A 72,089-nucleotide genomic window follows, 5' to 3' on the forward strand; every position below is an offset into this window, starting at 1 on the left:
TGGCTTATTAACAATAGAAATTTATTTCTCACAGTTCTAGAGGCTGGGAATTCCATGATCAAGGTGCCAATAGATTTAGTGTCTGGTGAAGACCTGCTTTCTGGTTCATAGACGCCACTTTCTCATTGCATCTTCACATGATTAAAAAAAAAAAAAAAAGGAAAGGCAGATCTCTGCAGCCTCTTTTATAAGAGCATTTATCACATCCAATAGTGCTCCACCCTCATGACCTAAACACCTCCCAAGGCCTTCTTATTTTATTTTTTATTTTTTGAGTCAGAGTCTTGCTCTATCATCCAGGCTGACATGCAGGCATGCAGTGGTGCAATCTGGGCTCACTGCAACATCCGCCTCCTGAGTTCAAGTGATTCTCCTGTCTCAGCCTCCCAAGCAGCTGGGATCAGAGGCGCATCACCATGCCCAGCTAATTTTTGTATTTTTAGTAGACACGAGGTTTCATCGTGTTGGCCAGGCTGGTGACAAACTCTTGACATCAAGTGACCCACCAGTCTCAGCTTCTTAAAGTGTTGGGATTACAGGCATGAGACACCGGGCCCAGCCCCAAAGACCTTCTTAATACCATTGCATTGGTGAGTAGGTTTTAACACACAAATTTGAAATTAGGAAGGTGAGAGGAAAGACTGAGAGGGGATCACTTCAACCAAGGTGGAGGCAAAGCCAGGCGTTCACATTTTATAGTCCCGTGTGAAACAAGGTGACCATGAGGACATCAGTAGCTTTACTCATTTCACCAGCTCCAGAATCAGATGCAACAATTATCAGTAGACGAATGACCCCCACTCGCCTGCTGTTCCTACATAGGTACAGGTAGCCACATGAGTGGATTCCATCTCAAGTTTCACAGCACAGATGACAGTAAGAGATGGCAATGCTCCTAAAGTGGAATAAAATATTTTACCAAAATAAAGATGAGATTTAATAACTGGACAGATCCAGGATAAAGCTGACATTTATAAGGGGGTACTAGGACATCGTTAATTAGCAACTCCTCTCTGGTGTCTAAAACAGTAGCGGAGATGAGCATCTGATTTCGAAAAGGAAAAGTTGATAGTGATTATTTAAAGGAAGGCTGTTCTGTGTTTGTACATCACTGAACAAAGCCTCTATAGTCATATTTTTATGAATATAAATGGCATTACAATCCACCTGGTGTCTAATGCCGGATAATTCAGAGTCAGCCTTTCCACTTCCTTCTTCTTCATCTCACAAATCCAATAAAAAAGTCACATCCTGATTTTACTCTCTGGATATTTTGTATGTATTAACTTCTTTCAAACCACTATTAGTTGGTTCAAACCACTATCAGCTGTCACCAGGATTAATGTAATTGTCCACTAACTGTTCTCCCCACATTTACTCTTGTTCCTTTGCATATATTCTATGCAGTAACCAAAATAATATAAAGAAGCAAAAAACAAAAAGAAGCAAACCAAAAATCTAACCTTTCTCTCTCTTTATTCATATTCACTTTTTTTTTTTTTTTTTTTTTGAGACGGAGTCTCGCTCTTTCGCCCAGGTTGCAGTGCAGTGGCACGATCTCGGCTTACTGCAAGCTCCATCTCCTGGGTTCATGCCATTCTCCTGCCTCAGCCTCCTCAGTAGCTGGGACTACAGGCACCCATCACCATGCCCAACTAATTTTTTGTATTTTTAGTAGAGACGGGGTTTCACCATGTTAGCCAGGATGGTCTCGATCTCCTGACCTCATGATCCACCTACCTCAGCCTCCCAAAGTGCTGGGATTACAGGCGTGAGCCACTGTGCCTGGCTCATATTCAAATTTTTAGTGAGAGAAAGATTAGGGCCTAATGGGCCTGGATATCCTGGTCTCTGTTCACTCCTTCAACTACATCTCTCATTGCTCACAAAGTCCCATTTGCCCTTTTTATTCTATTTTACAAAACCCCCAGCATTTCCTCCCCTCACATACTTCCCTCACAGCCATCCTCTACCTAGATGTTCCTCTTCCAGGCTCCACCTAGATGAGTCCCACTCATCCCTCATATCATAACTAAATACAATTTTTTTTTATTTACCTACAATTCAACCCACCCACGATCTTATGGAATCACGTAGCACCTGCTGTTTTCCCTTTGTGATATCTGTGTGATTATGTGTTTGTCAACCTCCACTTCTAAACTGTGAACGCTTGTCTGGGTTTATAATCTCTATGTAGAAATCCCAGTCTTTTTGAGTGCTTATAGGGGAATCAGCCAGACATGACCACATGTAGCCTCCTTATTCTCTGGTGTTCTTATATTTCCTTTATGTCATTAGTTCTCAAATGTTAGGATGTATCACCAACACCTGGAAGGCTTGTTAAGATGCAGATTTGGGTATTCCACCTCCAGAGTTTTCTATTCACAGATCCAGGGAGAAAACTCTGAGTTTGCATTTTAACCAGCTCTTAGGTGATGTTGATGCTGCTACTCTAGGCATCCCAGTTTGGGAATCATTGCTACAAGGTCATTTTATCTGCTTCTCCACAGCCTGACCTAAGTCGATAGAGTTGCTGGCAATGAATGCTTGTGGAACAAGCACAACAACTATATTCTAAGAGACAAAAGCTATATTCTTGGTTTTGTCCTTTATTTGTCTCAGTGTCCTAAGTGAATCACTAAAAAATAACTAAACATTAACATACACAATTTCATCTTTCAGCAAAATGCTGACCCAGCTGCTTTGGGAGAGAACATATTACAATCCATTTTGGATCTTCAAAATTATATCTAAGTGCTCAGCAATTACTGCCTTAGGATGTGATATCTATCGCAATGCAGCTATCTTACTGACCCAACAACATATCAATTATTGACAAAATGTGTCTGCCTGAGATTCTAATTTAATTAAATATTATTGTCATCATCTTCATGGTGCAGTTGCATTCATCATTAAGACCGTTCACTGCTAGACAGTTTGAATGTCCTCCCCAGCGTTGCTGTGTGAGTGGGTTGCTTTACAGCTAAAATCAAGCAAAGAATGATAAATATGCTACTTATTAGGAGGTGAACGTGTCTCTATTGCTTCACTAGATGTCTCCTGTTGACTCAGAGTTCCAGCCCCCAGTGCAGGACATAAAGAGACCAATGTTTTGCCTATTAAGGTGACTTCTTTAAATTACAAGAAAACAACTCTGAGATGAGCATAAATCTTCTCTTTTATTGGGTTGCCACAAGCACATCTCTCTTCCGCCTGAAAGACAGTATTATTTAACAAACTGAACTAAAAGTTCAAACTGAATAAACCAGATGGCTTAATTCTGTTTGTGTCCAACATTGTTAGCAGAAACTACCATGTCAAAAAGCCATTGCTGTGACATAAGAAATCAAGCAAACCCAGTGGTTTTGAAGACACAAACACATTTACATGTGAAGAAATATACTTGTGTTGATAAATTCTTCCATGCTCCATCACATACAGAATAAAACTGTGTGTGTCTGTGTCTGTATAAACCACATCCATCTAGTATGGCACTGCACTCTCTTCCTGGGAATTTTTAAGATGGCTGGCCAGTAGATTTAAACAAGTAAAGAAAGGTAAACCATTGGAGGCAGTGATCACTAAGAAAAGTTTTCATCAACTATCATTATTATTGGACAAACACTGCTTCTCCTGATGGGTTTCTGATTTGGGGATGCTGAATTGAGATTCTATATGGATGATGGGTGCAGAGGTGATAGTTTAAAATTAGCTGCTCTTTCTTATTTTGATGTAATTCCCTTCTATAACAAGTTTGTCGAGGGTTTTTATCATAAAGTGATTCTGGATATTTTCAAATGCTTTTTCTGCATCTACTGAAATGATTATATGATTTTTTATTTTCATTCTGTTTATGTGATATATTACAATTGACCCATAGCCAACATCATACTAAATGGAGGAAAGTCGAAAGCATCCCCCTGAGAACTGGAACAAGACAAAGATGCCCATTTTCCCTACTTCTATTTAACATAATACTGGAAGTCCTAGCCAGAGCAAACAGGCAAGGAAAAAGAGGAAGTCAAACTATCACTATTCACCGATAATATGATTGTATACCTAGAAAACCCTAAAGACTTGTCCAAAAGGCTCCTGGATCTGATAAATTCAGTGACATCTCAGGACACAAAATCAATGTACACAAATCAGTAGCACAACTATACACCAACAACAACCAAGCTGAGAACAAATCGAGAACTTGATCCATTTTAAAACAGCTGCAAAAGAAATAAAATAACTAGAAATACACTACAAACACTGCTGAAAGAAATCACAGTTTACACAAACAAATGAAACACATTCCATGCTCATGGATGAGAAGAATCAATATTTAGAAAATGACCATGCTGCCCAAAGCAACCTACAGGTTCAGTACAATTCTCATCAAAATGCCATCATTATTTTTCACAGAACTAGAAAAAAAATTCTAAAATATGGAACCAAAAAAGAGTCTGAATAGGCAAAGTAATACTGAGCAAAAAGAATAAATCTGGAGGCATCACATTACTGGACTTCAAATTATACTACAAGGCTGTAGTCACCAAAACAACATAGTACTGGTATAAAAATAAGAAATTTAGACCAATGGAACAGAATAGAAAACCCAGAAATAAAGCCAAATACTTACAGCCAATTGATCTTTGACAAGACAAACAAAACCATAAATTGGGGAAAGAACACCCTATTCAATAAATGGTGCTGGAACACTGGCAAGCCACATGTAGAAGAATGTAACTGGATCCCCATCTCTCAACTCGTACAAAAATCAAGCCAAGCTGGACCAAAGACCTAAATCTAAGACCTGAAACCATAAAAATTCTAGAAAATAACATTGGAAAAACTTTTGCATGTTGGCCTTGGAAAATAATTCATTACTAAGACCCCCAAAAACAAATGCAACAACAGCAAATAAATAAATGGAACCCAATTAAACTAAAAAACTTCTGCACAGCAAAAGAAATAATCAGCAGAGTAAACAAATTACCAACAGAATGGGAGAAAGTCTTCACAAACTATGCATCCGACAAAGAACTACTAACCAGAATCTACAAGGAACTCAAATAAATCAATAAAAGTAAAACAAACAATAAAAAACAATCTCATCAAAAAGTGGGCAAATGAAATGAATAGACTGCTCTCAAAAGAAGATGCACAAATGGACAACAAACATGAAAAAATGCTCAACATCACTGTCAGAGAAGTACAAATTAAAACCACAGTGAGATACCACCTAACTCCTCCATGAATGACCGTTGTTAAAAAGTCAAAATACAATAGATGTTGGTGTGGATGTCGTGAAAAGACAACCCTTTTACACTGCTGGTGGGAATGTAAATTATTACAACCTCTAGGGAAAACAGTACGTAGACTCTTTAAGAACTAAATTTAGATCTCCCATTCAATCCAGCTGCAAAAAACTAGTTTATTCCTTATTTTCCAGGGAAAATAAGTCATCATATGAAAAAGACACATGCATGTGCATGTTTATAGCAGCACAATTTGCAATTGCAAAGATATAAAACCAGCCAACCTAAGTGCCCATCTACCAACAAGTGGATTTTTAAAAATATGATAGATAGATGATAGATAGGTAGATAGATGATAGATAGGTAGATAGATGATAGATAGGTAGATAGATGATAGATAGGTAGATAGACAGATGGCTACATAGATACATAGACTCCAACCAGGACTTGATTGCAGGGCCTGTGTTTGCTCCACCTGCTCTTGGACACAGATGGCCCCCTATGCACGGTCTTTCTGAGCCCCCTTGCTGCTTAAATTTCCTGTGGTCTGTGGTGTGTGGGGCGTGTGTATATGGGTGTGTGTATATGTGAGTGTGTGTTTATGTTGGTGTGTGTAGGCATTTGTTTGTGGTATGGGGAAGCAAGATAAATATTTGTGGGAAGGGGTGGTTAGTAGGTGTATCCTAAATAATTAGCTCTAAAGCCAGATGACAAAAAGTGAATCATCTATATGCAGATGTTCAGAAATTTTAATTTGTCTATACTAAATCTCTGAAATGTATTGGCAATGGGAATCTCTAGTTATTTTCCTGTTGGCTTACTTAGTTTTCTCCTGGATATTTAAATCTGCTTAAGTCTCAGTTCATTTTAATATTTCCTTATCTTAATCAATGTTTTCTCAAATCCATAAGCCCCAGGATTAACAAAGTTAGAATAGATAAATTATGATGGCAAAAAACTAAATATACATAAGCATAGCACACCTACATCCACACACATGCAGACACCAACCCACACACAGATATAGTACTTACCATATACTAGGCATCTATTGCTGAACAAATGACCAAACAGTAAGATGAAATGATCATAGCCCAACTATTGGTTTTTGATTGGGGACCACCTGATAGTCTTGCCTCATTGATAATCACATAAGTACCCTTGAGTGACCCTTTTTACACCTCAGACTCTTCAGGCCTTATTTCCTTTGTGGACTTTCATCTCTGTTCCCTATTACCTTGGCCCTCCTAAGCCACCATATTACCCAAAATTCCGCGTCTCCAAAAGGCTGGTTTTCACCAGAACCTCCCCAGTTGGTAGCAGGCAGAGTCATTATCATGTATAATCAGGTCTATGTGTGGATTCAGGTTTGTGGGTCCTGGAGCTTACTCATTTTCAGATCTCTATTAAAGGAAGATAAGACACAATGAAGAATTTAAAAGTAGAAACAAAAATATTTATATCAAATTTTAAAAGAAATAGAATACAAATACTAACGAATACCAAAACATTATAAGACCTAGAACAATAATAATAACATAAAATTGTATTTCTAACTGTCTTGGATGCCTGCACAATATTTTTCTTGTGATCTTTGGCTGTATACTCTTTAATGATCTCTTCATGTGACACCATTTTGTAACACTTTTTCTAGTGAGTTTGGAAATATATTTCAGTCTTCCCTCTAGCAGAGCTTATTGAAATCTGGTTTTATTTCCCCTTCATATTTTATTAATGGTAATGTCAGTTCAACTTTGTGATTTTGTCAAATTTGGGAAAACCTCTACCAAGCTCCTTTCATGTGTGAACTGCTAATGACGCTGTTTAGCAAAGCTGTATAAATCTGTGCTGTATAGAAACACAGAGATTCTGATAAATTCAGTTTGTGCAATTCCCTTTAAAAAAAGAAAATGGCAATAGTGTATTGGTTATTCTGTATGTTGTGCTCTTGAGTTTATTCCTGAGAAGAGAGAACTTCCTCCTTTGAATAGGTGTGAAAAAGATCCAAATCCTGTGCTTAAAATATTTTACATCTGATGTTTGGAAGAATGGTTCTCAGAATAGCTTCTGTCTCTGTATATTTCAAGCCTTCTTTCTTCCTCAGTACCCATGGACTTCTGGATCTTGAAGCCATTGAACAAGTTCATATTATGATATGGCCTCTGGCCATATGACTTTTATGTCATGACTACAGGTAAACATATTCCAGGGTACTCTTCATACACAGTGATGGCTGACAATAACTTAACTGTACACAGATCTGCCTGATAGTTCCATAAATATGTCCCTACACACCCAGACTCAATGCAACCTCTACTCAACAGTCAACTTCCCCAAAGCTGATTCCATGAATGTGTATAACAAATAGGCAGATGGATAAGTGTGAAACAGACATGTATAAAGTGACTGCTGTTTTAACCAATTGCAGAAATAATACCTTCTTTTACAGATGTTACTTAAACATGTATTACATGAACACATTGCTAGGGCTGTGGAAGGGTCCCATACGTATGAAGGGGCTTAAAGCCAAAGCTTCATATCTTTGTAGTAAATCTGACTCTGCCAGTACCCGTGCAGACTGGAGCTAGGATAGCGGGGGTTGGGGGTGGTTATCATTAGCACCTCCACTCTGTGTCTCTGGGATCACATGGCCTCCTGTCTTGGCTTGTCCACAGGTCTTTTTCCCCAACACTTTTCTTTGATGACCCCTTGTTTACTCTAGCACAAAGACAATGCTACACGAAGCATCTGTCACTGATTGTGACCTGTGACTCTTGCTTAATATGGGGAGGGAATATGATTAAGGATAAGCTGAGAGTCAATGTGCTGGCCTTGGGTCATGTGTCTAGCCCTAGTCCATTCACCTATGCCTGGAAGAGGAGGGTCATGTCAGCTGGTGCCCATGCTGCAGGGGCTGGGGATAGACCCAAATCTCACAGCTAAATAGGAAGATTGCCAAAACCTATCTAATGTATTTAAAAATTCTACTACTGCTTAGTCACATTTTTCTATGTTCCCAGCAGTCCCACTCCCTTCTCCCACCAATTTATTTCTAAACTCATTGAAATGCCTAAGCCCTTGTCTTTCTTATTTCTCTTTTTTAGTCCCCTCCTATTCTTATCATTTTAAAATTGTTTACTTTTCAAAAATTGACAGATTTTTTCTTAATCAGTCCTCTTCTATCTTAACCCCTATCCATCTAGACCACACAGTTAACTTTATTGACCACTCTTGTCATGACGTCAACTCTCTGGCCTAGATGCATTTCCTAACAAACTCCCTTCCCCAAAGCAAAACACTTCATCTCTGGAGAGCCCAATTTCTCCAAATCTTCCCTCTGTAGTCTCTGATCTATGAGGACCATTGAAAAATATCACATATACTTGCAAATTAAGGCCCCTGAATGTTCATAGTGCCAAACCAAAGTTTCCTGTCTGCTGTCTGACAATACTGCTGTGTGTCCTGGTGGCTTTCTCCACGATTTCTCATTAAGAACAGTTCCAGGATTTTATCCTTATCCTGAGATTCCTCACCATTATATGCTGCCCCATGCATCTGGTTCAGAAATTTCCCTGACCTACAATTTCACAAAGAAAATAAAGGAATTAGTAAGGGTTTCCAAAGTCCTGGACCTCTGCCCACCACCACCAATTCTACCCTCACTAGGACCTGCTCACATCATCCCATTTCTCTTGCTCAGTGAAGGAGTCCATCTCAGCCCAGGGACTGAGCCCAAGCTTGTGTTGGTGATGCACACTCCTTGTGCCTCCTCACTGACCGCACCTCAGCAATCGTGACCACATTGCGTGTATCTTCAACCTTTCTTTTCTACTTACTGGGTTACTTGCACCTGTTCATAGGTTTTTGTGGGTCCCGACCTCAGAAACAATTTCCTTCAGTCCTACTTCTCCCTCCTGCCTATTTCTCAAAGCATTTGCTTCAATTTTCAGATGTTGTGGTCTACAAGTGTCTCAGCCTCTTTAGCACTCATAGAGGCTTCTCCATAGAGGATCTCTACTCAGAGTGAGGACCTGTTCTCACTACAATCACTGTAGGCTATAAAATGTCCCTGGATTTCATGACTCATTTCACACAAACCCTTAGCAGGAATTGACCATAATGACCCACCCCTCCTTCTGAAAAACTTCTGTCCTTTGGTTTTGAAGGGACTGAGAGAGGCAGCTATTTCTCGGTCCCCTTTTGTTTTTCAAAGTGCTCTTCCCAGTCCCCTTTGAAGACTCCTCATCCTCCACCTTTAATATTGGGTTTTATTCTAGATTTCTTTCTCCTGTCACTCCTTGTATGCTAAATAAGTGATCTCATAATCCCTTCTTTAAACTAGCTCCTGGCTCCAGATTTAGTTTCTATGTGGATGTCTGATATCGTTTGGCTGTTTCCCCACCCAAGTCATCTTGAATTGTAGTTCCCTTAATCCCCATGTGTCATGGGAGGGACCTAGTGGGAAGTAATTGAATCATGGAAGCAGTTACCCCCACTCTGCTGTTCTCGTGATAGTGAGTTCTCATGAGATCTGTTAGCTTTATAAGGGGCTTATCCCCCTTTGCCTGGCACTTCTCTTTGCTGTCGCCTTGTGAAGAAGGACGTGTTTGCTTCCCCTTCCACAATGGTAAGTTTCCTGAGGCCTCCCCAGTTATGCTGAAATGTGAGTCAATTAAACCTATTTCCTTTATAAATTACCCAGTCTTGAGTATGTCTTTATTGGCAGCATGAGAATGGACTAATACAATGTCTCACAAAGGCTGACAGTAGACATGTCTAAAACTAAACTCATACTTTTCCTGAATCCTTCACCCCAATTCCTCTGTACCACACCCACATGATGACCTTCTATCCCTCACTATCCCACATGCAATGACCCCCTTCTCTGCATTGCCCATGTTGGTATGTGGTACCAACCAGTCACCAACCTGAGAATCCGTCCATCAACCATGACTTCTCCATTTTGTCCACTTCCCAAACCAGTTCCATTCTCAATTCCTGCTGATTGTACCCCTATGTACATTTCAAAACCACTTCTTTCTCCCAATTTTCACTATCATAGCACTGTTTCTGTCCCTCATCTGATATTTAACTTTCTGTTTCTGAATGACTTCACTGAAGATAATGGTCTCCAATTTCATCCATGTTGCTGCAGAAGACATGATTTCATTATTTTCTGTGGCTGAGTAGTATTTGATTATATATATATTATATATACCACTATATATATGTTCAATATTCCTCTTTCCTATATATTATATATACACCACTGTACATATATACCACTGATAGTGTGTATATATATATACTATATACACTATATATACTACATACACTATATACTGTATACACTATACACACATATATATACACACACATATATATGTGTATAGTGGTATATATATAGTGGTGTATATATATGTGTGTATATCTATATGTATATATATGTACGCAGATATATACGTATACGTGTATATATGTACGCAGATATATATGTATACATGTATATATGTACGCACATATACGTATACGTGTATATATGTACGCACATATACACGTATACGTGTGTATATGTACGCACATATACACGTATACGTGTGTATATGTACGCACATATATACACATGTATGTATGTGTATATATATACACATGTATGTATGTGTAGATATATACACATGTATGTATGTGTAGATATATACACATGTATGTATGTGTAGATATATACACATGTATGTATGTGTAGATATATACACATGTATGTATGTGTATATATATACACATGTATGTATGTGTAGATATATACACATGTATGTATGTGTATATATATACACATGTATGTATGTGTATATATATACACATGTATGTATGTGTATATATATACACATGTATGTATGTGTATATATATACACATGTATGTATGTGTATATATATACACATGTATGTATGTGTATATACACACACACACACACACACACACATACACATACCACATTTTCTTTATCCAGTCATCCATTGCTGGACACTTAAGTTAATATCTGACATTTATAATAGGAGTTATTGTGCTGTGCTGATATCACTACCTCCTTTTGTGACCTGACTAATCCATCTCTATTAACCTTTGAAAATAAAAATAAGATTCTACTTTTATAAAAATTGCAAAATTAACATAACACAACCCTCATGTCTCCCCATTCTTTTTCGTGAAACCCTTATTCCTAGTTACATCAAAGCTGGAAGCTTCCCCAAGAGTCCAGGCTCTCTCTTTTCTGCAGCCTATGTTTCTGCTTGGAAGGTTTTTTCCTTGCCCACTCTTCACCAGAATCAATATATTCTCCTTTTCTAACACATCTCAGGCGTGCTTCCTTAAGGAAACTCAAAGATGACTCTCCTTAACCCTGCCAGTAACAGCCTATGTGTGCATGGTGATTGCTAGGTTATTTTGCTCCTTTTAACCTTTAGTTGGCATGTAATAATTGTGCAAGTCTGTGGGATATAGAGTGATATTTCTATATGTGTATACAATGTGTAATAATCAAATCAGAGTAATTGGCATATCCACTACCTCAAACATTTATCATTCTTTTGTGGTGTGAACATTCAAAATCTTCTCTTCTAACTCTTGGGAAGTATACAATAAATTATAGTGAACCACATTCCTCCTGCAGTGCTAAAGAAGACTAGAACATATTCCACTTATTAAGCCATAAATTCGTATTTGTTAACCCATCTCTCCCTATCCTTCTTTCCTCTGCACCCCTCTCACCCTCTAGTATCCACAATGATACTCTCCACTTCCATGAGCTAAACATTGTTTTCAGCTCTCACATATGAGTGAAAACACGTGATATTTATCTTTCTGTGCCTGACTTATTTTGCTTAACTATTTGTTCATGCCCGTAACTAGGTGGTGAAGTCTTTAAATGAAGAAATACTGCCACCAATATTATATCCCCAGAATGTGGCTTAATGCCCAGAACAGATTCAGTACTCAGTAGATGTTTGATCAATGAATGAATGAATTAGCAAATATGATTCGAATCATATATTGTTGGTTAATTGGAATATTCCATTACTATACAAATAGAATGAAGGTATAAACCATACAGATTCAGATTCATTACTTAAACAATCTCCAAATATGCTGTTTCACTTTTGAACTTACTTCTACTTATAGCAATTTGTGCAAGAAAACGATGAAAACTTGTATTTCATATGCAATACAAATTAAAGGAGAGAGTGTCCACAGAGTCCATAAGTGACAATTTGCCATTTGGTAATGATCAAAACTGAGTGACTGCTTGGATTCCAAGAGTTGTATTATGTGTGTATGAATGTATGTGCATGCTGGTTAATCTGCTCATGGTACACGTAGTATCCTTGTCACCTTCCTTTATACCCACAGAAATAGTCATTTTATGCCTGAAATTGTATTGATGCCATAAGCATGAGATTCACACATAATTTGTTCTGGATAATAGTAGCTGTGGAATGAGCTTAATCAAGATATAGACCCTGCGATTTTGATGTTTTGATTCACTGCACTGAAAATAAAGCCTGTGGGGCATTCTGCAGTGCAGGGAGCATGGGGGCAGCATGTGGTCTGTTTCCCTTTCATCTGTATGTAGCACAGTAAGGCAAGAATCAAAGCCAGATTGATGTTTCATAATTTGTTTCCTATTCTAACCATGTCACCTTCCCTCTGCCTACCTTCACTAAGGTATGTTTCTTGTGATATGATGTCTAATCAACAAGTTATCTTTCTTATTCCCAAGCATAATTTATCAACTTACTCCATTCTAGTTTATTTTTGTAACGTTGGTTCTCATTTCTTAGAACAACTCACCTTAACAGCTATTCCTTCTGAGAAAACATATATGAAGACTTGGGTAAAATATCACTCAGATAATCCTCTATGTCTCACCAACACATTATTGGAATTGGCTAGTGGCAGCTTCAGTTTTTGTTTTCGTATCTCCTAAAGATATATAAGGCTAAATTTTGATAGTTTACATGTGTTCTCCTTTTTCACTCCCTCCTTATAGAAATTAGAGGTATTTATTTCTTATGATGTTCTCTCTAGGGTTATTGAAATCTCCAACAGTATTATTAAAGTTATATTTAAGCCCTCGTTTTCTATGCAATTACTTATTCCAGAGATTTTAGTATTTCTAGAACTGAAACTCTGTGCTGTTTTCTGAACCATTTTATTAATTCATACAAAGAATTCAAAGCTACTGACTCACCATATTGCTGTTTTACCCAGAGTTGGCTTAAGGATACCCTAACGAACAGTTGACAAGGAAGTTACTGTTTTTAATTGATATAAAAGGAGAGAACAAAGGACTAGAGTCATTCTTCATAACAGTAAGAAAATAAATTGCAAAATAACTATTGGAATGGCACCATGGTAAATGCAATTATATTTACTATACTTAGTTTGATTGATTTAACTGGGAATATTGTTTAAAGGAGAATTTTCACACTACCTCATTTATCTTGAAATGAAATGAATATATTTTATTTTTAAAATTTGACAATATTAATGTTTTTCTTTCCACATAATTCTGCATTTGTCTTTTCTTACTCTTGCAGGGCACTGGCTCATTTATTAGTTTATATTAGTTTTTGTGATATGTTCATATGATATTCATACATACACACAAAGACACACAGATGCACACATAAAGTGAATAATTTCTTTTTAGAGTTTATGATATTCCTTTGCATGTAGGTTTACTTAAGTATCAATGATACTTCTCTTTTAAAATTTTTAGTGGTTTCTCCAGAATTGGCAGTGTATGTTTTTAAGTAATTTAATTTCACTTTCAAATAACCCTAAACCACTTCACATGTAGTACAGGTACCTTACCACTGAGTGCTCAATATTCCTCCTTCCTAAATCTTATGGCATGGCTGTGTTTCAACTCGCTTGTCTGCATGCTATGGTCACCCAATGCATTGTTACTCTACTTTGAAAGTTTCTGATCCTGGATTTCACTCAATCACAGGTTAAGAGATTTAAAACCCCTCCTTCATCAATTGTATTGTCACATCTGTCAGCCTCCTACCACATTTTCTCAAATTTGTTAAAGGATACAAAATTGCATATGATAGGAGGAATAAGTTCCAGTGTTCTATTGCACTGTAAGGTGACTATAGTTAACAATAGTATATTATATAGTTTCAAATAGCTAGGAGGGTAATGAATATTTCCAACACAAAGAAATGATAAATATTTGAGATGATGGATATGCTAATCACCCTGATTTCGTCACTGTACATTATATGTATCAAAACATCCCCATGCAGCCCATAAATACATACAGTTATTATGTATAAATTTTAAAACTTAGATTAATTAATTAAAAGATAAAATTAAATAAATAAAAAAATTTTAAAGACTGGATTTGGGGAATCTCAATGGCAACCCTTAGATGGTTGGGAAGGAGAATAGGAGGACTGGTTTGTCTAAATCAATTGGCTTTGGGACGTGCTGCAGGAGCTGTGTGTAGATAGTCAGTACACAGTGGGAAGTTCATAAGTGTGTATGAGTCCATAATAGACACAGAGGGAGAGAAAGTGAGTCCTCGGCTATTAAGAAAACCAGTAAGGCTGCTCCAAGTCAGCCATCTTAATTGACACGGAGGACAGCCAGCCAAATAGATTGGGTAGAATACCTAGGTAAAGAGAGTATCCAGTTTCATGTTTACTTAAAGTTATATTTCTGTACATTTCATAGTTGCATATATTTCATTACAAAACTTTCACAAAAGCATTGGGAGTTTAGAATTGTGGTGGGATCTATCATTTTTAAATGAAATAACTACAGATTTTTCCAGTGGAAATAAATGTAACTCTCACAGAATTTCAGTAAGTTTGGATACATGGCATAAATATGCATGCATAAGAAAATATACTATGGAACTAAAAGGCCCATTCTAATCTATTTTATAAATTGCAATGTGTATTATCCTACCTAGAAGAATCTTCTAGTGATAGGCAAAGTACAGAGTGCATTGCTATTCTACAGAGTAAGATCTATCACGTAGAAGTTTGCTATTTGATTCAGGTAGTGTTCTAATTTTACTATAAAAATTTCAGAGCAAACATTTTATGAAAGCAACAAATCACTCTACATCCTGCTCACTAAATCATCTGGGTAGGTCTACAACAGGAACTTGGAAAGAAATGTTGAGATATTCAACATAAATGTATATGTATACTGAAATATTTCATTTGAATTCCATTTGAAAGTGAATTTCTGCACTGTGTTAACCAGTCATTTTCAATAATGTCTTACTTAAATTAGGTTGAACTTTGAGCAAAGTCAACCATTCACTGCAGGATCATGCATTTCAGTCAACCACAGCAAAACAATAACAAGTCAGATAGGGTTTTAGAGCTGCCAAGAACCTTACAAAGAGTTGGATTTAAGGTTTCTGCACAGCATATTGTTACTGGTAGACTTGAAAACCAGGAGAAGAGTGTTCTCAGGGGTCCTTGAGCTCTCACTTTCTTATTGACACAACAGAGGAAGTCCCAGGACCATTTCTATCCTAAAATGGAAGGGAGGCCCTGGAAATGGATTGCAATGTTGAGTGTGGATGAGTTCACGTTTTATTTTCTAGGGGGCATCACTAGTTTTCCTTATATTTTGTAAATCGACTGAGACCCAAAACAGAATTTGGAATACCAGAATTATATGAATAGTGCCAGGACCAAGCCTCAGAAATTTGACTTCAATAGATCTAGGGAAGATTATGGGGACTTGCATTTCTAACAAGCTCCCAGGTGACGCTGATGCTGAAGCTCCATAGGCTACTCTGAGTAGCTGTTCTAGAGGCAATCGGAAAAAGGACAAGCCATTTCCTACTTCAACAGTTCTGCACCATAAGCACCATACAGGTGTTTATGTTCTACGTGTTGGCTTTAAGTCATCAGAAGAGAATATTCTATGCGTAATTAGCTATACTCATTAAAGAACAAAGTGTGTTTCTTAAAGATGTCTATTGAAAACAGTTCGTGATTAACATACAAAAAAATAGGCTTATCTTTACTAAAAAATCACTGGCAGAAAATAATACATTCATTGACAAGTGAAAATTGCAATAATACAGTGTTAATGAAATCTCATCACTAGCAGGGGCTCATCTCTTGCACTTCATCACCCAGACTCTTTGAGGGAACTGACTGGCTTGGGTGAATACTGAGGCCCTTGCAACCAGGACAACAAGTGCCTATGTCCCTTAAGACAGCATCTGGCAGGACCACCCACTCATGCCTCATATCCCCATCCACCTTGAGTACAAGCAGGCTCCTGGGCACTCTGTTCGCCCTTAGTGTTTCCATACCTTTCTACATACCTTAATCTTTCCATACCTTTCTACATATCCTGAGATGTGAGCCATCCTCTGCTCCCCTTCTTAGCAGATCCTTCTTTGTGCCCTGGTCATTTTATCCTCTGTGATTGGTAAAACTCTCCTTGAAGTCATTTTTAAATTTCTTTATTCATAACTCTGAAACCTAATTGCCCATCGAGTACCCATTTCTCAGAAGAGGATTCTTTTTGCCTCATACCCAACAAACCTGTAGGCCAGGAAGAGGGGTCGAGGTCCTCCTAGCTTCCCTGGGATGACTCCAGACCCATCCTCTATCTCCAGTTTTCAAAAACCACTGCTTCTATGAGACCAACACCATTAAAATCCAATGCTACTCTTCCAAAATCACCACCATGCTCCATGTTGCTATACAGCACTCATTTTCTTTGTTTTTTGTGTCACTACAGTCGACTCTGCTAAACCTCATGTTCTCTGAGCATCTGTGGCTTCACCCCCTCTTGTTTTTTGGCTTTCCTCTTACCATCCTGGCCCCTCTTCATTTTCTCCACCTCTAAATGGAGAAATTGAAGAGCTAAATCTTTGATTCCTTCCTCTTCTCCCTTGAAATTCTATTCCTAGATGACGGACTCTGTTTCTGAGGGTTTAAATAATCAATATGACTCTGGCTCCATTTTACCCTTGTAGAAAATTTTCCCAATAAATCTCTTGCACATCTCATCCCATGTTGGAGTCTACTTCTTGGAGAACTTGAACCAGCACAAGAGATGTGAGGACTATTTGGCCTAAACCAAGATAGGGCTGCTGAGAGCTCAAGAAAACACCACTAGGGCCTTTGGGTAATTGGGCTTTAAAGGGGAGGTGACTGTGCCACATGGTGGGGGCTCCAGCAGGCTGCTATTGCTTGACTTAAATGACTAGAGCAATATCATTCATCCATATACTCTTGCATCAGACTGGTGGACAGCATCAGACCGGTGGACAGCATCAGACTGGTGAGCCTCACAGACTTTAGTGAGCAGGTGTAACCAAGGAAAGAAAGCAATGAGGGTAAAGAAATAATTTTTCCGTATACTGGGTTTTAAGGCATTGATGGACAGAACAATATTTGTGCCTTTGAAAATGCAAAGTGGCTGAATTGTGGGTTTAACACAGCACAGAACATTAGGGAGTTCCAGGCTTAAAGTATCAGTGCCAGTCCTGGAGTGCTACTGGCAGGTGCAAATGGAAACAAAGATCCTTAATGGAAAAGGAACACTTCCAATTAGACCTAACAATTCAGACATCTACCACAAGACATTTCTAAACTTTCACAAAGGCAGCAAAATCCTTGGGTATCAGACTGAGTAGAATAAGAAATTAGAATTTAATTCAAGGTGATTTAATCTTTGAACTTTAACATCTTTGTAAAATTTTAAGAATGGGAGGGGTTTAAGATTTAAATTTGAAGTCAGGATTTTATCACTGAAATGTTTTTACATATTTTATTGTTGTAGTTTCTTAATGTTGTAATTGGAACTCTTCACAGAATTACTGGTGGACTATTTTGACAATACAGTATTTGGAATAGGAAGTAGAATAATACATTTTTTTAAACTTCGGATCAGTATAAGTCTGAAATTATTTTAATTATTGTATTTTTCAAACCCATTTCAGGAGCTTGTGTGGGACAAATCCATGCTGCCCACTACTGTTTCCAGGGAAAACCTAAGTGAAATATTCCAGGAAACAGGGTAGTCACCAGGGGATTGAGGTTAGGAAGTTGAGAGTAGGATTGTCATGACGGACCGTTCTTCACAGCAGGTAGAGGCCCACATCCCAGGTCACCACAAGCTTTTACTTTAACCCCAATGAGTTGAGAGAATGGGAGGCTGGAGAACATTGGCAGGGGTAGGTAATATACTGAAAGGGAGAGTGAATATTTATTATCCTGCCTTGGTGTTTGCTTTCATGTGAAGATAGATCTTTGGAGCTATCCCATGGTGTCTCTCCTCCCCCTTCATACATTCCTCTGTGTGGGAAAGTAGGAGAAACTATTCCGATATGTAAGACTGATCTCTCAGGATCTGTTGTCTGCAGGGACCACCTGCTCTTCTCCACTGCCCTCGCTCCACCTCCTCTCCACCGTGGGGATGCCTTAGCTCCAGCCATGGCAGAGTGGAACTTCTACCTGGCTCTACCTGAGCCCGAAGTCTGATGTTAGAATCTCATTTTGCTGTCACTTCTGAGATACATTCTCCAGCATCACCTCATCCCTGTAGAGAGCTGCCTCATGGGAGCGCATTTCACGATTTTCTTCATGTAACAGCAGGACACAGTCCCTGCTGCCCTCTTCGCTGTGAAGGGCTGCAAAGCTGGAGATGTGGTCACAACACAGTTGGTGTGCTCAACAGAGGCCCCTACTCTCTTCTACAAGCCATTATACACTACACGAAGTACAATTAACCTAAAAGTAGCCCCTTGTGTATGTGGGCTTTGAGGATTGGTAGAATTACTGTTATATTGAGTGAATTATTCTAAGAGACTTTATAGCTTCACAGAGGGGGGAGTTAAAACACATGTCATTATGTAGGGGAACATGGAGAGTTCACATTACATTTTATCTCAATAAAAAATGATTTGAAAGGCCTCAGATAGCATCTTACATAAGAAGTGGAAGGGTGTTACAGGGCTGATTCAAAATAAGACTTCATGTTTTTATGTTATTTTATTTATTTCCTTATATGACAGGTATGAGAAAGGACTGAATCACATTTTGAGAGAACTGTTATGGAATTTGGTAATAAAGGGGTTTTGTGTCACTGAATTGCTCAAAGCTGTTTTGAGATGATTTTTGCTATAGTATTATTAAGGCCACCTGTGATCCAGCTAAAAACAAAGACCTGTGAAGCTCCACTTGGCTTCAGGTCATGGTACTTCCTGGAAGGCAGTCACCATCCTGGACAACTGCTTTGGTCTGGGGTGCTATAGGGATATAGATAAGTGATTGACTGAACTTGCCACAGAATGTAAAAACAAGATGATTTCAATAAATTGTCACCAATGGCCCACTTGCCCACATTTTCTTCACCACATTAGGGATAGCAGCATAATATTTTTACTCTATCAGCTTTAAAAATCAACCAATGTGTAGCAACTACTCCACCTGTTGGTATTGGAGATTATAATGCCAGAATATCGATCTTGATACACAGCCCATAATATCATCAATTTATTTTCTAATCTTCAGCAGTACTGACATTTGAATAATTTCAGATAAATCCAGAGTAAAATTTCCTAGCTTCTCTCCTAAGCTGACCTTCTGCATCTGTGTGCACAGGTGAACACCCGGAGGCTCATCCCCACCAGCCTCCAGGACTCCCTATCAGCCAATCAGCTGGGAACTGCAGAGAACCAGCGATGCTGGCACCCGGAGCCCACTGGAGGACGGACACCGGAGGAGAAGCAGCTGAGAGATGCTTATGATGAGAAATTGTTTCCTGGGGGAGAGGGGTTGCATCCTGAGCTGTGAGGGCTCTGACGGGAAACTGGTTCTTTCCACAAAAGTCCTGGCTTTTCCTCAGCTTCTTCATGTGCGTCCAAAGCAAGAGGGAAAAAAGAGGGAGAAAGGGGAATCAGGAAGAATTTCCAGCTTCAAGGACATAAAAGCTCTCCTCTCCTTGCGTTGGAGGGCTGCTGCTCCCTCTGTATAGTCACCCTTCTCCTTTCGCCTGGACAACTTCTCCTCATTTTTAAGATGCATCAAGATAGAACTCACGGCCGGCAGATTACTTGAGCCCAGGAGGTCCCGGACCAGCCTGGGCAACATGACGAAGCCCCATCTCTACAAAAAACACAGAAGCTATCCAGGTGTAGTGGCACACGTCTGTGGTCCCAGTTACTCAGGAGGCTGAGGTGAGAGGATTGCTTGAGCCCGGGAGGTGAAAGGTCTGATAAATCACAGACAGACCCTCATTTAACGTTTGATCGATTAATCAGTGAGGATTAGGTATAGAAAAAAAAAGACAAAAATAAGGAAAGGAGAAAAAGACATGGTAACAAAATGAGCTTTTGGACTAGGCAATACTAAGTAGCAATGCTGACAATTTAGAATATTCCAGAAGGAGTTCCAGGTTTCTTCTTCTCCTGTAACAATGAGAGTCCCTTCAGCCGGGATAATTAAACAGTGGCCCCAGGCAGGGCAGGAGGACCCAGCTCATCTCTAGAATGATGGAGTGGCCAACTTCACAGGCTATTCTAGAGCAGAAAATTTTTGCCAGTTCTTTATATAACAAAGATTTGTTCCTCTAAGTGAAATTCACCTTTGTTTTTAACCACCTCACTTACAAATACTTATACACATTTGGTTTAAATAAGAATGTTTTTAAAAGTTCTTAGCTACTCCACTTGCCCTTAAATGGTTTATTTTTTATTTATTATACCACTCTACTTGCCCTTAAATGGTTTATTTTGTCATGATAGAACTGTTTTCAGATAATTGGCCTCAGATTGGCCCCTATTCAACTACTAGTCATTGCATTTCTGCCCATTCAGGTAGCAATTTACCCTTAATTACATCTAGCTGCTTTACTGCATACTCAGTCCAGGAGTGGGTGGTAGCCAGGGAGTGAGTGTGGAAGGAGAGGGAGAGGGCAGATAACGTACACCTCCAGATCTTTTGATTTCTGCTGCAGGTGTTTCTTGGCAGCAGCTGCCCCTTGCCTGCCATTTTCCATCTCCTTCATCTCTTGTACTGACTATTCAATTTGCCATTATGGGGACCACATATCTGTCTCTTGTGTTCAATTTCCTCAGCCTGGCTTTCCCTTTTCCACATTCACTTAGTATTGAAGTTATAGAAGAAGTATTGAATATATAGAATTACCAATAGCTAACAAAATATTATGTGAGAGTATTGAGCAAATGTCAACAAAATTAATAATGAGCATCCAGTACAGAAACAATGTTGATGCTGGCTCCTTTCTAGCAACTTTGTCTGTGTCTTTAGTCTACAGAATTGATTATTTAGAAGTAATTTTTTTTTTCTTGAGACTGAGTCTCACTCTGTCGCCCAGGTTGAAGTGCAGTAGCATGATCTCTGCTCACTGCAACCTTCGCCTCCTGACTTCAAGCCATTCTCCAGCGTCAGCCTCCTGAGTAGCTGGAATTACAGGCGTGCACCGCCACACCTGGCTAATTTTTGTATTTTTAGTAGAGACAGGGTTTCACCATGTTGGCCAGGCTGGTCTCGAACTCCTGACCTCAGGAGATCCACCTGCCTCGGCCTCCCACAGTGCTGGGATTACAGGCGTGAGCCACCTTGCCTGGACTATTTAGAAGTACATCTTTAAACAATTGATCAGTTTGATTTGTTGTTTGACCAAATATTATCAGTTACTCAAGTGCTTTGTTCACTCAGTCAACAATTTACTATAAAGTTTTACAAACCAATTTACCATAAAATTTTGACTAGCAGCCAGGTATTTTAAGCCCTGTGTGTCTAAGGATATGGATAGTGATCAAGATTATATTTGTTGCATAGACCAATAAATTTGAAAATCAAACATAAAATGTACCTGAATGCCTAGGGTAAGGCTTTTCTGTTCTGGCTTAAATGCTAGAGGGCAATGACTTGGTAGGTTGGCCTTAGGTCACTTTAATTCCCCTGCATCTATCAGTACTCCTCCCTCCTCCGTGTTTTTTGTTTTTGTTTTTGTTTTTATTATGAGATAGAGTATCTCATTGTGTTGCCCAGGCTACTCTCAAACTCTTGGGCTCAAGCGATCCTCCTGCCTCAGCCTCCCAGGTAGTTGGACCTACAGGCATGTACCACCAGGCCTGGCTCTGTTAGCACCTTTGAGGAATAATCACAGTTATTATTTCTTTCCCTTCTGCCCTCTTTACCTCAATACTACATAGCTTTACATTAGAAGGGAATCTAACCTAATTGCTGCCTATGGGAAATAGCTCTCTAGAATTACATATTTATTGATAGTGTAAGTTAACTGGAAATTTAATCTAATACATATTTAAATGGAAATGATGAGAGGGGATCTTTATTTCTATGTACCCAAAGAATTGTATCCTAGCCAAGCTGATTTATTTTGAGATCTGTGCCACTGCACAATTTTTAAAAAGTGAGTAGTAGGTAAAATGAAATCAGCATAAGAACTTAATATTTCTATTTATGTGCTGCTTAATTCAAATCTGCTACACACCCTTTGCAATTATGATTTGGACTGTCTGTATCTATTTTTCTTTGCCCACAAAAGGCTTTCTGACAAATACTGAGTATGTATTTCCACAGAGCAAATAGATTTCCTTTCTCATCGAGGGACATTATGTAATTTAAGTTCATTTTCAGAGAATATAAGATCACATTAAGTATATAGAAAATTCCTATTTAGGAGCAAATGAATTTCCATTATCAAAATATGTCAGATCTCTACTATATAACATTTTCCTTACTGTGGAACATCAAAGAATATTAATATTTCTACCAAAGCACAACCTTGTATCGATTCTTTTATAACATAGGTCTCAATTTTTATCCAAATAATTTAGCATAAAACCAGTACATCAAGCCAGGCGTGGTGGCTCATGCCTGTAATCCCAGCACTTTGGGAGGCCGAGGTGGGCAGATGACTTGAGATCAGGAGTTTGAGACCAGCCTGGGCAACATGGTGAAACCCCATCTCTAATGAAAATAACAAAAATTAGCCCAGCATGGCAGCACTCGCCTATAATCCCACCTACTTGGGAGGCTGAGGCAGGAGAATCGCTTGAACCCAAGAGGTGGTGGTTGCAGTGAACTGAGATTGCACCACTGCACTGCAGCCTGGGTGACAGAATGAGAGACCCTGTCAAAAAAAAAAAAAAAAAAAAAAAAAAAAAAGCAAGCGGTACATCAGACCCGATGAGATGATTTTCTTTTTCCATCACATGGGACCAGCCCTCAGCCCATCCTTCTTCCTACCACCTTTCTTGTATGAGTACCAACATTATAGAGAACACTGTATACTCTGACATTAAAATAGTTGATTTTCCAGGCTGCCAGAGTTCCATTTATAAGCTAGCCCCTAGATTCTATAATTCTACAGTGGAGATAGACCTTAGAAATCCATCTACTCGTACATGTGTCAGATCAGAAAGCTGACATGAAACCACACGCAGAAACACAGTAGTTTTGAACATTTACTATAAATTCTTTCTCCAACCTACTTCATTGTGGCAACTCCCTCTGCTAACCTCCCTTGAGGGCTGTGTACCACGAGGGAGCCCTCTAAGATCTCAGAGGGCTGTGGTCAGTGAACCAGGAGTGGCCTCAGCAGCCACTGGCTTGGAGTTGGATTCTTCATGAGGCCCCAGACTCAGCTCATTCTGTGGTCTCCACAGCTTGAACAATTCCCATGCCTGACGCTGTTGGCCAGCTCGCCACCATTCCCAGGGATGCCGCTTGTGGGAAGCTCATGTGAGTGTCCTGCTGGCAACTGCAGAACCACATCCATCTCTTGAAAATTAAGTCTCCTTAAAGGAACTCACTCAAAACTGTCCACACAGAATGCAGGGAAGAGGACTGCACAGTGGGTGCTCACCACATTCCTTCATTTTTGTTGATAAGCATGCCAGGAACTGAGACAGGGTCTGGGGATCCAGCTGTGAGGGAAACAACAGCCCCTGTCCTCACAGTGCTCCATTGGGGAGGGAGCAGTTTATAAACTAGGGCGCACCCAACAAACAATATAATCGCAGATGGGAAAAGTTTCCTGAAGGAAATGGGTGAAGGAAGAAGAGTCGCTGAGAAAGGCTGACTTGCACAGGTCTTGGCTCTAAGGAGGTGACATTTGAACTAACCTTCAGAGTGAAATCAGCTGCGTAAAAAGCTGAGAAAAAAAGTCTCTGGTTCAGGAACAGAAAATGAAAGTTCTGAATATGCCAATTGCATTGTAGCCAATCCTACTCCAGGGGATTAAAGCAATGACAACATATTTTTAAGAATCAAACTCTCCCCACGTTTCCTTAGAAGGTTTGGAAAGAGTCTTTAAGGCCCTGAGTACATTCTGTGAAAATTATCAGCACTTAAAATATTTTGATGCCAGCAGTGAAATGCTCGAAAGTTTTTCACCTTCTAAGATACCAGTGCCGGGTAAGTAATCTTCCAGGAAGATTGTATTGTAAGATTGTAAGAATGTATTTTAAGACTCCGGGACCAGGGTCTTGGAGTCTTAAAACACATTCTCGCTGTGCTGTGGCACTTGTACTCCTGTTGATTCCGAGGATGCTAAGGAGGGGCCTTGATGTGTAAACTGAGAGGTTGCTTCTTCCTTCCTAGAGGTCTGCTCCAGAGCTGACACTCCGTGCTTCTGGAAATTGCAGGGAGACTCAAGTGCATCTCATGGGATAGGGTTGACCACCAGATGGACTGGAATAACTTGTTTCATGAAGCAACGCGGACGGTTATGGAACACTTCCCTTCCAGAGAACTGAACTGCCTTCCCTCTTCAGGGAGCAGGAAGCCCTCTTCCCTGTGCCTAGAAACCAACATGTAGGAAGCTTGGCTGAGCTGGGCCCAGAAGGCATTAAACCATCCCACTCCCCTTGTACCGCACCGCCTACTCTCCCTGTTAATGCTGCTTCCCCTCCATGTGTCTCCCCTGCAAAATTACTTGGCCCCATGGGAAACCTTAAAATACTCTGCTCCAAGCAAACAAGTTTGTACCAGCATGAAGCAACACAGCTGCGGTCATCCTGCTGCTACAGCGAGATAGGCTGCTGTTGATGCCCAGTGTGATAGCTGCAGTTGGAATATTTTATTACAAATCACCCCTGCTACAACCACCTCCTTTGCCTCTACAACTAACTACTCAAGGAAACTAGTCTTAGTACCTTACAACTACTTCTCTGCATAAAGATTTTTTGACACCAAGTCTGAAAAACCATATAATCTCTGAGAAGCAACCATTAACAATGTGAAGACTTCTATATCTTTTAGGCTATCATGTCCAACATAGTTGGGACCACATAACACAGTTGTCAACACAGTAGCATAGCAGCTACGAGAAATAGATATTTATTATAATTATTTTTACATATATTTGATACATCTAATTTGATATATTATGAAACTGCTAACTTTTTAGTGAATATCATTTAAGGAGGCCATAACATTAAATTATCCTAAAATTGCTGAAGTTAATTTTAATAACTTAGAGGGTGGGCAGTCAAGTTTCTTCACTGTAGGATCACAATTTTCCCTTTGTGGATAATTTATGGGTTGCTACTTTGAAAGAATAAAAATATCTTATTTTTTCCTCGTTCTTTCACCTACTTACTAGTTTTAATATCTCTTAATGATTTCCTAGCTCTGTCATTGTTTTTATATTTATTAGTTTACATTATATTGTAAGAGAGAGCTTTCACTCTTCCAATTTATGTTTGTTTTCATGCAGGCAGACTAGTGATTTTTATCTTATTCAATTGTCTATTACAATAAATACTTATTTTGATGCTCAATTTTTCGCAGATTGGCACCAACGCAGCTCTTCAAGATGGCTCCTGGCTTCCTTTGGTATGTCCCCATGATTCTTTAAGGAATGTGTACTTTCTGGTGCAATAAGATGTTCTATACTTGTCTTGTGCTCTTTCTGGTCCACCTCTAGAACCAGCCAATTTTCCAAGGAATCTTGGCTCCTTTCAGCAGAGAATATTATTTAGAAACCAAGATCTTGATGCTGTGTTATAAAGTGTGTTGGATTCTTTACTATTATAAAAAAACAGGGAGTTCACCATAATAATCATTCTTGGAGACAGCTAGTGTGGTAAGGGGAGTTAAATAGAAACTAACCATTTCAAAATACCTGGATTGTGATGTTGTATTCATATGATACCTCCCTAAACATTTCTATGTAGAATGATGGGCTTGGCTTTTGTCTTCAAAATTGCTTGGTTTTAATGCTAATGACTTATGTTTCTGCATCATTTCTTTCAAACTTAGATATGAGTAAGAGGACAGAATAAATTGGCCAAAGTAATATGTATGCCCCATAGAAAATCGTATTCTGTTGTATATCTTCCACAGGCTTTCTTTAAAGTTACACATAAGTCATTTTCACATAATTACATTTTATTGTTCTATTCCTGTGACTACTTGAAAGAAAATTATTTCTGTAGAAACTATAATTTTTCTTCTTGGTTTAACTTTTTTATGAGATTAAAAATGTACTTAGAGGCTTCCTGAATTCACTATCAAAGAGAGCAAAAAGCTAAATAGAATCACAGTAAGTATTTCTAAGTAGTAATTTCAGGTCTAATTTTATTTGAAGATGTAGCTAACATATTTCATATTTTCTCCTCTTCAGTTACAATATCATCTGTTCTGAGATTAGAGGTTAATGGTCTTGGCCATCAAATGGGATTTGTAATACAATCCCCTTATTTTAGTGGGATTTTAATAGTGGGTTTCTATTCCCTTACAATCTTTACATTATTGTTCAGTAGAAATTTCACTGCCATCTCTACTAACGATTTTGATTGAATCTGTCACTCATTGAGTGTCTTATTTTTACCAAGTGCTTTGCATGTCTTTATCTCCATTCGGAAGCCAGGTTTTAGTCTTTCCACTTCAACATCTGGGAAAAGCAGTAAGAACCACAGAGTTGCAAGGTCTTATTTTAGAACCAGATCTCTAGACTCCCATGTTAGTCCTTCCTGACACAGCCCACAACGACCTTATTTTATAGTAATGTTCAACATTCATGCTGGGTCAACGTATATTTTCCTAGGGAGTTCATTTATTTCAAGGCACATTCTGCAAATGATTTAATCAGTACAACACTGGAGACATGCATCTATACACTGAGCTTATCAAATGTGGATGCATTTTTCCATTAATTGGCATAGGCAGGGGTTGATGGCTAGATGAAAAACGCAAGCACGAGTCGCATATCCCACTTGAAATAATATGAGCACGACTATGCAAAGCTCCTATTTGGAGAACGCAGCCGCTGGAAGTCCTAATTGTTTAAGGACACCAAAGAGTATCCTGGAAAGGAAGAATCCATGAGTAACTTCTATCCTTTAGAGAGCTGAGGTTGTGAATAAACACAAAAATCTAAACAAATTTTTGTTGGGGGAAAGAAAAGAATAAACATAACTGACTATTAACTGCTCATTAAAACTTCACTGTATATAATCAAGTGTTCTTTTAGGGAACCATGAGGATAAACCAACTATTATTTGATGAATTAGATTAATAGATTTTCCAATTTTAAAATATCTCTGCATCACAAACATAATTTTCATTTATTTTATTATACTTTCAAATTAGATCTGCTAGTATTTTGTTTACAAACCAGGAACCTATATTCACAAATGATATTTATAACCTTCCATGACTATTAAGAAGTTATTCAGTTTTTCACACAATTGAGTGTGTATACACACATATGTATAGTATATGCGTGTATATGTAATTTAATATATATATCCTTACAAAATCCATTTCTTAGGGATGTTTACATTTATTACAAAAAGTGCTACCTTGTCTTCTCTTGAAATATGCTGTTATTATATTGTTCCAATCATTTTTAATGGTATTGTCTTTTCTCTTTTTCTATAATCACCAGAGCGAGGGAAATCTCCTTAACCCCTTTGGTCCTTAGCATCCTCCTTTGTAAAATGAAACTGGTAACTGCTACTCAATAAGGTGGTCAAGTGAAATGCACATAAACTGCATAGCACAGTACCCTGCTTGCAGCAAACTGCATGTAACTGCCAAGCCAAAGTCTCTTTCCTCTTGGGCTCTGGCCAGTTCTATGTCCTGAGAGGTCTCTGTATGCAGTACCTTTCCCATCTGACCACAGAAAGGTTGGGTGCTGGGAGTGTGCAGGGCCTGTGATGAAGGACACAGGGCCTTCACTTCTCTCTCTTGCTCCTCTGTGGAAGAGGCTCTGGGATGAATCACGGGGTGGTCACTCCTGTATCCTCAAATACCATGCTCAGGGGCTGGTTTGAGCCTGGGTCATTTTTCCACCTGCCCAAGAACTACCACCTAGGTGTGCCTGGGTGTGCTCCACTGGGCACTAGATGTGCCCCGGCAGCTTACCTAAGGCCCAGCACCCCAGAAAGTGTGGACCTGCACCTTGGTCATTTGCAGGAGGTTGGACCAAGTGAACCATTTCTGATCTACTGGGTTTTGAGAATTCTGATTTTCAGGATTCCTGCAGCAGCTTGCTGTGGTTGGATAGTATGTTACACCTTTTTTTTTCCTAGTTGTAAATGGTCTTTTTCAAAGAAATTTGGCCTACACACTTTAATAATATTTACTCTGGCTTTGAAAGCAACTAAAATCTTGAGCATAGATCAAGCTTACAGGAATAAAAAGGCATAACCACAGAAGTTTGAATGGGGTTAAAACCTGTTTTTGACTACAAATCTTTTTGGATTTTAATCTCTCTGCTAACATGGCTAAGCTCTCCAAGTAGATCGATAAATTTTACTTTTTTTTTTCATCATGTTCATGTTCTATAAATGTTCTATCTTTCCTACTGCTGCACTATTCCTGTTGACTGAACTATCTATAGCTATGCAGCACGCTGGCTCAGTGCCTCCAGCCCTGCAGAGCCCTCTCCTGTCTTTGATTTTATTTATCTTCACACCTGATTGGAGGGAACAGGTAGAACTGGGCCCCAGGCTACTCTTTCCTAGTTCCAGGGCCTCCAGCAGATACTCTAAATCCTCTGAGCTTCTGTTTCCACAGTTTCACAATAATACAAATACTTGATAATAATACAACTGCATTCAATAAGTATTACAATTCCCATCTTATGTGTGAGACAGCTGAGCCGAGGGAGATGCAACTGTCTACCTAAGTCAGCCCGGGGCAGAGCTGGGACTGAATCCAGGTCCCTCTCTTCCTAAGCTGGGAGCTGTTTAGGGAACTGTCAATGGTCCTTTTCCTAGACTTAGCCGACTAGGCGTCAGCCCTCAATTCCCTTTAGGAAATTTCATGTGTACCATGTATTAGCAAGCCTCAAAGGCATTATTAATGTTTTATAAAACGCTGGTAGCAAATGTGGCTTATTCCTCTTGAGAGGCTGAATATACTCAGAGAATGGCCAGACACGGTGTGCCAACAGAACTCTGACCCACAACCTCTGTAGCAATTGGCTCAGAATGGTCAAGACTTGGTCAGTGACTAAGAGCTTCCCTAATTTTTCCTCCAAATCCAACTCAGGACCCATTAGAGGAAGCCAAGGTATGCACCAGTAAGGAATCCCACAGGATGCCTTGTCTAGGGAGCCGCCTCCAGCTTCCCCAGGCCAGCAGCCTCCAATCAGGGTAGACTCAGAGCTTCCCTGCTTTTCATTATGAAGCATTTGCTTTTCCTGTCTGTCTTGAAGTCTCCAGTAAACACAAGCAATAGTAGCAGGATGATAATGCTGTATCAAGGGCTGAAAAAATAGTGTGGCTTGTTCTCATTTGGGTGGTCTTTGTGCTTTTCCACACTCTTTAAAAACAAGGTCTGAGGTCTAAAGTGCAAATCTTCATCAGTTGACCACCCACGATGACAAAACTATCCAGATGCTGGGTGCAGCTTTCTCCACACAGGCAGAGCAATGTTTGTACCACAAGGGTAACCACAGTTACTAACAGAGAACCCAAGCTTGATTTCCTATGATGTAATGAGTAAATGCTCCCCACTGTCACTGAATCCAGGGGTCTTAGCAATCCATGTGTCGAGTTCATTTTCTAACTCCTGAGGTCCTTCTTGCTGATTCAATGATTCCTGGCTGCCTCATATGTGTGGGCTTGCAATCAGTCTCCTGCATACTTCTCCCACTGCTGGGGTCTTCTGCATAATTTAGCAGTGGGTTCTCTTGTGTTGTCTATAACTGATTTGCATTGTTCTCTAATTGATTTCTTCCTGAGCTTTGTCACTAAATCCACACCAAAAATCTCTCCTGAAGCTTAAAGAAAGTGAGAAAAAAAAATTACCATTTTCAACCCAGAAAAGATATGAAGCAAAAACATTATCAACCCGATCACCTTCCTGGGTCACCCTGGAAAGAGGAAGGGACAGCAGCTGAAGCAAGACCTAAAAGAATGACATAGGTGTTCCTTATTCTAATTCTTGTCCAGGGAATCCAGATTTCAGAGTAAATGGTGACACACACACACACACACAAATACATTTATACCTATGCACATAATTGTATGCATATCATTATTATGAATTATAAATGGTAATTACCGTTTCATGAAAAAGAAAGGTAAAGCCTTTTTACTAATTGGAGTGATTACTCCAGGCAAAGAGAATGAATCACCAGTAATAGCGAAGTATCATGTATAGCTAGTCACTAAGAGTAACAAAAGTGTTTTGAGCTAACTTTCAGAAAGATTTTTAAAATACAGGAAAACAAAGAACAATGTAACCAACACTATGAATCCACCACAAATCAACAGATGTCAACATTTCATTGAAGATCCTTGGAAGCCTTTCCCGGTCTCCTCCTCAGAGGCAGCAGCCATCATGGGCCTTGTGTGCAGTTGCAGATGCCACTGGGAAAGGGCAGAGAGATGTAGCTAAGAGACCATGATGATGGTGACTGGCCAAGAGCAATGTCCACATCCCTGGGGGTCAGAAGAGCAGGACGGACTCACTGCCTTGGCAGAGGAGTGGGCTCTGGGCGGTGAATCTGCCCACTGGAAGCCCCCACCCTTGTCTGTTGTTTCCCAAGGACCCTTTGGAGAGATGTAGTGGGGTTCTAGCCCTTCTGGGGAAGTCCACATAAAAACCTTCTTCCTCTGGGTTTGGGGGCCTCAGGATCATCTTGCAGTTTAAACAATTCCAGGCCTTAGTCTGCAGCACAGTCAAGGTGTCTTTGACAACACAGCTCCTGTGGAGCTGGAGTTGACTTTCCGTTGATTTGCCTTTGGTCAACTCAGTTAATGAGAGACTAAATTCAGAAGTATTTATTGTTTTTGTATCCAGGCCAAGTGTGGGATACCCTGCCTCTTAGAAAGAGCCTTAAATATATGCCCAGATCCACAAAGTTCAGTTGAGTCTGAACTTAATCTCTACCTGAAGGTAATTCAAAACTATGGAGTCTGCACTTTTCCTAGGGGTGTAATCCTAGGGAAGGCCATATGCAATACTGTATTTGTCAGACAGGAATTTGGGGCCTGGAAGAACCAGGCATAGCCCAGGTCCTCTTCTCTTTTTCAGGTATATTTCTTGTCCTCAGTCTTCAACTACCACCAATTTTAATTTAGAAGTGGGAAGTTTGGGTTTTCCAAAGTTGAATACTATGCTTATAGTAGTCATCCTAGATTCTTGGTCCTAGGAAGAAAACTCCTCTCTCTGCAAATCTGTGTTTTCCTGCCTCATTGAATTTAGAGACTGCAACACCTTGACATCTTTCTATCAAATCCTATAAAGTTCAGACACCACTGGCACTTGGCATTAGTCCCAAGACACAACAGAAAACTACTTAACAAAATGCTACCACATAACAGATTTCTCTATTATGGAATGCATGGGACAAGCATGGAATAAAAAATCCTTTACAACCTCCACTTACCTTGCCTCAGCCAATCCCATAGTTAGCATTTCTCACTTGTCCCACTCAATTCCATGTGTCATTTTTTTGGACCAGTTAGAGGTTTGGAGGTACAAGTAACATATGCTCACTCTGGTTGGTGAGAGGAAGAGTTGGTTAAACTGAGTCAGGGTGGCTAAACAATCAGTCCTTAGAGCCAGAGACCATAGAGGACCTAGGAAGTGAGACCCAATGGACAAGCCCTTCAGGGTGCATAGTTTCAAATATTTATATCTTTGGTTTTGTCTTGGTTTTATTTTGGAACAGTAACCAAGCTATATTTCTTTTTTTTTTTTTTTTTTTTTGAGACGGAGTCTCGCTCTGTCGCCCAGGCTGGAGTGCAGTGGCGCAATCTCGGCTCACTGCAAGCTCCGCCTCCCGGGTTCACGCCATTCTCCTGCCTCAGCCTCTCCGAGTAGCTGGGACTACAGGCGCCCGCCACCACGCCCGGCTACTTTTTTGTATTTTTTTTAGTAGAGACGGGGTTTCACTGTGTTAGCCAGGATGGCCTCGATCTCCTGACCTCGTGATCCGCCCGCCTCGGCCTCCCAAAGTGCTGGGATTACAAGCGCGAGCAACCAAGCTATATTTCTTGTCAGTTTCCAGAAGAGGGAGATTCTGATTGGCCTGCAGTGTGGGGCATAAGGAGGAGAGCAGCGTGATGCATATTCTCACTGGGCAAGTTCTGAAGGAAACTGAATTACTGGTTCTTCCCAATTCCTGGGAATTACCTAGCTTTAGCACTAAAAGTCCTGTATCCTGGGAAACTCTTCTATCCCATGAGCCTTCCTAGGGAGACAGTCACTCCCCCTAAGGAGGGCTTCTTCCTCAAAAAAAAAAAAAAAGAAAAAAACCCAAAGCCAAAAAAATAAACTGAGGTTATTGTTATTATCAGAAAAGGGCAGAATGGAAGTTGGACTGGGAGAAAAACAATATAAATCCCCATGGCACAGCCAGCACTCTTATGATTTATGTAATTTTCTATAGTCTACTGGTGATGGGAAGCCATGGGAAAGAAGAAGTGGTGTACGTGTAGACTTGGTTTGCCATGGTTTTCTAGGAAGCCCCAGACTTCTATATTGTAAGAGGGATTGATAACTACCCAGGAATATCATCGCTCTGTCCTCACCTCTGCCTTGTAGAGGAATACATTTTCATTGTCATAACAGAGACATCATGATTCTTTTCACTCTAATCTGTCCTTGGATCCTCCCATCCTATTTTCGCTGATTCCAAAACCAATTTCCTTCCAAAGCATGGCTTTTGGTGGACAGTATATACATGTCCCATATTAACTATAATAGGCGGTTAATAAATTCAGGTTACAGAAATTCTAATTGAGCATTTACTCAATACCAGGAACAGAAAAGCCTCTGGAGTTGGTAACATAACAAGACCAACACTGTGCCTTGAGGGGAACGTAGCCCAGTGGCCCAGGTCATGTGATCAGTTTCCTCCAGAATCAGTTGACTTTGCTCACTTTAGCAGCCATAGCCTGTCCTTCCCACCTCCTGCAATTCACCCTCCAGTGAGTCTCCAGGAGTCCGAAGGAGGGAGTTTCCACAGATCATTGAAAGTCCACTTCTACTTCTGTTAATTTTATGTACTGTTCTGGCTCTCCTGGTGGTAGACCATTGGTATGATTTGTGAATATGGTGTTCCATGCATATGTTGCATGGAATGTAATTTCTGTGCTAGGAGAGTAAGTTACAGGTGACTGGGGCTGACTAGTATATCAACTTGACTTTTATCAGAATCTTTTCTTACTCCTGCATCCTATTTCATTAGAAAGATTACATTTGGTTGTTTACAGCAAAGTAGTCACAATGCGGATCTGGAAACTCAGACTTGCCAAAACCAAGTCTTATTTCTGTCCAATAAATATCATACTCATGAAGTCATGAGAGAAAATAAATAAAGTCTCCCTTGAAAGTTGGCTTATGCTTTTTCTACTTCGAGGAGGTGGTTTGGGAATAAGAATGCTAGAACTTTCTATTTTAGACTTAAAAGAATTTATTCTTTTTTGCTTTAAGTTTGGATTGTTTTTCTTTTGGCTTAGTCTAATCCTGATGATTCACAATTGTAGCAAAATGGATTTTTAAATTTTATGATAATTATTATATTCTGAATCCTAAAGCCAGGTATGTCCCACATTTTCAGGGAATGTCCCAATTTACATTATTCTTCCATTTTCATCATCAGCAAAATTAGAAAGACCAATACTGCCTGACTTCACTTATATGTAGAATCTAAAAAAGTTGGACTTACGGCAACAGAGAATAAATTGGTGGTTACCAAGGGCAGAGGAGCAGAGGAACAGGAAAGATGTTGGTTAAAGAGTACAAACTTTCAGTCGCAAGATAAGTAAATTCAGGGGACTATAGTTAAAAATACTATATTGTATACTTAAAATTTGCTTGAATGTTCTCACCAAAAACAGAATAAAACGAAAAGGGAAGCAATGACCTTGGGTAATAAATATGTTAACTCATTTGCTTGTAGTAAAACATTTCACATTATACATGTGTATCCAATCATTACATTGTATATATTGAACACATAATTTTCATAAGTATATCTCAATAAAGCTGGAAATTTCAAATAAATACAGTGCAAAAAATATTTTGGAAGGGTGATAAATATGTTTGCTGTCTTAAGGATAATGATGATTTCACAGATGTATACGTATGTCAAAACATCAATGCAGTTTATTGTATGTCAACTATATCTCAACAAAGCTTTAAAAATATATATTCGGTGTTTGGCATTCAAAACATATCTCATGGACAGTCTCATGTACCTGGAAATAGCACAAAGTGGATTTGTTGCATAACTGCCCCATTTTTTTTTTTATTTTGTGGGGGAGGAAATGAGATGACACTTCACATAGGTCCCTGAGAAAAAAACTGAGGCTGGAGCTCCAGACTTCTCTCTGCCTGAATGGAAAGAAAGAGTTTTGATAAGCAGCTGGAACATGGAAGTCATGCACTGTTTTCTTTGAACTTCAGTGAACAAAGAATCGTAATTTAAGAAGAGTATGCAAATCCAGCAATCACCCATCACATTGCCTGTGGGACAAGTAGGTGTTCAACCCATTACAGGGTGCAAAGGAAATATAACAAAAGTGTGCAACCTGGTGCCTCGTCTTCAAGAACCGCCACCACACAGAGATTTGCTGATGACCAGCTTCTGCCAGTCACCAGGTTATACCTGGGGATGCAAAGAAGAATAGAATGCAGTTTATTTTCTGGAGAAGTGTATACATGCTAAGCTATTTGAATGTTTTGGCAAAGCTCGAATTGCTAGCAGGTGGAGCCCCTCAAGGGCATGATATTACTTTCTTGCAAGAATGGGATGCTTCAACATAATGTTTGAATTGTAAATCTCTTCTCAGGGCTGAAGAATATTTCATAGAGATGCAGATTCATAATAATAAAAGCTAGTAAGAAACTGATATGCAAACAAAAATTTTCAGCTCCTCTATTCATTAAGGAACTATTTTGGTAGGCTAGAAGATTAAGGGTGGAAATCCTAAATCATTGCTTCAGCATAGGCTACTTTGAAATCTCCCGTACTCCGAAGAGAAATCTTGATGTACTTTACTGCTGTGTGGTCTCCAATCTGTATTTCTTGATGGTAATTGTTACTGAGCTTAACACAGCGGCTTTGTGGAATTGCATCTTTCTTGAAAATGCATGATGTAATTGATCTCAGGAAATCTTCAGTTCCAGCTCGTAAATCTAGGATGTCTGTAAGGCTTTTATTTAATTCCAAGTATCAGCATGTTTAATTGGAAAGAGATTTTAAAGATGAATCAAATAGTGTAAGGCTTAAGAGATTCTGGCACTGTAAGGGACTGTTTTTACATTATTGCCTGGATTCTTTTCTTTCCCCACAAGGGGTTACAACTGGTAGACCACAAATGAATCAGTCATTCTACCATATGCTCTCATTATTTATTATTAACACTTGCCCTTTGGTCTTGTAGACTAATAAAAAATTTCCTTAAGGTATTTTACAAGTAAAGGAGATTAGCTAGCTTTCCCCACCTCATTTTATGCAAATATATTAAATTATGAGCTCTGAAAAAAAGCAAGGACATGAGATCAGCTACTGTCTCTTTCGCTGAACGAATTAAAATGTAAGAAGTAGAGATGTTCTGTAACTATAAGATATAAAACCCTCTTTCTGTTTTTCTTTTTTGCTCTTAACATAACCAAGGCTGTAAAACATAAATAAGACCTTAAAGATGCTCTTGTTCAACTCCTTCCATTGGAAAAGAAAATCGTCAGGTCCATTCAGAGGAGTTAAAGTGACTTTCCTCCAATAACAAAATTAGTGTATGTGTTTGCATACCATTTGTGTATACATAGACATAAATATGTCTACATGTATATATAGATATACCTACATATAGATATATAAATATATATCTAGATATGTGTGTGTATGGTGTTAAATAAGACTGTCTTTATTTGGTGTAACTCATGATATAAAGCATAATTATGTTTGTTTCCTAAGTACAAATAGGAGAAAATTTATTTTAAGATTTCTATGAGAAAAGAAATGAATATTTTTAATGTCTCTAATTAAATACCCACTTTTAAAAAGCGAATCAAATCTCTGGTGCTACTACTCTCTTAAAAACCAAGTCAACTTTTATTTGAAGTTCTAGTGAGTTTATAGACAGCCTTCTCACACTGGTCGTGGGGTTTAGGGAAGACCTCAAGTTGCACTTGGCAAATAGTGTGATGATACAGCCCCATAATTCCATTACAAAACACCATCTGCCCCAATTACACAAACTGGTTTTGTTAAATTGTGGCTTGTACCCTGAAGCATTTGTTCACTATGCTCTTTCATGCAGTGACCCTGGAGGAGCCATTAGTTGTTCACTTCTTCAAACTATGAAACCGGTGCAATAGCAATTTGTCCACAGATGCCTTCAGATAATAGGCAGAACTCACCGTATTTTAATCATCCTATCTCAACTCTGAACATAACTTCAGTTTTTTTTTTTTTTTTGAGACGGAGTCTCGCTCTGTCGCCCAGGCTGGAGTGCAGTGGCGCAGTCTCGGCTCACTGCAAGCTCCGCCTCCCAGGTTCACGCCATTCTCCTGCCTCAGCCTCTCCGAGTAGCTGGGACTACAGGCGCCCGCCACCACGCCCGACTAAGTTTTTGTATTTTTAGTAGAGACGGGGTTTCACCATGGTCTCGATCTCCTGACCTCGTGATCCACCCGCCTCGGCCTCCCAAAGTGCTGGGATTACAAGCGTGAGCCACCGCGCCCGGCCCATAACTTCAGTTTTTATGCCAGTAACAATGTTTAAAATGTCTTCAAAGAGCACTTGTGATTATTTTCTTTCTCAACTGAATTACAAAAATATTGTAACTCATGCATTTCCATGACTCAAAAAAGACACAAACACATTGCAGCATTAAAGAGATTTGTTAAAGTTCTGGTGGGAGAGGAATTGCCATCATTTGACTTTCAGGTCAAGATACATATTGCATCATTGTAATACAAGATTTTATTTAGTTTTTTTTTTCTTTTTTTTTTTTTAACACTGTCTTTACCCAGTTTTGATGCCCTGAGTAGAGGCTGTGCATTTCCCCTCCTTGATCAGCTGTTAAGTTCATACACTAACCCCTTTTCTTATGTGTCCTTCACATTCCAGGCCACAAGGTACCCATCCTAAAAGCCCATAAATAGGTACAGCCCTATGCTGAGCCCAAGAAGTCATCAAATTAGCCTATCCACAGGGAACTCTGGAACCCAGGGAATCCCAGTCTGCTTGCCATAATTAAGCTTGCGGTCACCCTGCCCCAAGCGTGGCTCTGCATGGCCCTGTGTAGCAGCCTTCTCTCACATGTGGCTTCCAGTAACAAAGAGCTCATCTATTCAAGTGTTGTACTGTGCCCTGCCATCCTCAGAACCGATAATCCTACAAAATATTTTATGATTACAAAACAACCAAGCTTACAGGGATTGGTATTGCTTTTATCCAAACTTCCATGTTAGTCAGGAGATGTGTATTTAAAGCTTAGAATCTTACACATAACTTGTACTGAATACATATAAATTGATTGCTTTAAGAATCACTAGGCACTAATTTGCCTTCACAACAGTGTAAAAGTGTTTCTATTTCTCCGCAGCCTTGCCATCATCTGTTGTTTCTTGACATTTTAATAACACTGTTCTGACTGGCATGAAGGTATCTCATTGTGGTTTAGATATGCATTTCTTTAATGATCAGTGATACTGAGATTTATTTCATATGTTTTTTGGCCACATAAATGTCTTCTTTTGAGAATTTCCCAGGGTTTTTTTTTCTTATAAATATTTTTAAGTTCCTTGTGGATTCTGGATGTTACACTTTCATCATATGCATGTGTTGTAAAAATTTTCTCCCATTCTGTAGGCTGTCTGTTCACGCTGATGATAGTTTCCTTTGCTGTGCAGAAGCTCTTTAGTTTAATTAGATCCCATTTGTCAGTTTTTTCTTTTGTTGCAATTGCTTTTGGTGTTTTTAATCACAGAATCTTTGCCCATGCCTATGTCTTGAATGATATTGCATATATTTTCTTCTAGGGTTTTTATAGTTTTGGGTTTTACATACCATTGACTCAGCAATCCCATTACTAAGTGTATACTCAAAGGAATGGAAATTATGCTGTTATAAAGATACATGCGCGTGTATGTTCATTGCAGCTCTATTCACAATAGCAAAAACATGAAATCAACCCAAATGCCCATCAATGATAGAGTAGATAAAGAAAATGTGGTATATACACACCATGGAATACTATGCAGCCATAAAAAGGAAAAAGATCATGACCTTTGCTAAGACATGGATGGAGCTGGAAGCCATTATCCTCAGCTAACTAACACAGGAACAGAAAACCAAACACTGTATGTTCTCACTTATAAGTGGGAGGTGAACAATGAGAACACATGGATACAGGGAGGGGAACAACACACACTGGGACCTGTTTTAGGGGAAGGAGGAGGGAGAACATCAGGAAGAATAGCTAAGGCATGCTGGGATTAATGCGTAGGTGATGGGTTGATAGGTGCAGCAAACCACCATGACACATGTTTACCTACGTAACAAACCTGCACATCCTGCACATGTATCTCTGAACTTAAAATTAAACTAGATTTAAAAAAAAAAGAGGCCGAGCACAGTGGCTCATGCCTGTAATCCCAGCACTTTGGGAGGCCGAGGCGGGCGGTTCACAAGTTCAGGAGATCGAGACCATCCTGGCTAATATGGTGAAACTCCGTCTCTACTAAAAATACTAAAAATTAGCTGGGCATGGTGGCAGGCACCTGTAGTCCCAGCTACTCGGGGGGCTGAGGCAGGAGAATGGCATGAACCCTGGAGGCGGAGCTGTCAGTGAGCCAAGATAGCACCACTGCACTCCAGCCGGGGTGACAGAACGAGACTCTGTCTCAACAAAAAAAAAAAAAAAAAAAGAAAAAGAAAAAAGAAAAAAAGAAAAAATCACTAGGCAGACACACAGCCAAGTTATCAAGGAAGTTTCAGTTATGTTTCATTTTGATTTTTAGTTTGTGGAGTAATAAGACCATGATGTAGAGAAATAAATTCTATCTCATTGAAAATTACCTGCAGTTATTAGGCATGCAGTATATATTAATTCATTACATGGGGTCTTATCCCAAGAGGTAGAATCACAGACTTCCTTGGAAGACACTTGAAGGCATACCTCTTTCTTTGTGCTTTGCAGATATTTTTAATGTAGATGAAATAATTTTCTCTTGGAAGAGGATGCCATCTAGAAGTTTCACAGCTAGACAGGAGAAATAAATGCTTGGCTTCAGAGCTTTGAAGGACAGGCTGACTGTCTTGTTAGGGGCTAACGCAGTCGGTGACTTAAGTTGAAGTCAAAGCTCATTGCCATTTTGAAAATCCTGGGGCTGCTAAAAATTATGCTAAGTCTCTCTGCCTGTGCTCTATAAATGGAAGAACAAAGCCTGGATGATGGCATTATCAATTTATAGTATGGTTTGCTGAATATGTTAAGCCCGCTGTTAAGACCTACTGCTCATAAAAAAGATACCTTTCAAAATATTACTGCTCATTGACAATGTACCTGGTCACCCAAGGACTCTAATGAAGATGTACAAGGCGATTAATGTTGTTTTCATGCTTGATAACATACATCCATTCTGCAGCCCATGAATCAAGAAGTGATGTTGACTTTCAAGTCTTATTATTTGAGATATACATTTCATAAGGCTAGAGCTGCTGTAGATAGTGGTTCCTTTGATGGATCTGGGCAAAGTACATTAAATAACTTCTGGAAAGGATTCTCAATTGTAGATGTCATTAAGAATATTCATGATTTGTGGGACGAGGTCAAAATATGCATATTAACAAGTACTTGGAAGAAGTTGATGCCAACTTCTTCAACATAAATGATTTTGAGGGCTTCAAGACTTTGAGCCTTTGGTGGAAGAAGTAAATGCAAGTGTGGTCGAAATGGCAAGAGAACTAGGATCAGAAGTGGAGCCTGAAGATGGGACTGAATTGCTTTAATATCATGATCAAACCTGAACAAATGAGAAATTGCTTCTCATGGATGAGCAAAGAAGATGGTTTCTTCAGAAGGAATCTACTCCTGGTGAAGATGCTGTGAACGTTGCTGAAATTGTGGCAGGCCAGTTTCCATTAGCAACCAGAGCAGTCAGTTTCCACTAACCCTTTACTATAATTTTAATGAATGTGTAAGTTAAGCATTAAAGAACTGGAATAACTGGTGTCTAAGTTCAAGGGCTGGAATGCAAAAAGAGGAAAAAAATCCATTAAGACCCCACCCGTGTTTTCTCAGACAGTAAAGTCTGATTGAATAATAGCGTTCTAACACATACACCTTCTACCAGGGCCCAATTAAGATTAAGAAATTTTCCAAAACTCTAGAGGAAGTTTTCCAGACCCTAGGCCCTAGTTAAAGATTAGCTGTTGATTAAATGAAACTCCTTCTTGTAGGTACACACTCACATGTAGGCATAGAACTTAGGATATATCTAAGCACTGAAAAAAAAAAAGCTTTTAACTTTGAATTGGTCTGTTGAGTTACTTTGACCTTTTCCCTGCAACTAGTTGCAGAAATAAACCCTTCTTTCCCAGTCTGTCTGCATATCATTATTGGACCACTAGAACGAGCAGCCTGTTCTGTCCTGGCACAAATCAATGGCAAAGCATTTAGAATATTCCATAAACTTAATTGATAAAGCAGTGGCAGGTTTGGAGAAGATTGACTCCAATTTTGAAAGTTTTGCTGTGGGCAAAATGCTGTCAAACAGCATGGCATGCTGTAGAAAAGTCTTTCCCGAAAGGAAGAGTATATCGTTGTGGCAGACTTCACTGTTGTCTTATTTTAAGAAATTGCCACAGCCAGCCAGACCTTCAGCAACCTCCATGCTGACCATTCAATAGCCATCAACATTGAGGCATGAACTTCTACCAACAAAAGAATTAGAACTCAGTGAAGGCACAGATGACTCTTACCCCATTGAGCAATAAAGTATTTTTTAAATTAAATTATGTATAATTTTTATACAATGTTATTGTACTTAGTAAACTATAGTATAGTGTAAACATAATTTTTATGTGCAGTAGGAAACCACGACAGTTATATGACTCACTTTATTTCAATATTTGCTTTATTATGGTGGTCTGGATATAAACCCGCAGTATCTCTAAGGTATGCCCATATTGGGTGCCTGTCATAGACCAGGCTATGTGTGAGTTACTTTATCTAGAGAGATGAAAGGCAAAGATTGTCTAAGACAAAGGGGAATGAGCACCCCCAAAATAGATTTCTTCTTGGGGTATCCAACTCAAACAAATGAAAACTCTTTAGAGTAAAGAATTCAGTGAAGCAACATGGAATTGTAACCACAATTCCTACACTCTGAGAGACCAGTTGCCATCAGGGGGTAATAGTTTTCATGGGGAGCAAAGTCCTTCTTCCCGCTTTTTCCATGAGTACAAGGTAAAAGTCAATATGCCGAGTTTGCTAGAAATATGATTTTATATAAAATTAAAATTCTTACTGGATGAATTGCTTTCCTAGCAGAGTAGTTTGTTTTTTTCAACTTGAAATGCAAAGCTGCCAATAACTGCACAGTGCTATGAGAAAGCTGATATTCCTTATCAAGGAACTGTAACCAAAACACTTGTATATATTTGGGATCCAGTACTTTACAACCATTTGGTTGAACATCAGTGAAACTATTTGACCAAGCACTGATTCTGAAGACTGCACATGAAAACCTCTTTCTCCTCCGAATATCTGCCGACCCCTTTGAGGCTAAGTTTCTATTAATAGTACAGCAACTCTCCAGCAGGGATTTGCGCTGGGAATCCTGCCGTCTCCTCTTCCTTCTGGAGTAAGTTGGAGGCTCCACCCTGCCATGTCAGAAGGTAGCCCCAGAGGCCAGCACTGCACTGGAAGGACCACAGAAAATCCTTATCAGACATCCTGCTGGTAAGGGAATGCGTGAAGCGTGGCTAAGGGCTCTCTGTAGAAATGTATCTGGTGCAAGCTCAGACGTTAAAGACACCCATACTTTAAGTTGTATAACAATAGCAAAAATTATTCAATTGCCAAGGAAAAAATGTAATGTCCCAATAAAAGGAATTCCCCATTGTTCTGCTGGGGATCTTGTTGTGTTCAGATCACAAAGGTTGTGAGGAAAAGATGAGGAGAGTTTAACTGTTCAGCAAATCTAGGTGATGACAAAGAGATAAATGTGGGGTTCACAAGCAACCTGAGAAAGAGAAGAGGTGAGATTGGGTCACTAAGTAGGGGAAAATAAGAAGGAAATCCACTCTGCTGGGAAGGCACATCGGAAAAGGAGGTACGTTGCTTTGAATGTGCAGTTTCTTTACACTGCTTTTTCATAAGCATCTATTTATCTATTCTTTCCTCTATTTTTTCCTTCCCTGTAATTGCATCCCACTTCATTTTAAGTGTTTTTTTTTTACATATTCACAAATGGGTGATTAAGATGGATATCTTGTTCATTATTCTGTTTGTGTGGTGGAAATTAAACATGCTAATAGTTGGAACTAAATAGAAATTATTAGTCAAACCTGACCTTCAAGTACTGAAGAATGGTTAGATGAAACAGGTAGATAAGTAAATGAGGCTACGTAGTGTGGAGCTTCACAGGCAGACAGCCCAGTCTCCCACTGCCTAGTTCTGAGGCTTCGGCAAGTGCTTCCCCTCACACATTGATCAGTGAAAGTTTGCAAAGCCCCAGCACAGAGTTAATTGTTACACACTCTAAATGCCAATCAGAGGGAATGCAACAAAATGGGAACAATCGATCCAGGGGAAAGAAAAAGAACATACCTTGGGAAACTCTAAAGCACATTGGAAATCTAGATAAATTGGACCTGTTTGCATACAATAGAAGTTTTTATTTAATCTTGGCTGAGATGTGTTTGAGGGTAATTTGAGTGTAGATGAAGATAGTTTGATTCAATAGACATACTTAAATTCTCCAAAACACATTTCTATTGCTGCATCAACTCATGTGTAAAATGCCATCTTTGAAAGTGAGAGTCCTCCAGGCCAGCTTGACCCCAGAGAGGGGGCTTCTGAACTGTGATCATTGTCCTTGCCTGTCATTTGCTGGGAAGCTGGGCTGGGATACAAGGAATGGGTTCTCCAAAACTGGGGGAAAGTAGTGGAATATACATGCCTGCAGGGGCATTGGTCACAAGAGAGTTGTCAGAGCTAGCCTTGAACAGCCAACAAAGGGGCCACTCCTACGGTTTCTAAATATATAAATTTCGTATTACTTGTAGCTGCAGAGTGAAGGAGGAGATGTGATGGAGAGAACAGAATGTGATCTTTGTGGGAGACCACAGGACCCTCCAGGCTGAGCTCAGCTCTCCAGGGGCTCCCAGAGCAAAGTGATGCCTCTACCCAGAATGAAGCACAAATGTTTGAAGCCAACAAGCCTGGACTTGGCTCTGGGCTATGAGTGTTCGTTTCAATAAGCCCTCAAAACTGTTATTTTTTTCTCTGGGTCTCTGTTTCCAGAATTGTAAAATGAATGGTTGCTGGACACTAAAGGGACAGTTCTCAGGAAGTGGCTGGCTCTGTGTTGGCACATAATAGAATTCTAGACAATGTCTGTTTTCTTGGTTTCCTTGCTTTCTGCCTCTTAGAAGACACAGAAGAGATCTACTAGAACCTTCTAGAAGGCTTGCATAAGATTTATTTTGTTAACATTCTATACTGTGTCTGATAAACATTCCATGAGTCTCTTTCCTAAACTGCCTTGGAAACGAGAGCTTTGGAATCCCAGGAGAATACTTTGGAAACTATTATACTTAGCGTCTCTCAGTATACAAAAAGTTTTCTTAAACTTCATTCCTGCTCTTTCTTTTCTCTTAGTTTTTGTGGAGTTTTCTTGATCTGAGTAGTGACTAGCACCTTAGCTCAGAGGTGTTAGCCTGCCTATTTTGCCAGTGCGTTTTTGAACCCCGCTCTGCCGGGCGCTTCTGAAGAGAAATGATGTTCTTCCAACTGTGGACTCATCTGTCACCAAGAAGCATCTCCTTTCTTCTCTTTCTGCACTCGGTTTCACAGCCCTCGCTGGGTTCTATATGGTTCATTCTCTCCGAAACCATCAGGATTTTTTCCATCTATTTCAATTCTATTGATTTCTATTAATTGCCTCCTAATTTATTTTCACATAAAACAATTTAGAGCCTGTTAGCCAACCAGTTTGTAGTTGACATTTTAATGATTTTGTGCTTTCCTGGTAAGCATATATATTTACATATGTATATATTTCTGAAAAAACATAGATAACATACTATATACAATCTTTTTCTTATTTTCAAATAGTTACACATCGTATTAGGTCTTAATTTTTTATCATGCAACAGTTTGTGACTGACATGCTTGTCTCAGGCTCATACTCATCAGGCGAAGTTCTTTATTTGTTTTGCTTACTGACATTTTTATTACATATAATTTTTAGTATATGTAATTGTAAGAAGATGAGGAGCACTGTATTTATCACAACTCTTAGAATAGTGTTTTCTGAAAGTTGTTTATCCCGGTGAAGCAATGTTTTAAAAAGGCAGTTGGGCAGAGGTGAGAACCCAGAGGTTCAGTAGAGTCGATGCGCTGCCTTCTTAGGAGGTCAGCTCCATCAGGTGCTGACTGCAGCCCTTGAGAAGGAGCAGCATTTTCCTGTGCATTGGAGGAGAGGGACACGCGGGCTGTGGTTCTGCTTCAGAGAAAGGATGCCACCCCTCATCTCGGTCCCCAGAGAAGGATTCATTTGATTCAGCCCAACAGTGAGTCACTGCAAAGGGAGCTGTTCCTGACGGATCAAGTGTGTGGGAACCACAGAGGAGTAGAGGAGCTGTCACGCTGTAGAGGCAAGGTAGGTGGAAGGTCTGGTGTGGGCTGCTAATGAGGCTTTGAGGAGAATGTCATGGCCCAGACATGTGGTCTTCAGGTCTCCTCCACGAAAGATTCCAAGTCTGGCTTTGGGGCACGTGGCTACCAGAAGGCTCCTGAGATGGGCTTCTTCAGGGTCTGCCCCAGCTGCAGGTAGTCACCTCACCTGACTGCACATCTTTTCCCAGAGCCTGCAGCTGGAGACAAAGTGAGTCCCAGTCACACCAGCCTGGCTCAGGACACTGTGAAGAACACTAGTAGCTCCAAGGCTACCAGTGGGGTTGGGTAAGGCTTTGTCCATTTGGCATCATAGTTTGACTTGTCTCTCTCCCACCTTGCTTCCTCCCACTTCCTTTTCTGAATGTTCATCCCTAGAAAGCATCTCACTACCCAAAGTCCACCTCAGCATCAGTTTCCAGAGAACCCTATCTGAGAAAATAAATGTGTCTCCTGGGGATTTTATGTAGAACCCAGAACAAAAGTCCCATACCCTTGATCCTTCAGGAGCAGCTCCCTTTGCAGTGACGCTGTTGGGCTGAGTCAAATGAATTCTTCTCTGAGGACTGAGATGAGGGGTGACATTCTTTCTCGGAAGCAGAACTGCAGACTAAGGTGCAGGTGGGATGGAGTTGGGGGGCTCACCAGCCCTGTTTTACTTATAAAGTTACTGTCACGGAGTCTTCTTCTGGGGCTCTGCCTAAGTTTCATTTTTAAAAATCCCGGTAAGACATGAAACTGCGTTTTTTAAATACAGCGTTACATTTGGAGCCGATGCAATCTTTCCGTTATTTGTTTAAAAATGTCAATTTCTATAACATTGCCAAATGTTTCTGCAAAAACAAGCAAAGCACGAGCTTTCCTGCCAATGATTAGGTCGCTTGGGGCAAAATGTCTCTTAGAAGATGGCCAATGGACAGTTACCTTATCTGTAATAGTGTCTTTGTGTCGGCGTCGATGTGTTCAATAGAGGATGGAGAATGAAAGCCATAAGGAAACGTTCCAATAACGCCATGATTACCTGTCTTTCTGAGACACTGCACTTGCTTCTAACTCTTGAGTCCAATAGATACCCGATGAGCTCCTCTCTATGGGAAATGCCATTCAGATTCCTCTGGGGTAGTGGTGGGCTAGCCGAGGGAAGCTCGATGGAGAAGCGTGATGATGGTTCATAACTTCCGGAATCTCAGCATCTTCAGGCAGGGAAATAATCTTCATAAGTGACTCTGACTCAGGCAGGCAGAGATACAAATATTGTGCTATGAGGACCTCAAAGAAGCAAAAAATATATATCCCAACTAGAGAAATATAGTAACTATTAGCTCTTTGCAGCAATCCAGGTTTTTGTTTTGCATTGATTTATTTTAATTCCCAAACTATTAACTAGGAAGCTTTGGACACTAGGGATATTTGGAATTTTGGCAATGGGCTCTGACCTGGAGTTTAGATTAATTTCTGAAGCCATCTCTTGGGGGCTGATGTGGAAAGAGGGTGAAAATAAATCACTTGCCTTTGGGCACCGTGGCAGTTAGGTGGAAGGGAGTCTTTGGAGAGTTTTTGGTCTAGGCTCAGAATTTAAACACAACTCTGTGATTTGGGGGACTCAGTAGTTAATTTTCAGTGGTTATTAAAAGGGGCAGGTGTCAGTGGCAATCCAGGTGGAAATGAAATATAGATGAAAAAAGTGAGGGACTTATTTTCCTGATCCAAATCCACTGCCCAAGTAATCTATCTTCTGATAAAACAGCAGAGATTAAATTTTAAAAGGTTTTTAGGCAGCAAGAAAAATGAAAAACACATCACATTTTGGTGCTTTAGAGAGTCTGAGGGCAAAAACATTTCTAGGTACATATAATTATAAATTTATTTTGATATTGATTTCAAATTACTATTGTTTAATGGAAAAGATTTTTGTGTTCTTTTTTTAGCATCACATAGCATAAAAATAGACACATTACCATTTTCACCGAGTATAAAGTACCTGCAAAATGTTTAAGGAAAATATTTTGCTTTAAAGAAAAAGATATTTAATAATACTATATTGCATAGTTAACCTTTGCCCTGTTCATTTATAAATATTTATTTCCCCTTAATCTTCTTCTCTTTTGCCATCACAGGGCTAGAGGATATAAAATTGGATTATGGAAATTAGGGACCAGGTCATGCTGCTAGTGCACAAGTGAGGGGAGGCTGGGAAATGGAAGCTGGGAAATGGTGTTTCTCTTCAAAGCAAATTTCAGTCATCTGAAGTCGGGGTGCCTTAAGAAAAGCCTGATGTGTTTCACCAGAAAAGGACACTGATGGTGAGGTGGAAGGCACACTGGTGTTCCTACAACACTGTATTATGCAGCAGAAGATGCAAGATGTGTATATTTTTCAAATCAATAATAATATTTGTTTAATGTCTTGCATTTTATACTTATTTGCTAGGGCTGCCATAACAAAATATCACAGACTAGGTGGCTTTGAGGCAGGACAATAGGGCCTGGAGGACTAGAACCTAAGGATTTCCTAGAACTGAATCAAACAAAAACACTTCAGCTGTGACAGGAAAAGCATCTTAATTGACACAGGGCGGACACCTAGTAAATGACTTTGTAACATTACTTCATCCTCTTCATTTACATAAGGTGTACACCAAGTAAATAACTTTGTAACTTCACTTTACCCTCTTCATTTACAGACGAGTATACCAAGTAACCAATGGAAAACTTAGAGGGTATTTAAACCCCAGAAAGCTCTGTAGCCAGGCCCTTGAGCTCCTGTGCTCGGCCTGCTCCCACCCTGTGCAGTGTACTTTCATTTTCAATAAATGTCTGCTTTTGTTGCTTCATTCTTTCCTTGCTTTGTTTCTGCATTTTGTCCAACTCTTTGTTCAAAACACCAAGAACCTGGACACCCTCCACCAGTAACAGCTTAACCAACAGAAATTTGTTTTCTCACAGTTCTGAATACCCGAGGTCCAAGATCAAGGTGCTGACAGAGTTGGTTTCTTCTGCAACTTCCCTCGCTGGATAATGATGGCTGTCTTCTTTCTGTCTCTTCACGTTATCTGTCCTCTGTGTGTGTGCATCCCTGCTGTCCCTTTTTGTGTCCGAATGTCCTTTTTTTTATGAGGACTCCTGTCAAATTGCATTAGGGCCCATGATAATGGGTTCATTTTAGCTTCCTCACTTTTTAAAATCTCTCTCTAGAAATACAGCCACATTCCAAGGTACCGGGTGATAGGGCTGCAACATATGATTTTGGAGGAAGCACAATTTAGACTGTAACATCTCATTTTCCCACTTACGTTGTCTCATTCAACTCCAATAAAATAGGTAGAGTAGGTCTTACTCTCAATATAAATTATTATCATCTCTACTTTCAGATAAGGAAACAGATCAGAGAAGTTGCGAGCTCGTCTGAGCAAACTCAGGACCTCCGAGTCCACGTCTAACATCTCTAAGCAGCCTTGGAAACAGCACGTTCTCTCATGGTTGTAACAAAAAGGGACCCTAGTGGGGCATTTGCTATCTTCCTCAGGAGAACCAGGTGAGGCCTTCAGGGCTGCACCGTGATGACATTGTCTGTGAGCAGGGAGTTTCAGTATGAGACCTCAGCCGAGGAGAAGGGATGGTGACTCTAAGAGACTTAGTTTTAAGTAAAATGCTGTATTTAGTCACAGTGAATTAATACCTTTGTTTTTCTTTTCTTTTTCTTTTTCTTCTTTTTTTGTTATACTTTAAGTTCTGGGATACATGAGCAGAATGTGCAGGTTTGTTACGTAGGTACACATGTGCCATGGTGGTTTGCTGCACCCAATAACCTTTTGTCTACGTTAGGTATTTCTTCTAATGCTTTCTATCCATTTGCCCCCCACACCCCTACAGGCCCCAGTGTGTGATGCTCCCCTCCCTGTGCCAATGTGTTCTCATTGTTCAACTCCCACTTATGAGTGAGAACATGCAGTGTTTGGTTTTCTGTTCCTGTGTTAGTTTGCTGAGAATGATGGTTTCCAGCTTCATCCTTGTACCTGCAAAGGACATAAAATCATTATTTTTGATGGCTGCATTGTATTCTATGGTGTACACGTGCCACATTTTTTTTATCCACTCTAACATTGATGGGCATTTGTGCTGGTTCCAAGTCTTTGGTATTATGAATAGTGCTGAAGTAAACATATGTGTGCATGTGTCTTTATAGTAGAATGATTTATAATCTTTTGGGTATATACCCAGTAATGGAATTGCTGGGTCAAATGGTATTTCTAGTTCTAGATCCTGGAGGAATCACCACACTGTCTTCCACAATGGTTGAACTAATTTACACTCCCACCAACAGTGTAAAAGTGTTCCTATTTCTCCACATCCTCTCCAGCATCTGTTGCTTCCTGACTTTTTAATAATCACCATTCTAAATGGCATGACATGGTATCCCATTGTGGTTTTGATTTTTATTTCTCTGATGGCCAGTGATGATAAGCTTTTTTCGTATGTTTGTCAGCCACATAAATGTCTTGCTTTGAAAAGTGTCTGTTCATATTCTTGCCCACTTTTTGATGGGGTTGTTTGTTTTTTTCTTGTAAATTTCTTTATGTTCCTTGTAAATTCTGAATATCAGCCCTTTGTCAAATGGACAGATTGTGAAAATTTTCTCCCATTCTGTAGGTTGCCAGTTCATTCTGATGATAGTTTCTTTTGCTGTGTGGAAGCTCTTTAGTTTAATGAGATCCCATTTGTCAGTTTTGGCTTCTGTTGCAATTGCCTTTGGTGTTTTAGTCATGAAGTCTTTGCCCATGCCTATGTCCTGAATGGTATTGCCTAGGTTTTCTTCTAGGGTTTTGATGGTTTTAGGTCTTACATTTAAATCTTTAATCCATCTTGAGTTAATTTTTGTTTAAGGTGTAAGGAAGGGCTCCAGTTTCAGTTTTCTGTGTATGGCTAACCAGTTTTCTCTTCACTATTTATTAAATAGGGGATCCTTTCACCATTGCTTGTTTTTGTCAGGTTTGTCAAAGATCAGATGGTTGTAGATGTGTGGCATTATTTCTGAGGCCTTTGTTTGGTTTCATTGGTCTATATCTCTGCTTTGGTATCAGTACCATGCTGTTTTGGTTACTGTAGCCTTGTAGTATAGTTTGAAGTCAGGTAGCGTGATGCCTCCAGCTTTGTTCTTTTTGCTTAGGATTGTCTTGGCTATATGGGTTCTTTTCTGGTTCCATATGAAATTTAAAATGTTTTTTTTTTTTCTAATTCTCTGAAGAAAGTCAATGATAGCTTAATGGGAATAACACTGAATCTGTAAATTACTTTGAGCCGTATGGCCATTTTCACAATATTGATTCTTCCTATCTGTGAACATGAAGCTTTCTCCATTTGTTGGTGTCCTCTCTTATTTCCTTGAACAGTGGTTTGTAGTTCTCCTTGAAGAAGTTCTTCACACCCCTTGTAAGTTGTATTCCTAGGTATGTTATTCATTTTGTAGCAATTGTGAATGGGAGTTCACTCATGATTTGGCTCTCTAGTTGTCTGATATTTGTGTATAGGAATGCTTGTGATTTTTGCACATTGATTTTGTACCCCAAAACTTTGCTGAAGTTGCTTATCAGCTTAAGGAGATTTTGGGCTGAGACAATGGGGTTTTTCAAGTATACAATCATGTTGTCTGCAAACAGTGACAATTTGACTTCCTCTCTTCCTATTTGAATACGCTTTTTTTCTTTCTCTTGCCTGATTGCCCTGGCCAAAACTTTCAATACTATGTTGAATAGGAGTGGTGGAGGAGGGCCTCCTTGTCTTGTGCCGGTTTTCAAAGGGAATGCTTCCAGCTTTTGCCCATTTGGTACAATATTAGCTGTGGGACTGTCATAAATAGCTCTTATTATTTTGAGATTTGTTCCAACAATACCTAGTTTATTGAGTGTTTTTAGCATGAAGCCATGTTGAATTTTATTAAAGACCTTTTCTTCATCTATTGAGATAATCATATGGCTTTTGTCATTAGTTCTGTTTATGTGATGGATTACATTTATTGATTTGCATATGTTGATCCAGCCTTGCATCCCAGGGATGCAGCCAACTTGATCATGGTGGATATGCTTTTTAATGGGCTGCTGGATTTAGTTTGCCAGTATTTTATTGAAAATGTTTGCATCAATGTTCATCAGGGATATTGGCCTGAAATTTTATTTTGTTTGTTGTGTCTCTGCCAGGTTTTGGTATCAGGATTATGCTGGCCTCACAAAATGAGTTAAGGAGGAGTCCTTATTTTTCTATTGTTTGGAATAGTTTCAGAAGGACTGGTACCAGCTCCTCTTTGTACCTCTGGTAAAATTCAGCCATGAATTTGTCTAGTCTTGGGCTTTTTTTGATTGATAGGCTATTAATTACTGCCTGAATTTCAGAACTTTTTATTGGTCTATTCAGAGATTTGACTTCTTCCTGGTTTAGTCTTGGGAGTGTGTATGTGTCCAGGAATTTATCCATTTCCTCTAGATTTTCTAGTTTATTTGCATAGAGGTGTTTATAGTGTATTCTATGATGGTAGTTTGTATTTCTGTGGGATCAGTGGGAATCTCCCATTTATCATTTTTTTATTGTGTCTATTTGATTCATCTCTCTTTTCTTCTTTATTGGTTTCACTAGCTGGCTATCTACTTTGTTAATCTTTTCAAAAAACCAGCTCCTGGATTCACTGGTTTTTTGAAGGGTTTTTTGTGTCTCTATCTCCTTCATTTCTGCTCTGATCTTAGTTATTTCTTGTCTTCTGCTAGCCTTAGAATTTGTTTGCTCTTGCTTTTCTAGTTCTTTTAATTATGATGTTAGGTGTCAATTTTAGATCTTTCCTGCTTTCTCCTGTGGGCATTTGGTGGTATATATTTCCCTCTAAACACTGCTTTAGCTGTGTCCCAGAGATTGTAAATGTGTCTTAGTGCATATGAATGCTGCTTCTGCTTTCCGTGTTATAAAAATATTACAAGGCACTCTCCCTTCCTCTGGAATTCAGAAATTTTCACAGAGCCTTCCCTAAGTAGGGACAAAAGAAAGCAGGCTTTGGAGAAGTGATCACGGAGATGTTATCCTGACAGGGAGAGCTGAAGAAGCCCATTGGGCTGCAGGTTCGCAAGTTCAATTATTTTCAGAGATGATAGCAACTCTGTAAACACAGGCCACAGATGTGTCACTAGCCATTGTTCAGAAGGCCAAGGATATTAGAAAGAATCTTACAGGAAAGAGAAGTTGTCTTTCTTTACACTTCACCTGGAGTGAGTATCACCTTGGGCCAGATAACCATAAGGAAGATGGCTTTAAAACAATCAGACACAGCTGCTATGGAAAACAGTATGGAGGTTTCTCAAAAAATTGAGAAGAGAATTACATATAACCCAGCAATTCCACACTGGGTATATATTCAAAGGAAGTGAAATCAGTGTCACAGAAAGATATCTGTATTCCCATGCTCATTGCATTATTCACTATAGCCAAGACGTGGAATCAACCCAAATGTCCATCAACAGAAGAATGAGCAAACAAAATGTGGTATACACAAATAATAGTTAAATATTATTCAACCTTAAAGGAGAAGGAAATACTGCCATTCGTGACAATATGGATGCATCTGAAAAACATTACATTAAGCAAAATAAACCAGTCACAGAAGGATCAATGCTATGTGATTCTGCTTATACAAGGTATCTTCAATAGTCAAACTCATAGAAACAAATCCATCACTGAGTACCAGAGGCTTGACGGAGGGGGACATTGTTGTACAATTGATGTAAAGTTCAGTCATTCAAGACAAATAAATTCTAGAGAGCTGCTACTTACGGGTCCCTACAGTTGTGTTCATCTGTTCTCGCACTGCTATAAAGAAATAGCTGAGACTGGGTAATTTATAAAGAAAAGAGGTTTAATAGGCTCACTGTTCCACAGGCTGTACAGGAAGCATGTCTGGAGGCTTAAAACAACCACATCTTGTGAAAACTCACTCACTATTGTGGCCAAGGGGGATGGTGCTCAACCATTCATGAGAACTCTACTCCCATGACCCAGTCAACTCCCACTAGGCCCTACCTTCAACACTGGGGATTACAATTTGACATGAAATTTGATGCAAACGCAGTTCTGAACCGTATCAGTAGTTAACAATACTGTACTGTGCACTGAAAAATGCATTAAAAGCATAGCTCTCATGTTGAGTGTTCTTACCATAAAAAGAAAAAGGGACACAAGAAACTTTTTGGAAGTAACAGACATGTCTATTACCTTGATTGTGGTAATTGTTTCACAGGTGCGGGTGGATGTCCAAACTCATCAAATTTTATTCATTAAATATGAGCAATTTTTTGTATATCACTTATACTTCAATAAAACTGTTTTTAAAAAGCATATACCTGTATGTAAAAACCCATTTCACATTTTCCTTCTAAGAAAACAAAAACATAATTGAACACATTATATATTCTGAAACCAGCTGCTTGAGGGATAGTGACATAGCATTGCAAATAAGATCTATCTCTTTCAGCTCTGGGGAAAAAGAAAATTATTCTACAGTTCTTTCAAGGCCAGGGCCTCTTTTTCCTCCTGGGAACCCAGAGTAGAAGCAGTATGGAATCATTTGATGCTGGCATTCAGAGAAAGGGTGTGAGGTGGATTTGTGCTGTCCCCAGGCTTCCTGCAGCAGTATGTACAGCACATGTGCTGGGAGGGGCTGGAAAGGGCATGGGAAGCATGATGCTGTTCCCTGCCATCAACACTTGTTAAAATCCTTTATAATCCACCTGTCAATCAATCAGAAATAGTCACAAACTAGATTTACAAGTCTCTTTAAGGTACATACAACTCTATCCTATCTCCTTTAAGGTACATACAACTTGTGTGGTATCTTCAGGGAAGAGGACTCCAAATTTTACCAGAAACTTCTAGTTAAATTTGAAAGTGGACATTCCCAAGCTGCATGTGGTTTTAGAAAGGACTCCTCAGAATTTTTGTTCTCTGCTATCTGTTTGTTCCATAGTGGCAAGTTTTTATGCTTGGGGGAGAGGTCCTGCTGCACAGTTGAAAATCAACAGCAGGAATCAGAACAGAGAGAATGCAGCCTCCCAGGCCCTGGGCCAGCACCATCAAGCTTCTCCTCTCCCTCAAGGATGTGACCCCAGCATAATCGTTTCCTTCCAACCGCTAAATCTCCAACTTTTGAAAGAAATCTAAAGGACTAGCCACAGATTCCAAGTGGCCAAGAGTTGTCCAGTGCCTGGGATGATTTTGTACAGGGAGTGCATAGAACATTGGCTCTGGTGGGCTTTTTTGCCTGATGGCCTCTCATTTTCTGTTTCCATCAGTACAGATGCAAGTGGATGTTTTCAACTTACCCATGTGGATGACAAACTGTTAAATGATTATTTTGGGAAACAATTTCCCTTCAAATACTCCTACTGGATATTGTCGCCTTTGCCTTTAGCAGATAAAAGAGTCTTTACTTCACAGCCATGATGGGAGCAGAAATTGAAGGCAGAAAATTCTTCTGTTGTCTGTCATTAAGTTCCTAGACTCCTTTTTCATGGCTGCCCCTGGTAACAAAGGAATGTCCTTTATCTTATGTATTAGTCAATTCAGGCTGCCATAACAAAATTCCACAGAGTGAGTGGATTAAACAACCAACATTTATTTCCGACAGCTGTAAAGGCTGGAAGTCTGAGGTCAGGGTTCCCATATGGCAGGGGTCTGATGGCTTGCAGATAGCTGCCTTCTCACTGTGTTCCCACATGGCAGAGCCAGGAAGCAGGCAGGCTCTCTGATGTCTCATATTATAAGGGCACTAATCCCCTAATGAGGGCCCCACCCTCATGACCTCATCTAAACCTAATCACCTCCCCAAAACCCTGCTATGAACTGAATTCCTGCCCTCAACTTTGTATGTTGAAATCCTAACCTCCAATGTAATGGCATTTGGAAATGGAACCTTTAGAAGGTAGTTAGGACATAAGGGTAGAGTCCTCATGAATGGGATCAATGCCATTAGAATAAGAGGCATTGGAGAGCTTGCCCCTTTCTTTCTTTTCTTGGAAGACAGCCATCTGCGAACCCAGAAGTTGGCCCACACCAGACACCAGCCACTCGACCTTGAACTTGTCAGCCTCCAGAACTGTGAGAAATAAATGTTGTTGCTGTTTAAACCATCCAGTCTATGACATTTGTTAGAGCAGACCAAAGTGACTAGGATAGACCCCATATCCAAATATCATCACATTAAACATTAGGGCTTCACCATACGAATTCTTGAGAGGACATGTATTAGTCAGTTCTTGCATTGCTATAAAGAAACACCTGAGACTGGGTAATTTATAAATAAAAGTTTAATTGGCTCACGGTTCCACAGGCTGTATCAGAAGCATGTTCTGGCATCTGCTTGGCTTCTGGAGAAGCCTCAGGAATCTTCCAATTATGGCAGAAGGTGAAGGAGGAAGGAGGCATCTTACATAGCGGGAGTGACACGAGCAAGAAGAGGGGAGTTGCCACACACTTTTAAAAAAGCAGATCTGGTTTGAAGGTTGTCAGGAGGTGGAATTTTGTATTCAGTCCTTCTAATGGTTGAATGAGGCACATCCACATTATGTAGGGCAATCTGCTTCACTATTCTACCAATTTAAACATTATTTTTATCCATAAAACACCTTCACAGCAACACATATAATAATGTTTGGCAAAATAGCTGGGCACTCTGTGGCCCATTCAAGTTGACACATAAAATTAATCACTTCATTTACTGCATTATGCATTGACACATTTTTAGCACCACGTATCAAGAGAAACTTTGAGTAAAAGGAGACCTGAGATGTGGTACAAGTTTTATCATTTATGAGCAGTGACTTTATGTAATCATTGAATGTCTCTGAGCCTTGGTTTCTTCATCTATAAAAAGAATAAAATAGTTTTCTTTTTTACCCCATAGGAATGTTATATAGAGATTGAGTGTAAATCCAAAATTGCTTAGTAAATTCTATTACAATGGTAATGATAGATTATTACTGATTACATAGGACATTTACTAATAAATTTACAATCTGCATGTTAATACCATATAGAGAAGTTAGTTTTGTTGTATTCTCAGATCATGAAGTATCCTTTGTTACAAGCCAGTCAACTTGAAACTGGACCCACAGAACTCCTGTTTGTCGTTTCTTTTGAATGAACATAGAAATTGACACTCCCAGTCTTAAAACTTGAGAAAGTTACAGTTGTTTTATCTGACTTCCCTTCTCAGGAATCCAATCATCAGACCTCCCAGATAATATCAAGGAATTGAAACTCAGCAGCTGGACAATGAGGAACCAGGCTTCTCACCCATCATGGTTGCCTAACCAACCACCTGCTTCCTGTTGACCAACTTCTCTTATTTATCATTCCCCCCCATCCTGTTTTCCTGTATGTAGTTACATTTCTGCTATGAAAACTCCTAATTTTAGTTGATCAGGGAGATAGATTTGAGACTCATCTCTCATCTCCTCAGCTGCAGCACCTGAATAAAGCCTTCTTCTTTGACAATACTCATTGTCTCAGTGATTGGCTTTCTGTGCAGCAAGCAGCAGGGCTTAGACTGAACACCTGGTAACAAACTTATCTCCACTTTTACATATTGCTGGTAGTTAGCTTGCTTTGATTTTTCTTGTTTTCTCCCTTTTGCAGGATGTGGAGTATGTATGTGGTTGGGAACTAATTTTTCACTCAATGACTACAGCATAATCATTCTAAACTTCTTGATATGTAGAGGCAGGAGATTTTCTTGGGATACAATTTGGGTAGCAGACAATTCCAAAGTATCCAATTTTCAGAAAGTTGTATCAGTACAGTTGCCTGCTGAATCTGGCACACATTTTCACATAAACTTCTTCAATAAATTTAGTTTCATTTTTAATAGAACAGTGGCCATGAGACCAACAGTCCCAAGATTACTAATGGTGTTGTTTCACATACAAAGTCAGCAATGGACAGAAACTCCTATAACCACTAGGGCAGGCACTGCTTTCTGCATGACACACATCAGGTTTTTCCTCTTCCATAATAAAAAGAGAGTGGGTAAAATTTTCTGTAGGATATTTGTCTTTCTGTTTGTGATTTGTATTATTTGTATCTTTAACTCAACAAAATATTTGCTCTTGTACATTCATTTATTATCTGTGGCTTTAATGAGCTCTGTGTTAATGGGGTCTTACAGTGAAAACATCATGCACTACTTTGAACAGTGAGGGGTAAAAGTTGGAAAATAATTGGTATCTATTTTAGGCCTGGTGGTCCATCAGCATCAACAGGAAGAGAGGGGAGCAGAAACAAAGCAATGAGGAAAGGACTTTGCCCAGTAGGATGCCAACTTAATTAATTCACCCCAAGCTAACCTGAAGAGTGGAAAATGAACTCGAGAATAAGAACATGTTCACATTCCTGTGTGTATATTTTACTAAGCTTATTTTATCAGAATTTTCGTCTTAACCCTTTGGCTCACCACCCTAGCTTATTTTAATGTAGATTCTGTATAAACTCAAGCCAATTTATTTAAAGGTATATAATCATTTACTCATGTTCAATAAATACCTTCATTCATTTTACTAAGAACTAAATGCTTGTTACTCATAGAAAATTACAGTAAAATAGAAGAGAAAGACTTGCACATAAGCATTGTTGTACAATAATAATGGCAGCTTCATTTTTGTTGATTTGCCAAGAAAATCCAAATTTAACTTTCAGTCAAGCTTATTTTTTAATTAACCATTTTTGTGACTCCTTAAAGTAATTATATTTCCAGTTAGAGCCATAGCATAACAGTTAGATTTAAAGCTATGTGTATTTCAAATACCTCTGCGCAACTAAGAGAAATATAAATGGTGTCCCGTTGACTCTAAAGAGAAGAAAAGCTAATTTAATTATTACATGAGCATTACGTAGAGATTTGTAGTTGTATTTGTGAACTTTTGTGAGCAACAAACTTCTGAAAACGTCACAACCAAAAACAGTATCAGAGTAAAAAGATAAAGTCATTTATCATGACATCCTAGTGTTAGAAGCCCTAGGAAATCCAAAAGACTCTTAGGGCCTCTCTTCATCTGGATTCCTGACCCTGAGCACTTTACCACAGCCCCTTCTTGTGTGCAGACATCTTTATTAGGGCTATGCTGGCACGACAGGCACATTAAGCAATGGAGCAACGTGCAGTAATTTGGCCCTCAGCCCACGGTACTGTTGTTTAATGGGAAGCAATGGTGGTGTAAACAAAACAGAACCAAAAGGTGACAGACCTGGGTGATCATACTGACTCCTCTTTCAGCTGTGTGACTTTGGGGATGCCCCTTAACTTTTCTAAAATAAGTCCCCAATCTATGTTGGGAAGACTACTAATCTCTAAAGAATTTTTAATATAAAATCCTTTGGGGTCTTCACAAACTGTGACTACAAGCACTTGTAACTAGGCCCCAGGACGTGTCCACCTGTTCCCAGCTCCTGACCATGCTGATCCCTGGGGGTGGGGGTGCTGCGGTCACTGGAGGGCAGTGTGAGACTGAGCCTGAATCCAGGACACCAGGAGTCCCACCTTCTTCCACCAAGGCAGCCTTCCATGGATGCGATTTACATAGTGAAATCCATGCAAGATTTTGCTTAAAAAGGAAAGCTGACTAGAAAATCTTTTCTCTGCTGAAACAAGTATCTACAGAATTTCAACAATTAGCTGCATGATTATAAAATATACAAACATTTGAGAAACAAAATCCGAACATCATCTCATGTGTTGACTTTTCAATAAAATTTTTCATAGCCTTTTGGAGGCTCACTCCCACAGCCACCTCTTACTGTCTCCCAGTCCATGATGGGCTGATGGATCCAAGGTCATTGCCTGCTGGGATCCACAGCAAATGCACCATCAGTGTCAGGCCAGCCAGGTGCTTCACTGCCTGTCTTGGTCTGTGGGACGCTAAGAGTAGACAAGCACTCATCATTTCCAACCCAAGAGAGGATCTGGCTGGGCTCAAATTCTAGGCTGAGAAAGTTTACTTAGTATAAAAAAGGAAAGACAGAGATAGTGACAGAAGAGAAAGACGGATTAAATATACTTGCAATCAGAGTATTTAAATATTTCATATGCTGGAAATGTTACCTAACTTTGAAGACCGTGTAATATTCTCTCTCTGCCCGCCATTGCAAATACTAGATCAGATATGATGCACACTTTTAAATATCATATGGCATTTTTCAACGTGTCATCAAGATGTTACCCCAACGTTTTGCTGTGTGGGGATCCAAAAATATAGGAGACCACTGCTCCCCACATTGCAGACTTCAAAATAGTACTCTTGGCTTTTCTGAAGAGATGGGAATTTGAGCTCCTGCTTTAAGACAACCATGGGGAGAAGAACCTCTCCCCCGCAGGTTTCCTACTTACGATGCTATTTACATCGACTCCTTACCAGGACCACCGTCAGGCCTGGGGAACCCTAGCAATGACTTGACCCCGAGGGGCTGAGAAGTGTCAGGGTCACTCTGTGGGGGGGTCACTAGTCTATGAGCCTTGGTCACTGTAGAATGTTATTCTACAATTGGCATTGACCAAACTTGTTCAATCCTAGAAAGCCTGGCGTTTGTGACTTGACTAGTTTTGTAGTGTGGTTATCTTGCTGCACAAAGCTGCCTGGGTCCCTCCCTCGGATATTTGGGGTTTGTGATGCTGCCTCTTTTGCTATTTGTGGATTCTGCTTTCCAGGCTATGTAGGGACTTTGCCTGCTATGTTCCAGAGAACTCACATAAACAGCCAGGGTTCCCCTCTCAGCAGCACTTCTCTCAGGGATGTAATTCTCGATGTAATCTCTCACGTTTGTAGGTTTCCCTAAGCCGCCAGCCACCTGCAGCCACTCAGCCAAGCACTTCTGGGCCACCTTCGGATGCGTTTGGGTGAGGGACTCACTCTGAGCACTGCAGAGCTTGTGCAGTACCAGCTCAGAAGCGCTGTGGGTTTTAGTGCCTTCTGAGCTAACAGGAAGCTGACAAGCAGCATTTAGTTGGTGAGTCTATCTGTTAAACATTGTTGAGTCAACATAAATGCTTGACAGTAAAAACAGATACAGTTGGATAGTTTGCAGACATTCTAGTCCCTGAAAACAAATCCTGGCTTGTCCTTAGAACTAGAATTCAGCTATAGGCCAAGTGGAAACAAAGTTTCTTACCCATAATTCTAGAGACTCCATAGGGAACACCCTCCCCCATCCCCTGCACCCCTGCTTTGAAGTTTCTGCTCTCTGCCTCTTACCTTCTGGTTCCCAATTCCAGTTCCCTGGAGATGCAATTGCCCTTAACCTGGAACATCACTTCCCGGATTCTACTGATAGGAGTTTTGTTTTTGTTTGAAACGGAGTCTTACTCTGTTGCTCAGGCTGGAGTGCAGTGGCACGATCTCGACTCACTGTAGCCTCTGCCTCTCAGGTTCCAGTGATTCTCCTGCCTCAGCCTCCTGTGTAGCTGGGATTACAGGTGCATGCCACCGTGCCTGGCTGAATTTTTATATTTCTAGTAGAGACGGGGTTTCGCCATGTTGGCCAGGCTGGTCTCAAACTCCTGACCTCAGGTGATCCACCCACCTCCGCCTCCCAAGATAGTTTTAATAGGTTATCTTTCTGGTATATTAGTGAGTAAGATTACAGGATTTTGAATTAAAGAGACCCAGGTTTGAATCTGAACTTTCAGAACGAACTCTTTGACCGTCAATAAATCATTTGAGCTTTTCAAGTTTTAGTTTCTTCCCCTGTAAAATGGTGATAACAATACACATCTATAATGCTGTTTCAGGGCTTAAAAGAAAAAATAGAATTAGGAATTTCAGCCTCATGACAGATCCATAATTGATGTTCAAACAGTAGCTATCATTAATACTAGTTAAATATTTATTTATTATTTCATTAATTATTCATTAAATAATATTTCTTGCTAAGGGAAGGAAGAACTTGGACAGAACCCTGGGCCATTACTGCTTATTTTGATGGGATTATTGAATTTCAATCTTTCTACCCATTTGCCAATTAAAAAAGCAATCTTTCAGTCATTTTGACATACAGTGTAGTGATACAGTATAAGGATTTTTCTCCTGTCAGTGGCCAACTGTTAACAGCTGGAAACAAACCTCTCTGCTCCAAGAAGGTCTTGCTGGCCATGAGGCCACATGCTCACTGCAGCTTGTTAGGGAAACTCGAGACTGTTAACCTCCTTGGATTTAGATAGCGCAGTGGCAATGCTCCTCAACCTTTCTGTCATTATCACCCCACTAATGAGATATTTTAGACACTTCTTCTCAGATTGCTCCCTATCTGCATACAAATGCAGATATATACTGTGCATTTGTGTGTGTATATGTATATATAGGGGTATATGTATCTATCTATATATGTGTGCATATTATATGTAATATACATATATACACATATGTGTATCTATATATACATATAACATATATACATACATACATACATAGATATATATATATCTGTGTTTTATATGTAAAAAAAGTAATTTTTTTTAAATTTCAATTCCCTTGGGACAGTATCACCCTGCAGAGGTATCCAGTTGATATGGTTAGCCTCTCTCCAAGGTATAGCAACTTTGACTGAGTGGTGGCTGTCGGAAGAGATGAGTCAATGGTAAGTGCAGGGATCTCTATGAAAAGACTTTCTTAAAAGTTTAAGGACAAATTAGACACTCCCAGGCTTCCCAGGAGGGGGCAATGAAAATAGAAAGCAACTTGTGTGACCCATCTATTGCGCCTGAGAAGGATGGTGCCTTTTAATTAAACAAATTACCAAAAATGCTTAAAGGTTAAATGGAAGGTGTCTGAGCAAGATATGGACCTTATCAACATGGTGCATGGAGAAGTTCCTCTATGGCAGCATGTTGTGTGAACTTAGATTGCGTAGATGTGGAGAGTAAAGATTGCTCTAGGGACCTTGGTAATACAGAGAGACGATAATAATCTAGCAAGAGAAATAGAAGGAAAGTGAGAATTTTCAAAAGTGCATAGAATAGGATGGAGATGGGCGAAAAGATGACTGAGGCTAGAATCTGGAGCTGAATCCCTGAGAAACGTGTGCATTATTTATACACTAAGGAAGTCAGAAAGAATGTCTGGTTTAATAGAGAAGATGATGAATTTTAGCTACTCTCTTTTGATTTATTTATTTGAACTTCAGCACTTAATATATTTAAACATATCTGTGTACATGTAAGCCACATTTTCCACTTAAAATAAAAATATTTAAATTATGTTTTAATCAATGAGGCTTAAAAGATTGATGATAAATTTTTTTTAAGATAATACTTTTCTTTATCCTTCAAAAATAGATATCAATTGTCATTTGAAATGTAATGTTTTAACATGCATTTTCCTAGTAGAGAGGACCTCCAAGATGGTGGAACTGCATTTGTGGAATCATCCTAATGATTAGTGCTAATTAGACTTGTGATTTCACCATGATATCAGAGATCTAAGTAAGCAAAATTTCTTTGTAAAAATAATCATTTGTTTGTCTATAGTCAATATGTTTCTAATAGAAGCTGTCAGGATTATTTGAGTCTGTTCTGAATGCAGGCTGTTTCCTTCTACATACTGATAATCTCAGATGCCCCCGCAGGGTAAAGAAAATTCTCTTCCAACACTGCACATTCATGAAAATCATGTCCTATGAGAGTAGGCTAAAGAGGTTAGAAAGAAAATGTCCAGAGCAAAAGATAAACATGATGGACATAGTAGAGACATAAAAGCCTGGATCCACATGCCGATCTTCCTTCTCACAGAGCTCGGCAATGTGTGCTCTGGACTTACTCTGTTACCATTAAGAACCCCGAGCAACGGGTAAGTCACAAAGCTGCCGTGGACTTCATTATACTGGGTTTCTTCGCTATAATCGTATTTTTTCTTCACTATGGACCGATCCAATTGTATTTATTCAAGTGAAAATTTGGATTCAATGTAGTAGAAGTATTGCCACAGAGAGGTAAGCTCCTTATGGGAAGCTGTAGCAATTCAAAGATAGCTACTGCCAGAGCCTAAACTCAGGAAACCAGGCATGTGGTGCATAGATTAAAATAGAAAAATAACATAGATCTCTTAGTTTAGCAACACATCTACTAGGAATTCATTCATTAATTACATAGACTCAAAATCTATTATGGTGTCACAAATCCACATGAGTTCTTTGGGTCCCCAGCTGCTAAACTAACTGCAGGATGCTGGCATGACAACTGGTTGTATTTTCAAGATGGCGTTCTGTGTTGCACTTTTCAGCAAAAGCCAGATGCTTTTGGTTTTGCTCATAGGATGGAATTCCAATCTGTTTAGTCTGACAGGGATATTCACACAACAGATGCAAAGAACTTAATCATAGCTCAAGGAAAAAAAAATATGGCTCTTACTGAATCTTGCTTAGCTTTCAACTTTCTCTTGGAATCCAGACTTGCCCAATCTCTGATATATGTGAAGGAATTTTTAAGTGTAGAATAATTTGATATAGGGACATTTCTTAAAATGATCTTGAGAAGATAAAAATACCTGATTTTATCAAATCCCTAGGGGAGATCACCATATCTCATCAGACAAAATGTATATTATTTTTGTCTTGATTCAAATAAATGAATTATATAAAAATTTAAAAATATTCTTATTATGTTTCCACATGTTTCAGGATAAAGGAAAAATAAGCATCATTCTTTCCTCTCATTTAGGCTTCCACATTTAAATATTAAAAACTAAGAGTGACACAGATTTTCAATGGTAGCAATGGCTACCACTGAATCACAATGAGGTTCCACCATAATAGAACCCCTATTGAACCCCAATAGAGGCTCAATTGTATATATTATGTAATTTTATATATTACAAAATGCTTAGTATTCTATTCCATAATTATTATTTCAACTTTTGCAGTATAATTTGAATTAGTTATATTTTATTTCATTTAACTCAATTGTATTGGGGATCATCTATTTTATTCTTAAGTCTAGAGCATCTAATGTAGAGGCTTGTACAGACCAATGTGAGAGTGAAAATTGAATGAAATTAAAAGCCCCATATGAGATAAAATAATTGTAAAGAGGAAAGCATAAAATATGATTCTTGCCTTCAAGGATCTCACAGCCTTAAAGTGGGATGTGTCCATTCATGGTTCCTGAAGGGTCTTACTTATTAGCATAAGGCTCATTTCTTACATCCTCCAGTCACTCACAGCCCAGACTACTAAACTTGGGCCCACAAGTTATATCCTGTACGGGTTCTATAAGTGTACAGTTTGTGAGCTAAGAATGATTTTTTACATTTTAAATAATTCTTTATAAAAAGAAATACTATGCAACAGAGAACCACATGGCCTGAAAGGCTGAAAATATTTACTTCTTTTTTTTTTATTGTTATTATACTTTAGGTTTTAGGGTACATGTGCACAATGTGCAGGTTTGTTACATATGTATCCATGTGCCATGTTGATTTCCTGCACCCATTAACTCGTCATTTAGCATTAGGTATATCTCCTAATGCTGTCCCTCCCCGCTCACCCAACCCCACAACAGTCCCCGGAGTGTGATGTTCCCCTTCCTGTGTCCATGAGTTCTCATTGTTCAATTCCCACCTATGAGTGAGAACATGCAGTGTTTGGTTTTTTGTCCTTGCGATAGTTTACTGAGAATGATGTTTTCCAGTTTCGTCCATGTCCCTACAAAGGACATGAACTCATCATTTTTTATGGCTGCATAGTATTCCATGGTGTACATGTGCCACATTTTCTTAATCCAGTCTATCGTTGTTGGACATTTGGGTTGGTTCCAAGTGTTTGCTATTGTGAAGAGTGCCGCAATAAACATCAATAAACATACGTGTGCATGTGTCTTTATAGCAGCATGATTTATAGTCCTTTGGGTATATACCCAGTAATGGGATGGCTGGGTCAAATGGTATTTCTAGTTCTAGATCCCTAAGGAATCGCCACACTGACTTCCACAATGATTGAACTAGTTTACAGTCCCACCAACAGTGTAAAAGTGTTCCTATTTCTCCACATCCTCTCCAGCACCTGCTGTTTCCTGATTTTTTAATGATGGCCATTCTAACTGGTGTGAGATGGTATCTCACTGTGGTTTTGATTTGCATTTCTCTGATGGCCAGTGATGATGAGCATTTCTTCATGTGTTTTTTGGCTGCCTAAATGTCTTCTTTTGAGAAGTGTCTGTTCATGTCCTTTGCCCACTTTTTGATGGGGTTGTTTGTTTTTTTCTTGTAAATTTGTTTGAGTTCATTGTAGATTCTGGATATTAGCCCTTTGTCAGATGAGTAGATTGCAAAAATTTTCTCCCATTCTGTAGGTTGCCTGTTCACTCTGATGGTAGTTTCTTTTGCTGTGCAGAAGCTCTTTAGTTTAATTAGATCCCATTTGTCAATTTTGGCTTTCGTTGCCATTGCTTTTGGTTTTATGAAGCCAGCATCGTCCTAATACCAAAGCCTGGCAGAGACATAACCAAAAAAGAGAATTTCAGACCAATATCCTTGATGAACATTGATGCAAAAATCCTCAATAAAATACTGACAAACCAAATCCATCAGCACATCAAAAAGCTTATCCACCATAATCGAGTGGGCTTCATCCCTGGGATGCAAGGCTGGTTCAACATACGCAAATCAATAAATGTAATCCAGCATATAAACAGAACCAAAGACAAAAACCACATGATTATCTCAATAGATGCAGAAAAGGCCTTTGACAAAATTCAACAACCCTTCATGCTAAAAACTCTCAATAAATTAGATATTGATGGGACGTATCTCAAAATAATAAGAGCTATCTATGACAAACCCACAGCCAATATCATACTGAATGGGCAAAAACTGGAAGCATTCCCTCTGAAAACTGGCACAAGACAGGGATGCCCTCTCTTACCGCTCCTATTCAACATAGTGCTGGAAGTTCTGGCCACAGCAATCAGGCAGGAGAAGGAAATAAAGGGTATTCAATTAGGAAAAGAAAATATTTACTTCTATCTTTCACAAAAAAAGTTTCCTTCCTCCTGACTTTGATGATCAGGTTTACTCTTTATTACTTGATATGACACAGTTCCCTGTTCAGAATGTGTGCTGATTAACTTTATACTTTTGTGCTGATTCCAAAGCAAAGCCAACAATCTTAACATTTGTCAATTAAAGGAACAAACAAGAAAGTCGTTTTTTAAAATATGCCTTCCCAAAAGCAACACAACTCACTTCTTTCCACATAATATGGGCAAGATCCAAGGGCCACACGTGGATGAGAGGGCTGGTGGATGCAGTCCCTGGCTGGACCACTACGGGTGCTCCTCACTCTGGACAGAGGGCACAAGCCCCTGGGAGGCACCCAGCCTTCTCTGCACCTGTGTAATGGTAAACAAAAGGCCTGACTTCTGAGCAGCAATTTTCAATTAACAGTGCATCAGATTTCACTCTATCCCAGCACCCCACTGAAACCTCCAGTGCAGGTATTTTAATAAAATAAGACACACAAGAACCGGGAAAATGAGAGACAAAAACCAACAAACAAAAACATGGGAGCAGAAGAAGAAATTGATTATGTGATAGCTGGCTTTAAAACCTGAGAAGACCAAATCTTGACCTTGCAGTGAGAATACAGAAGATTCTTCAAACAAGTCGGGAATGCCCATTCGACTTTCCCCAATGGCTCTGCATAAGATGAACCAACAGAGATCCTTTCCTGAGACCTAAGGAGGCAAAAGCTAGGTGGCAACCAAAGATTTCAGAGGAGGAAGCAGGTAAGGTGCAGAGCTGCCAGATAATTTCTCCCATTTAGTCTTTGTCTTTTTCCTTTCTTACTACCTTCTTTGTTTGCTTATTTTAGTAGTTGCTTTAGGATATATAGTAGTATATATCACAGGCACCCTTCAGGTGATATATTGCCCCTTCATATAGTACAAAAACCTGACAACAATATACTTCCATTTCTTTCTCCTGGCCTTTAGTCCTTACTGTCTTCTGTTTTCACCCAAATCTTCTTCCTGACTGTTGACTCTGTTGAACACAGTGGCCCCAAGTCTGTCAACACATGCTGGGCTGTGAGATGTCAGTGCCCTCCAGCCAAAGGCCTCCAAGGGCTCACCTGCACCTAAGTAAGTTGGGTTTCTCATTTGTCACCGTGAGGGAGTGCACATACACCGTGGAGAATTGCCAGGTGTCCCAGTAAAGGGTGTCAGAAAGAACCTATTATAGGATGTGGGCTTTGCTTGGTGGTTTTGAAAGGATTTAGTGAAGTAGGGAATTGGTCTCTATTGGCTGCAGTCAAGAAGGGAAGGTCATTCTATGATTGGTACCTCAATAAATCTTACAGATGGGAGGGCATTCTAGATGCTAAAGCAGTAATTAATAATAATAATAAAAGCAGCCACTCATATTAGCTGAGGAAGGGAGATTTTTGTATTTTGCAGCTCGGATGGTATGCATGTTTTGTCTCAATTTAGGCATGATTATGGAATGGTCTGTTTGTTTGCTGTCTTTGTTGTTGTTGTGTCTTGATCTATCATAGTCACAGAGTGATCTTGTCTCATATTAATGCTCTGTGAAATCATTTATGTTCAACAGGAAAGCACCGAGGCACAGCCGTGAGTGCCACACCAGCTCATAAAAACACCAAGATCTGGCTGATAATGCCAGGGCATGCCTGGGTGTCAGGCGCTGCTCTGCTTTTCTGAGGTATCGCAGAGTTCTGGTATGAACTTCTCCACCAGCCCCCGAGCAGCCTAGCCGCAGCAGCAGATGTGCTTGGCTGCTCAGGTTGACTGATGGGAATCTCCTCCTATGTTCTAGTTTCCCTTTAGACCTTCACTTCTCCAGCTTCTCCCCTAATTGTGCCAATCTGATTTCTATAATGAATCCCTCATCCCATTACTAATAGTGGTACTGCTCCCCTAGTTAAACACTAACTGATACCAGGACTCAAATAATAGAGACAAATTAAGTTATGTTTGAGAAGCATATAGATCCCTGGGTCCCCTTCTTCACATCTGCACATTGAGAAGCTGTCTTTCTCAATCACAGCAGAATGATGGAGGTTCATGCTCTTGAAAAGGCAAAACAGAGGGTCTTTGGAATCTCAGAGATATTTGAGGTCAGAACAACTTTCTAGAAACAGGAGAATTATTTTAAAATATGTTAATTGAATGCTGAGGTCACCAGTCCCCTTTCTCTACTTTCCAAATTTTACAGCCACACAAGGTGCACCTGCTGGGTGGTGGGTGGGGGTGGTGACTCTAAACTCTGACCAAAGGTTGACAACAGGGGATCAACGTTTGAAGCTTAAAATGACCACAAATGATGAAAATCATTATGTCCATGTGATGAATTGATTCCGCGATCACTAAGAATTAGTCTTCTTTATTCCTGGATAGAATTGTATTATCTTTTTTCAGAGAATAGAAGTACTATTATCATCTCTGAAATTACTTTGGCCGGAATAAATACAGCCCCTCCAGCTGTGTTTTGGTTTGCATTATCATGGTATACTTTTCCCTATTGATTTTTATGGAAAATTTTATTTAATTTTTTTGCAAGTGGCATATCATTGAGTCTCACTTTTTAATTCAATTTGACTATTTTTTCCTTTAATTTCAGTGTTTGGGCTGCTTACATTTAATATAATTATTGATATAGTTATGTTTGTCTGTCATATTTATTTTCTGTTTTTCCCATCTACTATTTGTCTTTTTCCTCCATTACTACCTTCTTTGTTTGCTTCTTTTAGTATCTGCTTTAGGATATATAGTAGTATACATCACAGACACACTTCAAGTCATATATTGCCCCTTCATATAGTACAAAAACCTCACAACAGTGTTATTTATTTTCTCCTGGCCTTTATTCCATTGTTGTTATACACTTTAATTTTACCTACACATGGAGAAACTATTAAGGGCTATTCATACCTGCTCACTTCCTCAACTGCTCTGTAAATTGAATAACCAAGCCAGAGAGTCAGAGCTACTTGAATTACTCATTAATTGTGCATTAAGTGTACACTTTGCAACTCAATAGGCTATCAATGGCTGAGTTTCCCCGTCGTTCCCCAGCACCCACCTGGTGAGGAGGAGGAAGGGAAGATAAGGAACTAACCCAGTGGGAGTTTCTGCAAGGAGCAGGCATCTGGCAAAGGTGTGTCTTTCACCTGAAGTTCCCGGGGAAAGTTCAAAGCACGAGTAAACAGAGAATGGAGCACCATGTGGGAAGCCGAGCTCAGTAAGGTACAGAAAGAAGCCTGATTGCCAACAGAAGGGTCAAGGGCAGGAATGGACACTTATGTGCAGAACCAGCATCTGGGGGTCATGAGATCAAGACCTGGGTGACAAAATGTGATGCAGGTTGAGCCCTCGGGGTGTCACACCTGATATTTGGCTTTAAAAAGTCTGTGTGGGTGTGGGTGTTAATTACCTCATTAGTGTCCTGTGACTGCTATACTAAATCACCACAAATGCGGTTACTAAAGACAACTTAAATATACTCTCACAGGTATGGAGACCAGAAGTCTGCAGTTAAGGTATGGGCAGGTCTGTTTCTTCTAGGGGCTCTGAAGGAGAATCCGCTCCGTGCCTCCTTGCAACCCGTGGCACTCTTTGGCTTACAGAAGCATCACTCCAAATTCTGCCTCCATCTTCCCATGGCCTTCTTCTCCAGATTTAGGCCTGTCCTAATCCTGGACAATCATATGTTGAGATCCTTAAAAGTGCATCTGCAAAGAACCTTTTTTCCAAAGTCGTCTTCTCAGGGTTAGAATTTGGACATGTCATTTTTGGGGGTACCATCATTCAACTCAAAACAATTATACAATTCGAGACAGTGTTCTAAACATGTATGAATGCATTTAATTCCTATACCAATTCCACCATTAAAGTATGTGTCAATATTATGACCACTTTACAAACCAGGAATCTGAGGTGAGGAAGGAATAAGTAATCTTTCCAAACCCCCATAGCTGTCAGTGTCAGGGCTGCACCTGAACCCAGGTAGGCAAATCCCACAGTCCACATGCTTTATCACTGTGCTTTAGGAATGGCTGAGCCTCTGTTTCTTCACCTGTGAAATGGAGACAGTGACAGTACACATTTAATAGGGTTTCTGTGAGATTACGTGTGCCCCAGCATGGACAGCCACTACAGATTTAACTACTGATACTAATATGAGAGTGAAGCAGCTGGGGCAGGTCCTGCAAAATTCCAGCAACCTTTGACTTTGACGGGCGCACAGGTATGATGCAGAGGAGAGCTGGCTGTGCTGAAGGGGCCAGACACAGGGGCCGCTGGAATAGAAGCTTCTCAAAGGTGGCAAAGATGTTTTTATGCTTGTCGCCACCACCCAGAATGATGTTAACCATGAGATACGTGCTCAGTGAAAGTGTGTGGAGTGAATGAATGAGTGACAGTACATTTTTTGGAAGCAGGCACTATAATAATCATTTCTTCTGGACCTCCTTTCCCTAACTGATCTCTGCCTCTCCAAGGCTAAGAATAGTGCTAGTCATAGATAGTAATTTATTTATGCAGGTCCTTGACCTCTCTATCATCTCCTAGCCTTAGATGGAAAATCTCACAAGAGAATGAAGCTCCTGGAGAAGAAATGGTGAGAGAAGACCTCCAGGATCTTCAGAAATGGTGCGACACATGGATGTGGTGAAAAGAACATGGGGGAAGAGCATGGGCATGGTGGTGGTGGTCAGAGCAGGACTTGGTGAACACAACTCATGGAGTGCTTGATCTGTTGATCTGTGCCAGGCAATAGGCTACATTGTAAAAATAAGACCAATGATAAAAATTGATATATATATATTATATATATATAGAGAGAGAGAATGACTGAGATATAATCAATAGATGATGGATAAATAGATATAAGTAGATAGATAGCTTTAATTCTTACTGTGCCACTTAATATCTATAGAAACTTGCATGAGTTATAACAACAATTTAAGCCTCCATTTCTAGATAAAATTAAGTTACTTAAATGCTTAACTCATAGCATTTCTGTGATAACTAAATAATAAATCTTGCATATATATGCATGTGTATGTCTGTGTGAGTACGAATATATATACAGAGAGAGAAACAGACAGACAGAGACAAGGACAGGAGACAGAGAAGAGGCAGCCAGAGAGATTGGGGGGCACACAGGTGAGCTTGGTACCAAATAGATCACTGTGCCTTCCTTTTCTTCTCAGCTCCTGAAATGCTCTGTTTCTGAAGTATAATGCAGTGATAACTACTGTTTATCCTTTTTTATTTTTTTCTCATGTAAGTCCAAGATTCCTTTATAGAAAACTCAACCTATGGCATCAATTTTGGACCAAGATGTGGCCATCTGCCTTCCTAAATGCCCCTAAATGACAGCTGAGCTCCTCAATAGCCTTCATTGCTCCTGATCTTTCACCCCTGCAGGGAAGCATCTGGCAGC

General features: G+C 39.6%; 1 long non-coding RNA gene across 1 annotated transcript; it reads left to right on the forward strand.

Annotated features, from left to right (window-relative positions):
• The first annotated feature begins 20,041 nt into the window (after positions 1–20,041).
• LOC129464826 (uncharacterized) lies at positions 20,042–57,114 on the forward strand. Its single transcript, XR_008651766.2, has 3 exons — positions 20,042–20,476; positions 26,085–26,129; positions 56,864–57,114. It is a non-coding gene; the product is annotated as an uncharacterized lncRNA (long non-coding RNA).
• The last annotated feature ends 14,975 nt before the right edge of the window (positions 57,115–72,089 follow it).

This window comes from Symphalangus syndactylus, chromosome 16 (genome assembly GCF_028878055.3).
Source record: "Symphalangus syndactylus isolate Jambi chromosome 16, NHGRI_mSymSyn1-v2.1_pri, whole genome shotgun sequence".
Classification (NCBI taxonomy): domain Eukaryota; kingdom Metazoa; phylum Chordata; class Mammalia; order Primates; family Hylobatidae; genus Symphalangus; species Symphalangus syndactylus.